Here is a 72,089-nt window from a genome sequence, read left to right as displayed (position 1 = left end):
GTGCGTCTGCCGGGAGCTTAAGATTGAATTTCTGAAGGTAGCAGGAGTTCAAATGATTTTCGAGGCTGCATTCTACCTTGGTGACTCCATTTGTTATTTTAAAGTTTAAAGGTGGCTTCGAAAGGAAGGTACACAAGGAGTAACCCTGATCCAAATCCACTTAGTCCTGTGGAAAATCCGAATATCATCTCAAGAAGTAAACAAAGATTCTCTGACATACCAGGTACTTCAAGTATTTCAAAGTCGTTATTTACTGAGTTTTCTAGAAGTCTTGAGAACAAACTTGTGGATGATAAGGTTCAAGAGGTCATATTAAGGTCTGAAAATGAAGAAGAAGTAATAGGCATTATCTTGGATTTACAGAAAAGAGGTATTGATACCTCTTCTTTAATTTCACAAAAAGATAAAGAGGAGTTTTGGGAAATTGTTTCTTCTGAGCTTTTGTTAGAAAAAGAAGATTTAAGACAGCTCAAGGAGCTTGATCCTTTTGAAATTCTGCTTAACTCAAACCTTGGGTTACCTCTCCCAAATTGGAGCTCTTTTGTTGGTGGGTTACAAAGTCCTAATAGTCCTTTTCGTACTCATATTTTGTCCTCAGCTTCCGTAAGTCCAAACAGTCCTCAACTCACATCTCATACTAGTCTTGGTCATAGCATACCTATTGTTGCTGTTCCTCCTTTCATCATGGCTGTACCTGCAAGGTATGCGCCTTTGGCCCTCCCTGCTGTTTTGCATGACTTACCAAACAAATATGCTTCTAAGATTCCAACCTGGGGAGGGGATGAAGACATTACAGCTGAAGAGCATGTAGATAGATTCAATGACTTTATTGATAGGTATGAAGTAGATGATGAAGATGTCAAATTGAGATTATTTGCTCAGTCCTTTATTGGGGAAGTTAGGAAATGGTTCAAAGCCTTGGGAGCTGGTAGTATTCACAGTTGGATTGAGTTTGAAGATAGTTTTTTGAGAAAATGGGGAAATAGGACTAATCCAGTACAGGCCCTCACTGAGTATAATAATTTGAGAAGAGCCCCAGATGAGACTATTCAGAACTTTTCTAAGAGGTTCAATAAGATTTACAATTCCATTCCAGCTCACTTAAAACCTCCTGGAGCCCTGGCCCAACTAAGATATGCTGAGTCCTTTGAATCTGATTTTTCTCTCTTACTCAGAGAGAGAGAGTCTGCTACATTGGCTGATATGCAAAATGATGCTATCAAAGTTGAAGTAAATATACTTGCTGCTAAAAAGTCTAAGATGGCTAAGACCAAAATTAAGGAAGAGGAGAGGCCCTCTACTTCAGCTCAAGATGAAAGATTTGAAACCATGATGAAGACTATGGAAAAGTTAATGGACCAATTAGCACTTGGGAATACTGCTGCTCCTCAAGCACAACAAGAACCTCGGTTCAGAAATCCCCAGTTTAGAAGGCCACAAAATCAACAAAGGCCAAGGGAAAATAGAAATCAGCCAGTTGATCCTCCTGTAAGACCTCCATTTCAGCAAAATATGGTAGATGGTGAGGAAGAGACTGAGGAACCTGAAGAAGCTATTCATTGTCTTGGCGAAGAAGATTCAGAAATCTTTTTAACAAAAGAAGAACATGATGAGTCTAGTCAACAAAAGGTTGAAAAAGAACCTTCAGATTTCCTAAAGGGTTATCAGCATGCCATATTTGAAATTCAGAAGCAATATAACCTCAGAAATCGAGATGTCCCCATTACAGCAAATAAGGGTCAGCCTAAGAAGAATATTCCAAAAGCAGTGGAAGACAAAAAAGAAAAGCCAAAACAAGCTGAAGAAAAAGGTGATGCTCTTAGTGAAAAGAAAGAGAATCAAGCTCTTGTTCTTCCTAAGGAAGTTGAGAAGTCTACTCCAGGATTCAATATAGAAAATGAGATTTCTAAAATTAAAATATCAGTCCCATTTAATGAACTTTTGAAAGTAAACAAGTATAGAAGCAAGATTGTGGAAATGCTTAATTCTCCCCCGGGAGGAGCTGATATTTTAAATTTGCAAGAAGACAGTCCTATCATTTGTTTGGGCCCAAGGCTGGAAGATGAGCAGAATGATGAATTTCCTCCTTTTTATATAAGCATCAATATACATGAAATGACTCTTCATAATGCCATGTTGGACTCAGGAGCATCTCATAACCTTATGCCCAAAGTCATTATGGAAAGGTTAGGATTGGAAGTGACCAGACCTTATAAAGATTTATTTTCTTTTGATTCTAAGAGGGTGCATTGTATTGGGTTAATTAAGGATGTTGTTGTGGCTCTTACACAAATTCCAGCCAAAACCACTGTCATGGATATTGTTGTGGCTGATGTTCCACCTAAATTTGGAATATTACTTTCAAGATCATGGGCAGCTAAAATTAAGGGTACTATGCAAATGGATTTGACTTATGCTACTATTCCAGTATTTGGGGAGCAGAGAAGGTTATACCGGGAGACAAGGATGGCATATATGGTGAGTAGTAAGGATAAACCACAGAATTTTCCTATCTATTCTTGTGATACAGGCTTGGGATCAGCCATTCTGTTTAATGAATCAGTGGGAGAGGAATCACAGAAAGAAAAAGCAGGAAATCAGTGTGAAGAGTTGCAGCAAAGTAATGAAGAAGACATTTCTGGTTGCTGGTCTTTGTATTTTGATGGAGCAGCAGGGAAAGAAGGAGCTGGCGCTGGAATTTGGATCATGAGTCCAGCTGATGAGAGTAAGTTTTTGTCTTATAAGCTCAATTTTGATTGCACAAATAACATGGCCGAGTATGAGTCCTTGGTTTTAGGCCTAGAAAATTTGATTGATTTCAAGGCAAAAAACATTGTTGTTTATGGGGACTCTGAGCTAGTTATAAAGCAAGTTCAAGGTGTTTATCAAACAAAAGATGCAAGAATGAGAGCTTATAGGAATTTGGTATTAGAATTGTTGGAAAAGTTTCAATCATACACTTTCAATGTCATAACCAGAGAGCAGAATTCCATGGCAGATTCTCTTGCTGTAGCAGCTAGTCTTTTTGTCATTCCTAAACATGATTCTGACAGTTATGCAGTCAAAGTCCGCCATAGGCCAGTGATCCCTGACAATATCCTAAATTGGCAAGTATTTGAAGATGACCAGCAGGTGAAAAGTTTCTTAGAATTGAAAGGAGAATTTGAGAATTGTCAAATTGACCAGCAAAACATGTTAGTGGAAACAAAAGAAAAGTCTGAGGTGTTGCAGCTGCAAAATAACCTCATTCCTAAAGGTCTGATTCCACTTGAGAAACTTTTTGATCAGAATGATGTTTTTAAGGCGCCAAGGTTGCAGGCAAATGAAGAAGAGATAGAAAGCTGCAATCTAGGTGATTTAGTAGCGCCTAAATTGATCAAAATTTCAAAATTTTTATCAGCTGATTTAAAGGTTAAGTACATTGATCTGATGAAGAAGTTTATTGATGTGTTTGCTTGGAATTATACTGATCTCAAACAATATGATTCCTCAGTTATACAGCATACAATCCCCATCAAGCCAAATGAGAAACCTTTTAAGCAAAAATTGAGAAGAATAAATCCTCTGCTGATGCCATTAATTGAGAAGGAGGTTAAGAAGTTGTATGATGCGAAGATTATTGTTCCTATCAGATTTTCAAATTGGTTAGCCAACTTGGTTCCAGTGAGGAAAAAGAACGGAGAAATAAGGATTTGCATAGACTTTAGGAATTTGAACAAGGCTTCACTCAAGGACAATTATCCTCTTCCTAAAATGGATCTCATGTTGCAGAATATTGTAGGTTCTCAAAGAATGTCAATGTTAGACGGCTTTTCAGGATACAATCAAATCCTTGTTCATCCAGAGGATCAGGAGAAGACAGCCTTTACTACACCATGGGGCACATTTATGTATGCCAAGATGCCCTTTGGCCTCATGAATGCAGGGGCGACTTTCCAAAGGGCTATGGACATTGCTTTTGCAGAGGAGAGAGATAAATCAGTTGTGGTATACCTTGATGATATCACAGTATTTTCAAAGAGAGAGGAAGATCATTTAAAGCATCTAGAAAAGATATTATTGAAGTGTAGAAGGTTCGGCATTTCTTTGAATCCAACTAAAAGTATCTTTGCTTTGACTTCTGGTAAGTTGCTTGGGCATATCATTTCTCAAGAAGGCATTAAAATAGATCCAAATAGAGTTAGTGCTATTTCAAGGCTGGATTTGCCAAGGAGTAAGAAAGAAGTTCAGTCTTTTCTTGGTAAAGTCAATTTTGTTAGGAGGTTCATTCCTAACTTTGCAGAGGTGGTTAAGCACATCACAAAAATGCTAAAGAAGGGAGCAGACTTTAGGTGGACAGCTGAGGCAAGAAAGTCTTTTGAAGAAATTAAAAAAGCACTCACTCAAGCACCGGTGCTTATTAGTCCTGATTTCTCCAAGGAATTTTTAATATTTACTTATGCCTCTGAAGATACAATCGCTGGAGTTCTTTTGCAGAAAGGGGATCAAGGTACTGAGCAGCCTATTTCATTCTTTAGTAAAACATTGGCAAATGCTGAATTAAAGTATAACATTTTAGAAAAGCAAGCATATGCTTTGGTTAAGGCAATCAAAGACTTTAGAATCTATGTGCTTCATTCTCATATTATTGCATTTGTGCCAAGTGCTGTTATTAAAGAAATTCTCACACAAGCAGACCCGGATGGTAAAAGAGGGAAATGGATAGCCAAATTGTTGGAATATGATATTGAAATTAGGCCAACTAAATTGGTGAAAGGCCAAGGGTTAGCAGAGTTGCTAACTCATTCAAATCTAGACTGCACTGATATTAATTTTAATGCAGAAATATCAGAAATTTTTGAAGAAGAGGAAGAATTGGTTCAAATCAATGAAAAATTTCTGATATCTGAATGGTATAAGGATGTCTCATTTGTACTACAGCACAACAGAGCCCCTGACAATCTTCCCAAGTCTAGAGCCCGTTTCATCAAGCTGAAATCTCTTAAATATTTTGTTTATGAACAGAGTTTGTTTTGGAAGGATGCTGGAGGGATTCTACTAAGTTGCTTAATTGAAGAGGAGGCTGATAGAGTGATTGAAGAATTTCACAAAGGAGACTGTGGAGGTCACCATTATTGGAAGGCTACTGCTAACAAAATATTGAGAGCTGGGTATTTTTGGCCCACCATGTTCAAAGATATTTATAAAAAGGTTGCAGCTTGTCATGAATGTCAGTTGTTTGAAGGTAAAAGAAAGCTCATGCCTATGCCTCTTGTTCCTATTTATGTAGAGGCGCCTTTTCAGCAGTGGGGGCTAGATTTTATAGGTGAGATACATCCCTCTTCATCAGGCCAACATCGGTGGATACTTACAGCCACAGATTATTTCACAAAGTGGATAGAGGCAGTACCAACTAGACAAGCTAATGATGCAGTCATTATTTCTTTCTTAGAGAACAATATTTTATCAAGGTTTGGATGTCCACTCAAGCTTATCACAGATAATGCTCAAGCATTTAAGTCTAAGAGAATGATAAACTTTTGCCATCAATATCATATTACTCTTGGTCATTCAACAACTTATTATCCACAAGGCAATGGTCTAGCTGAAAGTTCAAATAAGAGTCTTGTGAGGATTATCAAGAAATTGCTGGAGGAAAACAAGAAAACTTGGCATTTGAAACTGAAGTATGCATTATGGGCTGATCGCATTTGCACTAAAAGATCTATTGGAACCTCTCCTTATGAACTTGTGTACGGAGCAGAAGCTATTTTTCCAACATCTCTTGGTGTCCCAGTTATGAAATTAATTCAAGGACTTGAAGAAGAGCCCAATGCCATACAGAGGAGGATTAATCAATTGATTGCATTACAAGAAAAAAGGAATGAAGTGGTTGAAGATTATCAACAAAGTCAGAATAGAGTCAAAAGGGCTTTTGACAAGAAGATTAAAGATGTGACCTTTCAAATTAATGACAAGGTTTTGAAATGGGAAGCCAAAATTGAGGAAAAGGGCAAACATGGTAAGTTTGAGAATTTATGGAAGGGGCCATATTTGATCTCTACCTTCCATGGAAACAATACTTACATTTTGCAAGAAGTTGATGGATCACAGTATGCTGGTGGGCCTGTCAATGGCAGGTTCTTAAAGCATTATTATCAGTGAGAAGTCCGCCAAGAAGTTCATGATCATTGTAAATAATCATTGCTTTTGAAGTGTTTGTGTTAGCAATAAGTGACAAGCTGAACTAGCAGATTTTAGCCCAAGGAGAAGGCCCACAAAGTTTGAGAGGAATGCTTGTCAGCCAGATGTGAGTGTAATAAATGGATAAAGCACTGGTACTATGTGTTCTTAGTGTACCACAGGGGCACACTATCCCTAGTGGAGCCGCTGTTATCACTAGAATCTATAGTTCATGTATATGTTAATTATCCATAAGTTTTTATAAAGTCTTGAGGTCTTGTAAATAAGTTTGTTAACTTACGTCAATTTCAAATTTTGAAATTCAAGAGTTATGAATGAAATTCGTGTAAAGGCAAGGGCATTAGTCATCTTCCATCATGGTTAGTTATGTCATGTCATGTCATTGGTACTTGCGCAGTTTCGCAGCACGGGTATTATCTCTTAGGTACTTGCGCAGTTTCGTAGCGCGAGTGTGATTGGTCAGTTCTGCTGCTAAATAATGTTTGCGTGTTTTCGTAGCGGCCCGTTTGCCAGCGATTTCGTAGCGCATTCCTTTAAATTTGAACTGCCCGCGCTACGAAATCGGGGTTTCGGGCTGTTGTCTAGTTTTGTTTTCTGAAATGTCTAATCCGAGAAGTGGTGAGTCACGAGTCCGGTTATGATTGTTTCCTCACACCATTTACGTGTCATGATTAGCCATTACTTTGCCATCAGGTCTGATTTCATTGAGTTATGTGTCAGTTTGGAGGACGTTATAGGAAGTGGTCATTCCATAATGTGTTTTTCATAACATATGAATGTCTTCTACTCTATGAAAAGCGTGAGCTTTATTCTAATCAGACTACTGCAAGCGAGCCTGAGTTCTACAGCCAAGGAGTGTTATCGTGCTGCAAACCACCGGTATTTCCTTGTGTAGAATTGTGCAAAGAAACATGGAGAGAAAGGAGCACCGTTCGGGTAGATGTGTGAGAACAGAGCCGGAGGGATTAGATGTAACCCTCAGTGATGAGGAAGTAGCAAAGGCGTTCAGAGCTGCTGGTTGTTGGCAGTTCTGTGAAAAACTCAAAGGTGGACATGCAGAAGTGACCAAGGCATTTGCAGTGAACTTCACGGGATTAAATTCAAAGGTGGCCATGCTGGAGTTTCCGGTTTCCCCTGAAGTCATTTCTACAGTTACAGAAATCCCAAGAGGTGGCCAAGAATGGTTCAAGAATTTCAAGTTTGATATGGGTCCGTGTAAGGAGTTCTTAAAGGCACCATATGTAGACGAAGATCTTACTAAAGCTGTCCCAAGGAGCTATCTTAAGGAGAATTATGCTACATTATTGACATGCATCCAGAAGTACTTGACATGTGAAGGTCGGTACAACAAAGTCTATTCATATCATTTCAAGCTGCTACTACACTTCACTGGTAAGAGCTCAATAGACATCCCTTTTTACTTATTCAGGAGTATTTCTAAGATGTGTGACAAGATTCAGTTGAAAAAGGAAGCTTATGAAACATCTCTTTTTCATCATGGTCTGGTTAAATTATTGGTGTTGAATAGCCTACATAAAATTGGTAAAGACTGGGATTCGTTTGTATTCATGGCCGGTTTCCCTAGTAAAACGGGCCTCACTCCATTACCTGTAAGAGAAAGAGAAGATAGGAGTGAGGATACTACTTTGGCTGAGATTAGGAAAGAAATAACAGACCATAAGAAGCCCAAAGCTAAAACAAAGAAGCCAGAGAGGTCTGTAACAGTCAAAGAAACACCTGAAGCATCAACAAAGAAGACTCCTAAGTTAGCAGCCAAAGAAACTCCTGAGGCATCAATAGTCAAAACTTCGAAATCATCCAAAGTGTCTGAAAAAGAAGCCTCTAAGTTGCCGCTTAAGGAAACACCAGAATCATCTAAACAGAAGACTCACAAAAGAAAAGATGAAATTAAGTCTAGTGAAGTTGAAAGAGTTTCAAGAGCAAGAACTAGAGGCCAGCTGAACAAAGAAAAAGGAAAATCTGCTCATGTGGAAGAGAGTCCTGTTTCTAAGGGTAATCTAAATGATTTGCTGGAAGCCATTGAATTAGAACAAGAACATCCAATCCAAGTTGAACCGCTTGAAATAGAACCAGATCAATTGGGGGCACCTATGCATATTGATCTAACAAAATCTTCACCTGAGAGTTCTAAGAAGTCAAAGGCTTCCAAAAGGTTAAAGTTTGAAGAACCAGGTAAAGAGTATGCCTTTAAACCTCGCAGACCAATGACTAGGAGGCAAATAAAGGAAGCAGAAAAGGCTCAAAAAGAGAAAGTCCCTTCAGACAAGCCTAGGACAGAGGCACTTGAAATCTTCTCTGGAATAGTCCAAGCAGTTAAAAACAAGAATAAGGACAATAAGGTGGTTATCAGTCAAAGTGGAAATGTGGTTGCCATTACAAAACAAGCTGGAGCAAGTAAGGAGATACCTCAGGTTCATAATATCTTTAAAGAGAAGGCAGTGAGATATACTAGTTATAAGAAAGCTGTGATGAAAGGTAAAACAAGTTTGATCAGTCAAGCTAGTTCGGTATCTGACGCCTATGTATGGACAATACCAGCTCTAAAATAGGCAAAAACTATGAAACAAATGAACGCAAGTCTAAGAGCACAGAACAAGAAGTTGAAGGAGGAAATCATCAGCCTAAAAGAAAAGCTAGACAAGCCAGCTAAATGATTCAAGGAGGAATGTGTTTTCTCAAATTTTGATATATGTTAGGCCATTGTCTTTTTAAAAGTTTTTGAGACTTTTTTGTGTCTTCACACCTGTATGGAAAGACTAAAGGAATCATAGATTTGAAATATTGCTGTTTTGAGGTTCATATATTTAATTTTGATGACCTACAGCAGTTTCGTAGCGCGCTACGAAACTGCTGTAGATGACTGGTTAGTTTTAAAGCTTGAGTTGGAATGCTGAGATCAGCATATATTCAAAGAAATGGTTTAATGTCAGCATGTAGACTATAGAAGATCAGTCAGAAATTTTGAAAAGGAGGTCAGGTGTAAATATTCAAAGAAAAAGTCGAAGTTTTGTCTTTTGCCTAAAAGTCACTTTATCTCCGAAATTTTAGGGTTTGGATAGAGCTGCTGAGGTGTTAAATGATACACTTGTCCAGTTGTGGGATGGCTGGGTTATGAGTTTTCTTCAGTCACACGGGACTATCCAAGGTTTAAATGGCTTAAAGATGGATCATTAATATATGAACACCGAGGGGAGGCAGCAACCAAGAATATAGGCTTCATTTTCTTTTCGGTTGTTGAAGTCATCTATGCATCAAGTATCCGGAGCTGTATGTACATTGAATCTGTTTTAAGCTTGGATATGGTTATTATTGCAGTACTACAGGTGGCAAGCTCAAAGGACACATCAGGGTATACAAGGAAGAAGACTTAAAGTGCCAATATGATGGAATCCTCTGTTTTCGTAGCATCATATCTCTTGTAATAAATTAGTTCGTTTATGTTATTGTTAAGGTCATTTATGTCAAAAGCCCGAGCTCCCTTCATGCTTGATGAGGAGTCTCGTACAGCAGTTTTTTGATAGGCTATATATAGGAATAACTTAGATGTAAAAAAGGTTGGATACTTAATAGAAAAAGTGTGTTGTTTTGGGCCACTGTAAGATCTTTTTTGACAGTAATAGTAAAACAGAGTTATACTCTTCTCAAGATTCTCGAAGGATTGCCATGGTCAAATGAAGTGATGATGTGTTATACCTTATGTTATTTTATGGTTTTGTTGTATGCAATCACTCAGAATTCATACTTATATGCTCTGACTTCCTGTGTATACAGCAAGCTATGTGTGGTGGAATATGTTTGACTTGTAATGCTAAGAGCCTTGATTTCTATGAGTTCACTGTGTTTTCTTGTTTGCTTCATATTATAGACTCCATAGCCCAATGAGATATCTTTTGGTGTGTTTCCAACCAGTTATGCTTACATTAAATTTATTGTACAAGAGTTAGCCCTCTTATCAACATTCAAAATCAATAACCTTTTCTTGAGAGAGCCCTCTCAGGCTAGGGAGGCTAATCCTTAGTTAAAAGCTTGGTCTGAAATAGTTACACAGAGTCTGCCTGATCAGCAGCCCTTCAGTTGTGATTTTGTGATAACACAATGAATCAAGTTCCAAAAGGAGAACCTCATGTTGGATGTTATCCTTTAAATTCCCTATGAATACATCAATCCTATGCTCCTCTGGAATATGAATTACTTTGATATTCAATTTTTGTAAATCCTCAATGTGCTTCGCCATTGAACCCTTTTGTTTGAGATTTGTCAATTGGCTGAAGAAAGTGTTTCTCTTTGTATCCTCATAATGTGCTATCATTTCCTCCATAAAAATTGACCAAGTGAAAAGTGGTTTACGAGAAAAAAGGCATCGATACCATACAAACTGATTGGGTTCTAAATATAAGGATGCAATGCAAACCTTTTGTGTGTTACACATCATGTAGATCAAAATCTTGCTCGATCTCTAGTATCCATGTTACCAGATATTTGCCATCAAACTTCCTTATATCGATATTTGGAATGTGGTGGGTCTTAAACCCAACATTGGAGTCTCTAAAATCATAATTCATATTCCTTTTGTCCTCATCATGTTTTTCATGGATTACCTTGTCACCACTGGGAAGCATTTCTTGCAATAACTTTCTCAACCCTTCCATATTGACATTCATCATTGCTTCCACGTCTACTTTTAATCCTTCAAACCTTGTATTTATGATTTTAAACTATCCATGTCCCATTCTAAGCCATACATGTCCCCTTTTAGTTCATCTTTGGTTGCTCTTTGTGAGAGCGAAATTTGTTGCACTTGGTCCCATAATTTTGATATATCATGTTGCAATTATTCTTCTTCATGTGTCATAGTATAACTTTCTGAGGATTTAATGAGTGTAGAATTATTTTGTTTGGGAGGCATTTTAGAACCAAATACTGATATCTATGCTTCAATATTCCCTTTGAATCACTTCAAACTGATTTTTCAAACAAAAATTATGCAAAATTTTAAAAAATACACACATTTTTCTTTCTTTTTAGGAGCTTGATATTGAAATTGTTGTATCTATGTAATTTCAGATCTCCAAGGTCTAAAATTTTGTCCTACGGTAGCCCTCTAAGTATTTTTTCCAATGCCATAGTTCAGACCAAAATTGGATTCTTCAAGATAATGTTATTCTCAATCTCCCACAATGTCTTGATTATGGACTGGTTCAGTAGAGCGAACTTGTAAGGAATGAATTGTGTCCTTGTTTCAACCTTCAACCCTGAAAATGATACATGAATAACTAAAGTCCATGTACTTTCAGTCACTGAATATGATGCTTGTAGAGGAATTTATGACGATTTTCCTAAGGTCACCTGTTTGATACTGAATTTTGGAGCATGCAAAACCCCTAACGTCTTCAGACTATATCTCAAAAAATATAGTGAACCAAGATATGAAATTTTTACAGGAAGTTCATAAAGATTTCGACTCCATGTGGTCACAATTTCAGCTTCTGAAGCTTTGTATAAAAAGAGTTATAGTGAAATTTCCAATATGACCTGTTTTCCACAGCGAAACCCTAGAATCCAAAGCTATGATACCAAATGTTATGCAACCAACTCACAAAAAAGATAGATCAACGACTTAAAAATTATCCTATTCAAGGGGAAACCTCCTTTTAATTACATAAATGAACAATTATTGGATGATACAAATGATAAGACCTCCTTGGTATATATAGGAGTCTAAGGGTTCACAATATAATCAGAGCCTACATAACAATAATAATGTAAGGGCACAACAATAACAATAGTGGGCTTCTATGGGGCACAAAAATAACAACATGGGGGATACATGGGCACAATAATAACAATGGGGGGATACACTAACAATAACAATAAGAGAAATATACTAGTATTATAGGGATCTAACATGCATAAGCCTTGTTTTTGGAACTTCTTTTTGAATTAAGCTTATGAAACAATTCTCACAAGGGTGAATATCAAAACACCAATCTTTCATGTGGATAAATCGATAATAATGTTGACAATTGAAAATCTGAAGTGGCTATGGAAGAGGAGAAAGTGAAGATGAACCACCCTGAAGAAACCCAACACTATGAAATTAGATTGGTTTAGAGTAGTCTGTAATTTAAAAGATTACATTCTTTTCATATCCAAGATTGATTCAGTTCTTGATGTTGATGAGTTCTTCTCAAGGTATGATGATTGGATTAGGAAGTGAAAGATGAACCTCTACATAGTCATGTAAATTTGCTCTTGAAATGACCTCATTGATATGATAAAGTGTTTTCTGCTTATGGGAGTCTTCCTTGAAGTCAAAAAGAGAATTGTTATAAACAAGAACTAGTTTAAAATGACGATTCTTTTGTTTTGTTAATCTCATTGGAGTTGAGATTTTTGCTAGAGAAACTTGATTTTCTCTTGTGCAACTTGTAAATAGGCTTGAATATTAGTCGTAATGGCTTTGCTGATTTTGAGTGTATCATGAATAATAGAGTGTTTTAGGGTATTTAGTAACTCTGATATGTTATTAATTATGTTTATTTTTCAATCTCAAAAAATGACAGGTTTCAACTTCTATAGGAAATGCACTTGTTTATAATGCAATTCAACAATAATTGTTTACAATTCATGACTCTAGAGTTGAATTGATATGTTGTTAAAAATTGAGTTGCCATATTGTTAGACTATGAGTCCCTAGACAACCACAAAGTCCGAGAGTACAATTGTCATGAATTGTAATTGTTATCTTGTTAAGGTGTTGTGATGATCCACTAATGAGTTGTGAGTGTGATCTAGATTTAGATCTAGAAGATCTAGAATGGTCAATGATGTATTATAAATTCAGATTTTGAGATCAATACAAAACAACACAATGGCTTAAAGCCTTTTCTACTATCTTGCTTTTCGCATCTCGCTCTTTCCTAATTCTTAACATGGTATTAGAGCTGAGGTTATGAGAGATGATGAAAGCTATCATAACAAGGTTAGCTCTAAGAGATTCATGCTATATCTGAGAGTGTGTGGAAATGTATAATGAGGAGGATAAAGGGCCAAACCTCCAATGGATAAGCCAAAAAAATAGATCAAAGAGCCGAAATTAAAACCAATAGTTTGAATCAAGAGTGCGAGAGTATTAAACTTTGCATAAAATCATAGCCCTTTGGTACATAATGAGTGGCTCTCTAGCATTGTAGAAGCTTCAAATTGAGAGGAGATTGCATATATGGGTGAGATCTAAAAGTTATGGTCCATGCATTATTTTTTTTTTCATTTGTGATATATATATATATATATATATATATATATTTTCTTCGAGTCGTTGTTTTAGAGTTGAATTCTATCAATCACGGCATTGATGGAAATACATAACACTCAGAGCAAATCTTTGTTCACCAATCAATATAATTTCTCTCCCACAAAACGTACATGGTGGTGATAGCCTCAGTTCCACATTTTATTCATGTCATTACATTGATATATAACAAACCACATCCTAGGACTACCCTAAAAGCACATATCACATCCAATTAATTTATATTGCAACCTTCAACATTGAGATCTCAACCCATACTTTGCAAATTAAGGCATTCCTATTGGAAATAAGTCCTTTCAACTTTTCAAGCTTAAATCCTAGCTCTACCATCTCTGATTCATAATGGTCTTTGTTCTTCTTAAGAGCTTCAATTACATGATCATCCCACTTTTGGGATCTAGCTTCCATGCCACCAATAATTCCACCCATCATTGTACCAAATTTTCTGTAAGTAGATTACCATCTATAAGTAGCCCTTGCTAAGGCCCTTCAAAGTAGTCTAAATAAGATTTATTTATCTAAAAATTGCGTTGGTCCCAAAGAATTCGTGGGTTTGGGTCATCAGTTTAAACAATGGTAGCTTTAACGATGATAGTTGTGAGTGAATAGATGAGGACATGCATTGTGACAATTGCTGTGAAAATATGTGAATGAGAAATATCAAATAGTTATATGGGCAAAAGAAGCCTCCACCCTCTAACTTCATGGTTTTGGCATGTGGCAATGATGGTGATCTTTTTCTTCACTCCCACTTTTTTGTCTTTGATAGATCCGATAGAATGAAATTGCCCATCAATTTAGAGCTATCCTATTTGGCATAGGTTGCCATCAACAACGATGCCATTTTTCTCATTAACATTTGTCCCCCTAAATGGTTGCAACATTGAATTTGAATTTCCACAAGAAACCAAATTTTGATGAATAACTCTGATTTGGTTTCTCTTGAAATGGTTGTGCGAGGGGGAGTTCAAAATTCCATCCCATGGTTTTAATTTCACACATGGCCATTCATATTTAACATCCAAAATGTGTTCAAAGATTGCAATTATTTTTTGGATATCAATTCCTCGAAGTTGAAATCCGTTAAGTGATTTCAATGCACACTGATTCCATTTTGTCATTGACATTCTGTCCATGCACCGATAATCTGTCTAATGACCAAAGGTATATATACATGACTACATAACAGTTATAGGAAACACTCTTTTCTAACAACAAAAGGAGGTAATGAAATTTGGCTTTATCATTATATTATAGTCCAGATAAGAAATCATTTCCGCTATATTCAAAATTTTCGCATATCAAAATTCAATCAACGCTAATGAAGTTGGACGCTTATCGGACTTGGTTTACTATCATAGAAGGGACCATTTCTATTTTATTAGTGCAATGCATGCCTATACTCCTGAATGAGTAAAAGTAGTGCAGGCCAAGGGGGTTTATATAAAACCACTTGATCAAAAACTTTATATTATATGCCGAGGAGGGGAGGAATTCTTTTTGAAACCACTGAGTTCAAAACTTTATATTATAATATATCAAAAGGAGGGGGGAGGGATACCTTATATTATACCCAGAACCATTGAGTTCAAGTCTTATTACAATATACATATAACCACTAGTACATGCTTAGAACTATACAGTATATACGCGTAGGCCAATTTAGCTATAGCACCAATGCTTGCAAGGAGGCTCACACGGCCATCACTATAGTTTGGATTTTAGCCCTTGATGATTTAATACCGATTCACCCTGGCGGATATACACAAAGTATCCCCTTTTTATTTATGGGGAAAACCCTTTGGGACAGAGATTCCTTTACGACAAATGTTGAAATCTACCCTGTCAACGTTAACTAATAAGCTTCTGAGGAGACAGACTTCAGGACGAAGATTCTTCTCCGTCATTTTCCGCTCCAATTTCCCGTCAAGTTTTGACTCCAACGATTAAAATCCTAGTTACTGGTTCTATCTATGGATTTTCTTCAATTGACAACTCCTTGCAAAATAAAACTAAGTCTCACCCTATTACTTTGTTAAAAGGGAAATGACTCTATTACGCAAACCTATATATAGATATCATATTGGAATCAATACACACAATCACCACTGTGACACCACTTAGGTTTATCCCAAGAAGAAAACAACTAAAACAATTAACTAGAAATGCAAGAATATTTACACAGGGAACATAGGGGATCGATGCAACAAGTCTACAAGTATTTCCAAATGAAAAAATCCTTCTGGTCACCTCTCTATCTTTATTAATTTCAATCATTGATATATATGTATGCAAGATTGTTCGAGATCCAAAGGAATAAAATCAATGATTTAATGTGGCTCCATTAAAAGGAACTCAAACAAGCATCTATTTTTAAACAAATTACATGGCAATCAATAACAATAATAATTATGATCTATCTTAACAATCCCACACTTTGAGGAATCCACTCCTCTCGTAAAAAAGTTTGACCTTGTCAGTCAATCCAGTTTTTTATGATGCTCATTCATCAAAAAGATATTTCTTATTGAGTCAAGTTTAGTGAAGTGATTTTTTTGAAACCTTCAAATGTGTGAAAGAAATAAACTTTGGCAGTTAATGACCTATAAAAGTTAAGGCAAAGATTTGGACATTGATATCATTGTAGTACTTTCACTATATTTGGGCACACCATTTTGGCCACAAAATCAAAGTTTTATTTGGCTTACATGTCTTTAATGACCCCGAAATTGAATAAGGGGGTCTAAGGATACTTGTGTTTTGTGAGAAATTGTTTATGCATTTGGATGCATGCCACTTTATTTCGTGTCTAATTATGGAGGTCAAGTGAGTCAGCTATTATCATCAAAATTCAAGTCATTGTAACCAAAGTCAAGTGAGTCATCAAATTCAAGATTTTCATCGAACTTTGGGGTCCTTGATCAATAGTACTCGACACAATTAAGTAACATAAAAATAAAACGAGCGTGATCAAGGGATTCATGAGTACACGTGAGCAAGCGAGTGTGTCAAGTACAAATGGGTAAAGGAGGAAAATGCCTTCTAAATGCATTGCATGAAATTAAATATTTGTGGAGTGCAACCATAAATTGCACAATAAGATTAAAGTACTTGAGTGGAAATTATAGCAAAATAAATATAGAATAAAGCAAATGGTTGAAACACTAAAATTTGAAAAAAAATCTTCAACAAGAAATAGATATGAAGGACCAATTTCTTGATTCTCTTTAAACAAAATTAAGAGAAAAACAAGATCAAATTGATGATATGATTTATGCAAAGAATATACATCTTGAGGATCATAAAGATGTATTAATGCAGGAAGAGTTAGCTCCAAGGTGGACTTGGTGTAGGAAAATGAAGGAGCCACTCTCATATCTAGAGAAGAAGAAAGACAATCTTGTCTCATCATCATGTACACTTTCATTATGTTTATTTAATTTATTCCTCTTGCTCTTTTTCTAGGGTCAATAGTTACATCAGATGGATGTGAGGAACACGTCCTGAATATCAAGATTGAGGAGGATATAGAACCACCCCATGATTAGAATGAAAATGGATAAGAGCCCAAATCTTGAAGGAAGGATTGAAGTCTCCCAAGTTGATAACTATGATTGAAGAGACTTTCCTATTTAGAGGGAGTAGATTGTCATGTAATGATCAAATGAGATATTCCGCGATAAGGAAGATGCTGCGAGAAAAATGTCATATATGCAAGGACCATTCTAGAAGACAAAAATGTTGCAGTGTCAGAGAATTCAACAGTGAACTACTCTCCGAGAAAGAGGACTATGATGAGATCATAGCTCCTTCTGCTAGATGACTTATTATTATATGTATGTGAATTTGGCTTCCTCCATGATACTTAAGGAAGAAGAATACTTGGGGATAACCCAGGACTTTAAGGAGCATGAGTAGGAGACTCATGGTTACGCATTGAAGCAAGTCCTCTGGGATTGGTATACTTGGATTGATGAACGTTTGATACATAAACCAACCCCTCTTCAAGGTTGAAGGTATGCATTTGATATTTGGTTTTACATACTAATAATATATTTATGACAAGATTTGATGACCTCATCAATAGGGAGTTGACCTTTGAGCCCAAGGTGATCCACTTCTTAAGATTAGAAGTGTAATAGAGAGATGATAAGGACTTCATTGTTAACGAAAGTATGTTGTTAAAATACTTGGCATGATGGATTACACTAAAGCAGTTGAGAGAATCCTCTTCATATTTAGATTTGATGGATCCGATGATGAGCAGATAACCTAATGAATCCTTGCTTTGCAACATGTACCCTGAGCCAGCTAAAGCCTAAGAAAGTATATTGAGATGTTGCAAGCTGGTATTGAGATACCTATATGGATTGAGGTCATGTTGTGACTGAAGAAAAATGACCTATGCCAAGTGAACCAAGAGTGTTGTGATAAGGAAGAACACATTGAGATGTTGCTTCAATATGGGTATTGCTTTGATTCCCTGGATGAGCAGGTAGAAAACTTCCATTTCACTTAGTCTAAGTAGTGGCCAATCATATTGTGAGCAATGTGGATTTGAAATATATCCATAGAATTTTCATACTTGATGACGCTGATGGAGAAATGAGGCTCTAACATAAAGGGGCCGATGAGGCTCTAGCATAGAGGGAGCAGTGAGGCTCTGACAATGACATGTTGTAGAACTGAAGCAGTGAGGCTTCACCAAACAAGCAGATTGCAAACATTCTCACTAAGCCTTTTCCGAGAGGAAATTTCGTATTTTTCCTGGAGAAGCTTAGAGAGAAGAAGAGTGTATCCTTCCACTACAAAGATGCCTTCCCCCATTTTTATGACTAGCCATGGAATTGGTGAAGGGGGATGTGCAGTGAGGCTCTCCCTCCTTGAGAGGGAACACTATTGATCGAGAACACTGAGAAAAAGCCTTCCTCTGCCTGTATGACTAGCCATGGAATTGGTGAAGGGGGTTGTGGTATTGCTCTTGGGTGTGAGGGCACTCCTTGAAGCCATGGACTTGGCTGAGTACATGCCCTAGTATGCATCCTACCCGCAAGTCACATTCGTGTCATTTTTTTCCAAAGACCACACTGAGGTGGTTAAGCTTGTCAGGATTTCCACCCATCTAGCCAGTGGGTGAGGAGAATTAGGGTTTGGATGATATTTACGTAATGGAAGAAGCGCTACCATGGAGTTGGTTATGGTAATTTGATCTCCCCTAAGTATTGGATGTAGGTGTTCTACCATTTGATTAGTGAGGATCAATTTGGGAGAGGTTCAGTCAGTGGACATAGGATTTGGATGATCTCTACCAAGGTCATTTATTATAGCCATGGACTTGGTTGTGGTATATTTATCTCCCCTATTTTCTTGTGGATCATTCTTCTTCTTCTATGGATTGAGTCATCATTGTTCAGTTGAAATGAGGTAATGGAACTTGACTTGGAGATTGTAGGGTGCGTGTGATCTTTACCAAGGTCATTTGTGACTGATATGGACTTGGTTGGTGTAAATCGATCTCCCCTACCATTGGTTGTGGATTCTTCTTCTTCAATGAGACAAGATGAGATGAGATGAGATTCTCTTATGTTGAGACATATACATCTGAGATGAGACACATGATGCAACACGAAATCCCTCCCTAACTGAGAGGGAGTGTTGAAATTTGGGGCAGCTATGGGATGAATTTCCCCAAGAGAAACTTAATTACCCCAAGGAAAATCCATCTTGCCCCATAAGAGAATTTAACTTGGATAAAGGAAAACTATTTTTTGGCTCTTCTCTCTATTATTTGACGTGACAAATATATTTGAGTGAGCAATTATTAAGGCATTTGTTAAATATATTTAAATATTATCAAAAGTAAATCTGAATTTGTGTTTTCCCTCCAAAATTACATGTCGTCCTCATAAATTTTCAAGTCGGTCTGCCACAAAGGACGCGACCCTTTGTATGAACAATCAACTATAAATTGGCACCTTACTTCCATCATTAGACATGCAACTCAAATTTCTTCTATGGTGGATTTCAAGCATCTTTGGCATCCCTTTGTGGCCTACTTTGGCATATCTCTATGGCCTAATTTGAGGCATATTTTGTGGCTCTTTTGATGCATGAAATTCACACATATAAGGGAAATCAAATGGTGTACCGAAGGACTAAAAGAGCCGATCTAGAGAGGAGAAGATGATAAGTTTCTTTATCCTATTTCTTATGTTCTGGATTAGGCCGAGCAGTAGTTGTTGCAAAAATTTGCTAGGGCATGATTCTATCGATATTTCTCTCTTTTGAGGTGGATTTCTAGGAAAAATTTGGTTGGAGTATTGGAGAGGACCAAGCCCTAATTCTTGTGCCTAAAAGGGTCTACTACATGGTTACTTATAGGGAAATATAGGCCAAGTTGTATCTATAGTTTTTTTCTATGTATGGTCTGCAATGTTACACCTTTTTTGGGAGGGTCGTAAGGCCTAAAAGATTACTGAAGTAAGATTTAGTTTGTATCAAGGATAGCACAATAGTTTTTAGATATTTGAGGCCCAAATTAGGGCTATTGCAACTATTGCTAGGAGCCCTAACCAAGGTTGAAAATCTCATAATATAGTACACATGACAAAATGTCTCTAAAGGAAGAACCATGACATCCTAATTTATGTTGATTTCTCGTCCATGTATGATGTTCTTTCAAGGTTGATAAGGTCCAGTTTAGGTTGAGATTGTATGGCAGCTAATGTACAAGGGTTGGTTAGAAGAGCCCTTAACACAACCCCTTGTGAATGCAAGTGATGTATGACCTAATGACAATTATGAATGATTGTATGATAATGATATATGATAATATGCTTATGACATTAAAGCATGGAAGTGAAACTTGTGATATCTTTAGGATGTATGGAAATGATGTATGTCTTGTATGTATATGATATATGATAGATATTATTGTCCTACATGGCATGATACTTTTTCCTTTGTGATAATAATGTTTGGGCTAAACTTCAGTGCTAGTGACAATGATGTTTGGGTAGAGGTTCTAGTTGACATTGATGTATGGAATTCCTAACGACAGTATAGCAATATTATGGAAAGTGGTGTATGGACTGAGTTTTCTTGACAAAGATATATGACAATATGAAAGTGATATAAGACAGTATGACGATGTTGTATGATAGTGTTGACAATGTTACTTGAGATAGATATCTATGCTATCTATATTGATTTGGAGGCAACCCTTTCATAGGTCTTGAGAATGCCTCTTGGAACAACTTATGAGGATCATGTATGATCCCAGGTTGGCCTTATGAGGTCTAATGTGATTTATGATGAAAGACATATGTCTCATTATTATTGTGCATTGTACATAATCTTAACATTTGATCAATATCTAATAGAAGAATAAGAAATATTAATTATGGGTTCTCCCCCTTGTGGGGTTTTAGTCTAGTCTTTGACCAAAATCCTTGTGTCTCTATTGTGTATGTTTTTCTTCTATTGTTCCACTGCATTTTTGACGATATTTTTCTCTCTATATAATTTCTTATGTTGAAATGGGGTGAATGTAAGGTGCAAATTGTTGAAAAAGTTAAAAAATGCAATTATCTACAACAAAGAACAATCTAGCCCTAAAATCAACATGAGGCAGAGACAAATGAATTTATCTAAGTCAGAGACAAATGAGTTTTTTCTGAGGCAAAGGAAAACAAATTTATCTAAAGAAGAGGCAGACAAATTTCTTTGAGGAAGAGGAAGATGAATTTCTACGAAGCAGACAAAAACGAGTTTTTTTGAGGTTAAACAGAGAGATATGAATCTTATCCAAAGGGAAGTTTAACGAGGTGTAACTAGGATTGTGTTTGAAATTTTTTTGACTTGATGTATCTCTATTGAAATTAATTATTTCTCTAAGAAAATGTTGTTGGGTTTTTCCCTATGTGGTTTTTCCCAAGGTAAACTCTCGTGTTTTTGGTTGTATACTTTCATATATGGTATATTTTTGATGTTTTTTGTTTAATTTCTTAATGATGGATAGGAATATGAAAATAATTAAATCATTAGAAGTAATTATCAACTTATATGACCTTAAAAAAATCAACATGGTATCAGAGCATTGGTTATAATAGTAACCAACTTATTTCAAGTTAATTTTTATGGTTTTTCCTTACCCTAGTCCATTGTTGGTTGTAAGGAGGACACAAATATTTCTAGAGGAAACCAAGACCTGTTTGTGTCCCTGAAGAATTTCTATAAAACTTACCTTTGTGAAAAAATCTAATATCAAGTCCAAAATTGTGTTAGGTTGAATCTTGTGTCAAGTATTGAATGGCCTCAGTCCTTTATAGAGTAAAAAATCTTAGAACTGGTTGTAGGAATTTGAAAGAGTGCCTCAGAAGTCTAGAGACCTCAGTCTATGTTCATAAGGCCAAAATTCTTAGGGAATGTTGTGGAGGAATCCTCAGGAATATTTTAGGAAGGCCGAGAGGGCATCCAGATAACCAGAAGAAGGTGGAATAGTCTCAATATAGCATTCTCAGTCACCAAGAATCCTCAAACACAAAAAGTCTTACCCTTGTAGGTTTTAACCCCATACAGAAATTACCTACATACGAATTCTAAAAACAAAAAATAAACAATGGCAAGAGCATAACACATAAAACACATATACATAGAAATTTTCCCCTAGATCCCAAAACCGGGACTACCATATTGATTTTTCATTATGTTCCTTTCAATGTTACAATATATATATATATATATATATATATATATATATATATATATATATACATACATGCTGAAGCATCCATAAACCCCTATTCATTAACCCTAGATTAGAACATAACCGTAGTTCCCTTGACTGGATCTATAAAATACTATGGACCGAAAAACCATCGCGCCTAAAACCATGTGCAAAATCCATGCACAAAACCATAGGTAGGTTCGCCCACCTAATATAGGGTCCAAAAACAATTTCCTAGGGCCGCTGCCCCAGAACCCATAGAGGAGGCCTACCTCCCCTCTCTAACCCCCCGGTTCAACTACTAGGGCTAGTAGTGGAAAGAATATAACACAACCCAACATTCTCCCACTTGTAGTTGTCTTTCCACGGGAGAGCTTAGTCATTGATCCACCCCCTTCAACGCCCATTGTTTCTCTACACCAAGGGACTTCTTAGAGCTCACAAATTTTGTCAATGCATCTTCAATATTCTTCAAAGTGTCCACCTTTACCAACAACACCTTTTTTTCTTCTACCAAATCCCTCACAAAGTGATACTGAACATCAATGTGCTTTGTCTTTTAATGATAAGCAGGGTTCTTTGCCGATAAAATTGCACTTTGGCTATCACAGTCTAACATTTTATCTCACTGTACTAACCCCATACTTGAACACAATATCTGCAACCAAACTGCTTCCTTTCTTTCATAAGTGGTTGCCATGTATTCTGCCTCTGTAGTTGACAATGCCACTACAAATTGTCTCTTACTCATCCAACTGACTACACCTCCAAATAGGTTAAACACATACCCACTTGTAGATCTTCTCTGATCCATATCTCCAGCCTTGTCTGCATCAACAAAGCCACTAGTGTCCAAAACTCTGTCCAATTCTGGTCTTCCTTGGTAGCATAAACCATAATCACTAGTGACACACAAATACCTAAAAACCCGCTTCACTATTGTCCAATGCTTTTTCCCTGGTTTTTACATAAACCTGCTCAATACTCCCACTACATGTGCAATTTCTGGTCTAATACAGACCATCGCATACCTTAGGCTACCGACTGCACTTGCATATGGAACATAGGACATGTCCTCTTCCTCTTCTTATGTCTTGGGACATTGTTCAGCAGATAAATTTACACCTACTGCAATAGGAACCTTCACCGATTTACTATCCCGCATATTAAACCTCTGCAGTATTGTCTCGACATACTTCCTCTGGTTTAACCAGAGCTTCCTCTCTACCCGATCTCATTTAATTTCCAAGCCCAAAATATAGTTGGTAGCACCAAGATCTTTCATGTCGAATTTGGAGGAAAATTGGGTATTCAAATCTTGGATAATTTCTTTGTCATTTCCAACCAGCAACATATCATCCACATACAAGACCAGATAAATAACATGGTCACTAATTAATTTATAATACACACAGCGATCTGATTTGCTTTTGGTGAAGCCAAGTTCCCGTATAAATGTATAAAATATTTGATCCCACATCCTTGGTGACTGTTTTAACCCATACAAAGAATTTTTTAACTTGCATACCAGTTCTTTCTTACCCTTCACCGCAAATCATTCGGGTTGCTTCATGTAGATCTTCTTCCAGATTTGCGTGAAGAAATGTTGTCTTCACATCCATATGTTCTACCTCAAAATCAAAAGCAAAAACAACAGGTAAAAGTAATCTAATAGAAGCTATCTTGGCAATAGGAGAAAAATTATCACCAAAATCAATTCCTGGTGCTTGGGAATAACCTTTTTCTACCAACCGAGCTTTGTATTTCATCACCTTTCCTTCTGCATTCATCTTCTTCTTGAACACCCATTTTCTGCCAATGGGTTTCCTTCCAGCCAACAACTCCACCAGATCCCAAGCCACATTTTTGTGCAAAGATGCCATTTCATCAACCATGGCCTCTTTCTAGAGTTTAGCATCCTTTGAATATACTTCTTCCCTCAAAGTCCTGGGATCATCATTAGTAATAGATAAATCAAAATTTGAACAAAAATTAGATGGACTATATCTTTCTCGCTACCTTCTTTCTCGAACTAATCTTCTCACGATTGGAGTTTGTGGCTCTTCATCTTCTGATTCCTCTTTTGCTGTAGAGTCTGATTCTTCCTCCTTTAGCTCAAACTCTATCTTCTCAGGTTCCTTTGGTAGGACTTCATGTTTAATAACATCTTTCACCTCTCTAAACACCACATCTCGGCTATACACAACCTTCCTTGTTACTAGGTTCCAAAGCTTATAACCTTTTAAACCATCCTTATACCCAATAAAGATGCACTTTTCAAATTTACTATCCAACTTTGTTATTTTCTCCTTTGGAACATGTACATATGCATCACATCCAAATACCCTCAGATGTGAAAGAGAAGGTTTATTACCATTCCATACCTCTTGTGGAGTCTTATCCTCCGACGCTGATGAAGGTGATCCGTTGACCAGGTAACATGCAGTCTCCACCGCATTTGCCTAGAATTCCTGTCTTAATCGACACCACTGAGCATGATTCTTCCCCTTTCCATCAACATCTTTTTCATTATTTCTGCAACTCCATTTTTCTCAGGTGTGTATGGAGTAGTATTCTTCCATGCTATACCAAACTTCTTACAGAACTCTACAAAGTCCTTCTTGAAAAACTCTCCACTGTTGTCTTTCCTCAACACCTTTATCTTCTTCTCTGTCTGGTTTTCCACGAGAGCCTTAAATTCTTTGAACTTGTCATAGACTTCAGATTTCTTCTTGAGGAATATATCCATGTATTCCTTGAGAAGTCATCTATAAATGATACATAGTACACAGACTTACCTAGTGATGGAATCGACACAGGTCCAAACACATCATTGTGCACAAGCTCTAATATCTATTTCGCCCTCCTACCACCAGAGGGGAAACTCACCTGATTCTGCTTCCCATATACACAATTTTCACAGAAATCAAAATCCAGAGAGCTATTAGTCATACCTTCTACCATATTTTTACCATGAAGTATTCGAAGGCCATTCTCTCCGATATGTCCAAGCCTTTGATGCAATAGTATTGTCTTTTCTCCAGAGACCACTAGATTTTCTGCTCCACTTTTAGGAACCACAAAATTGTTGCACCCATCAATAACAATGCTACCTTATAGTTTTTACAGAGGTCCAATCCGAACTCGTTGCATCAATACCAGTGCTCCCCAAACCATCTTTCAGGTATCTTTATCAAACACTATTTTTACACCTGGATCATCCAACTTGCTTACAAAAATCAGATTTCTAGCCAATCCAGGAACATGCAGAACACCCAGAAGTGTTCTAATCCTTCCACCTTGCAGCTTCAACTTGACTTTTCCGCAACCAATGATTCTAGCCTTCCTGTCATCCCCTAAGAAGACATCAACACCATCATATTTCTCATACTCGTAGAACCACTCTCTATGGGGAGTGAATTGAAAGGATGCACCTGAGTCAATTAGCCATGCTTCATGATCTACATGTGTACTTAAAGAAGAAGCCAAGTACACATCCCCACCTTCATCTGAGGTGTTTTTCACCTCTGGAGAAGGAGCATCATCAAATCCCTTTCATTTCTCAGGAGCTTTAGATTTACAGTCCCTTTTGTAGTGTCCTTCCTTTCCACATTTCCAGCACACCTTTACAGGTTTTCCTAGAGATTTAGATCTCCCACTCAAGGACTTATTTTTGTTTCTGTTCTGGGACTGCCCTCATACAGACAAGGCATCACCATTATGGCTCTCCATATTTTTCCGTCTCATCTCCTCCATCAATAAGGATGAGACTATTTCATCAAACTGCAAGGCAGTTGCATTGCTACCTATTGCAACAACCATACTATCCCACAAATCTGGTAGAGAACACAACAAACTGATGCACTTATCTTCATTTGAAATTTTAATATCAACAAATAATAATTGGCTTACCACAATATTAAATGCGTTCAGATTCTCTGTCACCGAGTCTCCATATTTCATCCTCTGGTTATACATCTTTTTCCGTAGGAACAATTTATTCACCAGAGACTTAGATTGGTGCAATGTCCCTAACTTGTCCCACAAAGCCTTCATCGTAGCTTCCCCTGATATATTCAGCAATACTGGATCTGAGACAGACAATCGTATTGTGTTTTTTGCCTTCCGATCCAAATTATTCTAGTCTTCATTGGACATTTCCGTTGGTTTAGTACCCGGATCTATTGCAATCCACTGATATTTATCCACCAACAGATCCTCCATATTGAGTTTCCACATGTCAAAAATCTGACTATTAAATTTCTCAATCTCTATCTTTCCACTGCTCACCATCTTCTTTCACCACAAGAATCGATCCCATAGATCTACCACTGAATAGGGTCTACCACAGGCCTGAGCAAAACCCCTCAGCAACAAAGATGTCCCCTTGAAGCCGAAACAACTCCGATACCAAATATAGGTTTTAACCCCGTACATAAATTACCTGCATACAAATTCTAAAAACAGAAAATAAATAATGGCGAGAGCATAACACATAAAACAAATATACACAGAGATTTTCCCTTGGATCCCAAAACTGGGCTACCAGATTGATTTTTCAATATATTCCTTTCAATGTTACAATACATATATATACATGCCGAAGCATCCATAAACCCCAATCCATTAACCCTAGATTAGAACATAACTATAGTTCCCTTGACTGGATCTACAAAATACCATGGACCGAAAAACCATCGCACCCAAAGCCATGCGAAATCCATGCATAAAACCATAGGTACGTCCGGCCACCTAATATAGGGTCCAAAAAAAATTTCCTCAGGGCGCTGCCTCAGACCTTGTAGAGGGGGGCTACCACCCCCCTTAAACCCCCCTGTGACTCCCCCACTATGCCCGATGCAACAAAGGGGGGAATCCACCCCCCCGGTTCACTACTGGGGCTAGTCGTGGAAAGAATATAACACAACCCTTATGTTGTGTGAGCTCTTGAAGAAGATAAAATTGTTAGTACAACGAGTGTTGAAAGGCTAAATTGAAGTTGAGCCACTTGATTTCTTAAGGAGACAAGCTGATTTCAGAACAAGCCAACAAATTCAACTTTTTAATTCATGAAAATTTTCGGAAAAAATCACATAAAGAGTATTAGGTCGACGTGTTTCGAACCAGCTAGTGTGGTTCATCTTCAGGACAAGATGAAGAGACAGATCTCAGAGGAAGGTTAAATAAGAAGGTAGGTCAACCTAACGGTTAGAGGAAAACGACTACATTTGACCAGGGAGGGAAGTAATCCAAATGACTATATACTCTAAATTGCTTAAATAATTAATAAATAATAATTATTTAATATATTAGTTAACTTATTCAATCTTTATTTATTAATGTATTTATTTATTTTATTATCCGATTAGGAAAAATGAGTAAAATAAACCACAATGAAAATATATAAATAATTAACTAAATAAAATATAAAATAAATAAATAATAAATATATAAAAATCACAAGTGAGGGAGTTCTTATTAAAAAATAATAATACTAATAATAATAATAATAATAAAAGGGGATAAATAAACAATAATACAATGAAAATTATTTAAAAATATAAAAAGGAGGGTGTAAAAAGAAAAAAGAAAAAAGAAAAAAAGAAAAAAGAAATATATATATATATATATATATATATATATATAACGATAGTGTTAATAGTAATAAATGAAATTGATTACAAATACATAACATTACTTAAAACAATAAATAAAAAGAGGGGGAGTCCTCTGTAAAAAAGAAAAAAGAAAAAAAAGGAGAAAGACTAAGAGGAGAGGGCGGGAAACCAACATCCACTAATTTTCCAGCTGTCATCCCTATTAATGTTATTAGAGGACTGCTCAATTTCAATGGCTTCCCTAAACTTGCAGTGATGAAATTGAGAAATTCTTGCAATGACCTTGGCATCCTCAATGCATATGTGATGCTTTGTCTTCACTGCATGTTATGCTAAAGCTGAGGATTTTGTCCTCCCATGTTTGATATCAATAACATGTTCTTTAATCCTTTGGTTAATAGAATGACATGTTTCTCTGATGTATGAGGTCCCACACGAACATGGGATGACATAAACACCTTTCAAATCCATAGGGTTCACATGGTCTTTAATCGACTTTAGGAGCTTCTAATGGTGTTGAGGGGTCTAAAGGTTGAGGGGACATTATGTTTCTTCAGGATTCTCGCAATCTTGTCTGTCGTCCCTTGGATGAAGGGGAGGTGAACTCCTGAATGTCGATCAAATGTGTTAGTCTTAACCTTAGGACCCTTACCAGCTTTGAGGAAAGCTTTAACACCTTGTTCCCTACTAGAGTCATGGAAGGAAATAAAAAAGGGATTGAACTTGTGCGTTAATGACAAGTGTGAAAGTGTTTCATAAGGTCTGATATGGCTACAAGATAAAATAATTATTGTTTAAAAATAAGGACTAATATTTTAGTATAAATGGGAAGTCTAATGTAACTCATACATCTGACTACTAGGCTTGATACAATATACAATTCATATAGTTTAAAGACATTGTTTCCATAAGAACACTACAGTGATGATCAAAGACAAGTAAAAGGACTGAGAAGTCAAACATGTAACGAGATCTGAAAAGCTATAACACTAGGATTTTATTCTTAAATGAAAAGTATGTATCATCAAGTTACATTCAATAATTTTGAGATCAAGTTCATTTGACAACATTTGTCAAGAATAAGGACCAAGTATAGGTCTAGTTGAAAGTCTGTAGTAAGACTTGTATCAGACTTTTCTTTGGAACTATTCATAAGGATATATCTCAGTGATTGAAAACTAATTATGAATTAATCATGAGACTGTAAAGAATCCTTGAAAAAACCTTTAAGGGCGGTTATGATTGAATAATTTCCTTCACTCACTTACAATCTTCAGTCATATGAAAATATTCTTGATTAAAACATCATAATTTGTGAAAGATATGGCCAATAATGAATAAATGACCTATGTGTTTTCAAAATATGTTTCATTGTGCTCAGAAGCAAGATATTGAAGCTTAAAGCCTTTTTAAAAGTCCTAGAATATGCATTTCATATGTTGATAAGGTATGTAAATATTTTATTAACACTCAGTCATCAAATATGTTCTTTGCACATCAAGGAAAGAAAGAAAAGGGATTATTGTCACTAGTATGCCTTTGAAGAAAGCACATAGTGAAAAAGAGGTTAAGTCCCTCTTCAAGTTTAGAGTCCTATGTTATCTTGATAAGTTTAAGTCATTTACAGATATAGTACTAGCAGACCAAGAATATAAATGATTGAAGACATTTTGGATTGAAGTATTTGATCGAACCTATTGTTGTAAAGTTTTAAACATCTAAAGTAATGATGCCAAATTTATTGGCATGGAAAATATTGCACCTAGTCCTATGGGTATTTAAGTGCTCAAATCTAGTTTTGTAAATATAATGCTCAGTCCATAATGATGAATTCCATTCTTTGCACATTGAAATGAAGATCAAAGACAAAATATGTTGCTACAATATTTTTTAGGAAGGTGAAAATACCAAGGATATTCAATAATAGAGGGTATATCAATTCTATGTTCTTGACATTTGGATAATTGGAAATATAGGGTTTGTAAACCCTAACTGGAAAAAGGGGTTTGGATAAGAGAGCCATAGGGTTTATGGACAAAATCCTATAATTAAACCTAGATCAATGTTTCCGCTAAAATAAGAAACCCTAGCTCATGCAAGGAAGAAATGACATCATGATGTTGATGTGGATGAGGATGATAAAGTTGCAAGATGGATATAAGAAGGCTAAGATCAAGAGGGAGCTGACATTTGCTATGATCCTCAAAATATGAGTAACCTATATCTTTCTTTCTTAATTATTATTGTTTTTTTACTATTAAATGGCTTCTTGTCTTTGTTTCTCTTTGATGGGTTATAATTATTCTTTTGTGGCCTCCTAGTGAGGATTCTAGGTGCATAGTAAAAGTTGTCAAGGCTATAGCATATCAAATACGTGGAATAACGAAGTTGAGCATGTGATAAGATGACTTTCCCAGAATTAGTGATTTGTGTGAGAGATATTGTACTAGATGAGATCCAAGCTCATATGGAGCAAGAAAATCATCAGGTTTAAAGTATACCGTGTTTTTTCCGAAGAGAAGTCAATGGTGACTTCCAATTGGATCTACAAGATCTAGTATGCAACAAATCACAACATAGACAAGTACAAAACAAGAATTGAAGGTTTTCCCAGAAAGAGGGAGACGATCATGACAAAATGTTTGCTCCAATTTTCAAGAACACTTATGTCAAAACTATTACCATTGTTATGAGAATTGCACTAGGTGGATGCAAAGATCGTTCAATGGAGTAAATTGAAGAAGAAGAAATGTACATAAAGCTACCTTAGGGCTTTGAAGTACATGAGAAGAAGTCCCATTATTGAAGAAGGCTCTGTAGGATCACAAGAAAACATTGTGGGCTTGAAATTTTTGGATTAATGGATCAAGATTTATCCTATTTGATTTGTCTCTAATAACTAAAGCAGAAGGACTCATGTGTTAGAGGGAGCAGTTGTGGCAAAAATAATTGCCTTTGTAACAGATGGATTGACAATAAAAAATCCTTTTTTTATCTTCAGTGGGAGTTTACCTTTGAGTTCGAGATGATGGTCTATCAGGCTAAAGGAGCAACAGAGATTACCATAATAGGATATGTTTCAGTGTGAAAGGGAGAACCCAATTAGAGCGATAGGCAAGAAGAAGTGGTGATGGATCCAGTGAAGAAAGCAGACCAGTTTATGGTTGAGCGAAGGAATGTAGCTCAACATGTGTTTGAAAAGAAACATGGTACAATTGGACATGAAAAAATTGATTATGGTTTGAGATATGCCTCAAACAATGAGGTACAATTGCAGGGATTCATAGATTCAGATCAGGAAAAGGGTGTTGAAGACCAAAAGATATCATCAAGATATTGCTTCATTTTGGGCTTCATTATGATTTCTTGGATGAGCAGGAAGAAAGCGTTTGTCACACTCAGTATTGCAAAGGCTGAGTATATTGTCGCTTGGTTGGATAGTTTAGAATCAGCGTGGCTTCAAAGGTTACTTGCAGGATTGTCTAGATCATGTGTAGGTGACAACCACAATGACAGGTCAAAGCATAGTGATATCTAGTATCGAGACATGGTGTTGAAGGAAGAAATGTGACTTCAGTACTGTTCTACAGTCAAGAAGATTGCTGAAAAAGCCTTAGTCCCAGGATGAAGTCTATATACTTTGAGGAAAAGCTTGGAGTGATTAAACATGCCTTTCTTAGAAAGAGGAAGTGATGATATTGTAGCATCCATGATAATCAGTCTCCCTGGGTAGATTGACAAAGATTAGGGAAAATAGTACAAATTAATAACATGAGGGATAATCATTATTTCCGTGTCACCCATGTTGGCCAAAATTATGAAGAATTGTTCAACAGAGGAAATTCATTCTTCATGTGTCACGTACATTGACCAAAATTAGGGAGAATGGTCCAGAAAAGGACAATCATTCTTCTTGTGTCAAGTATGTTGTCTAGAATTAGGAAGAATGGTACTAGAGACCCAAGCTCACTCATTTGAGTGGGTGCCTTTCGGGATCAGGCTCATATTACTCTACAAACAAGTTAAGTGAGTCCATTTAGCATCAGGTCCAAAATTACTCAGTAGAGTGTGGCCTTTGGATTTGGGACTAGATTACTCAAATTAATTGAGTTTGTCCCTAGGGTTTCATCACAATTCAAAGATATTGACCAAGAATATGGTAAACTGGACTTGTTAGTATACCATGGGTCAAAGGCACCGACCAAAATCATGGTGAATATTTGATGCTATTGATTTACCCTGTGTCACAGTTGACCATATTATGGTAAATGGATGATGATGTTGATTTACCGTGTACCACAATTGTTGACCAGATTATGGTAAATGGATGACGTTGTTGATTTACCATGTGTCACATTTTTTTTATTATCAATTATGGTAATTGGATGGTAATCTAGTCTCAAAAATGTGAATATATCCTTTGTTGGATCTCAAGGATTATTAAAACTAGATTCATCAACTATGCCTAGGGTTTTATGATTTTTTGCTTAAAATAATATGGTCCCTTGCAACTCCCCGCAATATACCCAAAGAAGCCTACTATGATACCAATATGATCCATAAGCTGTCGTGGATGTTCCACTAGACAATTCATCACAATGGATCTAATAAACATATTCTAAAAAATTGAAATTTATACTATGTGTGTTAATTTTCCTTAGATTTTATGGGTTTATTAAATTTTTTTTTCTTGCTTATGCATGCAATAGTTTAGAAAAATATAAAATTTGGAAAATAGAGAACATATTAAACAATCACTCATAAACTACAATAACATCATGTTATGACTCAGGAAACACTTTTGGGAGAAAACATAGTTGGAAGGGGAGGTTGGTGTGTGCTCTCTTTATTTTAATGGAATTGGTTCCAATACAAAGGAGTGAGGGATGTGGCCCATGGGCTACTATAAAACATAAATCCTCTTTACTTTTCCCTCAAACTATCTACTCTGAGGCACTTTACTATGGAACAAAATGTACTAGAATAGAATTAACCCATTTTCCTCCTAAAGGCTTTCTTATAACACAATATGATAACCAACTAGGGGTTACAACTTTTGCAACTTAACCTATTAAAACCTCAATATGAGTTACAACTTAACCCTTCTAGAGTCTTCTTCGTAATGCATAACTTTTGCATCCAAACTATGATTGATATGATTCTTGTACCTTTGGAAAGGTATTCGAGTTTCGAGCAATTAAAAGGGATGTGATGCTTAAATGAAAAATATTTACCCCAAAAATTCATGTTTAATTCCTTCAATTGGTACAAGAAGGCTTATTACCCCAATTCTCCAAATTAGGTCATGTCGCTAAAACTACTCTTGTAAGTTGATTTCTCTAATTTTCCAACTCTAAAAGCATCGAAATGATGACAAAAAATATAATGTTCCAATCTAGATCAATAAATTAACTACTAATAACATGCACAAGGAATAGAGGGGCAATTTCCTTTTCCACTACTTAGAAAGGTATAATGTTGGAAGTCAATTCATTTTATAGACACACTTCCTTGTTCAAGGGAAACTCTGAGTTATTCAGATAAGGCCATTATATTATTTTCCATCCATATTGATGCTTTTAGAGTGGAAAAATTGGAGGAATCAACCCACAAGGCCATTTTTATCAGTGGATCCTAGTTTGGTAAAATGGGGTTTGAAACTTTTTGGAAGCAATTTGACACATTAAACGATGTATGTTGGGGGTAGAACTTTTCCACGTAAGTGTTACACCACCTAACATTATTACACACTTAGATACATTTTCAACAACCAAGTAAGGCCTCAAATGGAGTTTGTATGAAAAGTTATGCCACTCAAAATTTGACCTTTCTGTTTTGACCACAATCAAGGAAAATTTTAGGTGCGAAATTTCACAAATTGGCTATTTTTTGGACATTTTCTAAAAACAAATATTAGCCAATTTTGTGAAAAATTGACCCATTTTTTACATATATATGATTAAATGGATAATATTTTCCAAAAAGTTAACAATTTTAATAGTAGATTACATGTTTTTTAATTGAATATTTGCCTACATTCTATATGTATGACTTTCAAACTAGAATAGTTGCCTATAATACTATACATAGGCATAATATTTGAATCCTTAACAAAAACCCTGACCACAATGATATGAGAGGATGCCACGTCAGTCCCCATTATTCATGGAAAAGGGGCTAGCCATGTGAGCATAATGAAGAATACTTTAGAAGAGTTAATATTGTAGCTCTAGTTAAGATTTTAAGTTATCCAAAACGTGTTGTGGGTATTCCACCAAGCAGTTCATCATAATAGATCTACTAAAATCCTTAATCTTTATATTTGTTAACTGTTGTTTTATGATATGCAATAGATAAAATGTGAAAAATAGAAAAAAGTGAAATAAAGCTCACAAACCACAATGAACACAAGATATGATATGGGAAACCCTTACGGTAGAAAACCCATCTAGAAGGTGAGGTTGCACTACTCTCTCTTTATTTGAATGAGAATTGATGCAAGTACAAAAGAGTGAGAACTATGGGTTTCTATAGTGCAAAAACCCTCTTTGTTTTCTCTTTATCCATCCAGTATGAGCTACTAGGCTCATTTATGGAACAAAACTCCCTCTAATGGAATGGGAACCCCTTTCCTCTTAGTGGCTTAGCTATAACACACAATGATATCATACTAGTGGTTAATATTATCTCCTTCACATATTTAATAGAGTTACAATATTGACTCTTCTAGAGTCTTCTTCATCATGATCATGTCACTAGTGCCTTTTCCATGAATAATAGGAGTTAATGTGACATTCTCTTGAATCATGGTGTAAAAAATAAGAATGTCAACTTTAGGGTAGGATAACTTTTGTATACGAACTTTGTTTGGGGCCTTTTTTGTGCCCATTGGAAAGGCTTATGGATGTATAATAGTGCTAGGGGTGTGGCACTTAAGTGACACATTTTTACCCCAAAAAAATGTTGTTTCCTCAAACTACTTCTGAAAGGTTTTAAACCTCAATTTTCAAAATTGGGGCTAGTTGGTTAAAAATATCTCATAAGATGATTCCTTCAATTTTTCCACTTTGAAAATATAGTTCACACCTCCCCATTTTGGGAGGGTTTTGGTTCTCAAAATATTCTATTGAATGGGATGAGGAAATTTTTCTCTACCTTCTCTCGTGTGTATCATTTAGCGTTGCCTGGAATTTGTCCTTTTCGCATGTTAAACCAAAGGTCATGTTGTCCCTATCTTGTAACCATTGACCCCTTCTGTAAAATAGTATACTTCGTGAAATCTCCTTGAGCATCTAGTTTCAAATTATCTACATTCGCCACTAAGTAAATATTCATGTATAGGGGTAGACTTAGTCTATAGGCATTATCTCCCACCTTTTCCAATATATCAAAGGGACCATATCACAAAGTGTTGATTTTATTAACTAGACCATATATTCTCTCCTTATTCTATAGTAATCATATTGGCCTTCTATTTTTCTTGTTACTTTTGTGGCATCTCCTATCCATGTGAGATCAATGAAATAAAAGGGAGCACAAATATAAGTATAAGAAGCAATGTTAAAGTGAAAAAGTGAGTGAAGAGTAGAAGAGTGCAATGAAGTGTCATGTAATGTGTGAGAGGAGTGTCAATTAAGAGAGTAAAGAACCCATAGCTATGAATGTAAGATGTGAATGCAGAGAATTATCATAGAGTTGCAAATAGAATAATTCAAAATTGTGCAATGATAAATGCATTGCAAAATTAAATGAGTGTGAGATGAGATTGTTGAGATGGCTTGGGGAGTATAATGAATCTAAGAAGATAAAATATCATTGAGAATTAAGGAGATTGTAGAGAATTGTTGAAGAGAAGCTAGGACTAGAGAAGAAAAAAGTTGCAAATCTGAGGGGATTGAGGTCTCTTGCAAAATGGTGCTTGCAAATATGAGGGGATTGGTGTCTCTTGTAGGTTGATTCCCACGAAGAAGATTATAACAATAGGTTGGTGCATATAAAGAACAATTAATCAGAATAAGTTGTGTGGTTTTTTCCTTGATGGATTTCCATGTCTATCTTGTGTCTTATGATTATGCTTGTGATATTGATGTTTAAGAGTGTTTGAATGTTCTTAAATAAGTAAAAATTGCATTATACTGATTCACCCCCCCTCTCTTAGTATAATTGTGAATCCAACAATTGTATCAGAGTGAGTTACTTTAGAAGAAGTCTAACCATTGGACAATAGATCTGAAAGGGAAAAACTGGTTATTCATGATGGTACTTTCTCAAACAAAGCCCAACTCTTTGATTGAAAAAATTATGCCTTCTGGAAGGTTATGAAGAGTACATATCTGGATTCTCTTAGTGTTGATATTTGGCTATTTGTGATAGATGGTTATCAAGTTCTAGCAACTCTAATAGATCCATATGATAAACTGGATTTTGCAAATAACGCGAAAGCTATGAATGAAATTTAACGTGGTCTCGCAAAATATGAATTTGTTAAGGAAATTCATTGTGGATGTGCTAAATAAATTTGGAACAAGCTTCGAAGCAACTACGAAGGGGATTAAAAGGTAAAGAGAGAAAAGCTTCAAACTCATAGAATGCAATTTGAAAGTTTAAATATGATTGAAGGAGAAGTTATTTCTAACTTTTTCCTTTTTGTGGATAGATTTTTGAACATTATTAAATGACTTAGTTAAAAGATTGATGATTTCGTAGTTGTTTAAAAGTTGTTAAGATCTCTTCCCATGAGATTTAATATAATATTGAAGATATGAAATATTTGTAAGATCTGAAGATGGATGAGCTACATGGAATCCTTGTTGCATTTTGTGAACATTATTAAATGAATTAGTGAAAAGGTTGCTAATTTCATAGTTGTTTAAAAGGTATTAAGATCTCTTCCCATGAGATTTAATCTAATATTGAAGATATGAAATATTTGTAAGATCTGAAGATGGATGAGCTACATGGAATCCTTGCTGCATTTGAAATGAGGACAAGAAGAGAAAAACTAGGATTAAATGAATTAACATTCAAAGCATCAAAGGAAGATAACATTAGGTTAATGATGATTCGAGTGATGGATTAGATGAAGAAGAAGTTCAATTTGTATTAAAGCTAAAGAGATAATACAAAAAATATAAATGTAAGTTATAATTCAAATTCTTCAATTGTGATAGAATAGGACATTATTATTCTAAATGTACACATCCAAAACTAGAGGATAATGATGATGAAAAATAACATAAAAATAGAGGCAAAGTCCATAAAACTCATAAAGGAATATTTCTCAAGAATAAAATCTTCTTTCCATGGAAGATGGTAGCTCATCCAAAGATAATCATGGACATGCTATTGGCTTTGTGGGCCTTGACCCAGGTTCATTGTTAGTTATCCAAACAAATCCCTACACTACTGGCCCTTTCAGCATCAACTCACGGAGCACAGACCAAAGTCTCACCTGAAGCAGTATGGGGGGATGCTGGAACCAAGTTTTCGCCACCTGAGATGATCGTGATGTCGACTTATACCCTATTCCCCTACTTTCATGCAGGTTTCTAAGCCTTAGGGCTCTGTTAGTCTACCTTTTATTCTGCCCCTCAGTACCTCCGTGAAGGTGTATGAATGACCTTCGCGTAGCCCTAACCCGTGGTATAGGTACTTTTGCACAGCTATGACAATATATTGTATAGATCCGCAAGTTATCTAAAGTGTTTTACTTACCTTGCTAATCAATCATAGTTAGCGCCGCATAAACTGATATCCTTACTTGCGTTTAATTAACTGATACAATCACATATATTCACGCATCAAATAAACATTGTAAATTAAACCCAAAACACAATATAATCAGATGCATTAACAGGAACTAATTACACAGTAATTGCACAATACTCCTCTTTATTGATATCTTCCAATTTAATTAGACTCTATCTACCTTGTGCACACAACTGCAAGGGTCGACGCACTCAGCTGCAGACTTCCACCCTAGGCCTTTGTGCACTCAGTTGCAGACTTCCACCCTAGGCCTTTGTGCACTCAGTTGCAGACTTCCACCCTAGGCCTTTGCGCACTCAGCTGCAGAGCCTCTACCTACGCTAAGACCCAAAAACACTTAGAATTCTCTACTCTACTTCATTACTTTCTTCCTTTTCTTAACTACCTAGAGCTTACTTACTTATCTCCTTTTTATACAATCCCGTGGTCCGTAGACCATGGGTGGATCTTTACAGCCGACTTGACACTTTACAAAATAAGGGTGGACAATCCTTTATGACTCTTGACACCTTCGTGCTTCGCGACCACAAAATGTAGAGACTTTACAACTTTATTACAAAATTATCCCAAAACACGGGCTTTTAGCCCCAAAAATGCTCTTGGGGGAACCCGTTCCCAATAGGCCCCCAACACAAACATGATGACTCACCCTCAAGTCACTCTGCGCACACAGAGATCTTGGTGCGAATACCTCCCAGTTTGACCTGTATGACTGCTACTTTGACAGTGCACTGCAAGATTGCCTGCTTCACTTCCTCAACCAACTGATCTGTGGTTGGTCTTGAACTGTTAGCCTGAAGCTTCTGCTGAATTTCTTGCAGATTAGCAAGCTTGCCTTCAATGGAGGTTGTGACCAAATAAGCTTCATCCAACCAAGGATTCAAGTGCGTCTTCAACACTACCTCTTTGTTTTACGCTGCATCTACCTGTTCCTTCAATGTTTTGGCCTCTTGCAGCTTTACCAGTCTCTGTGTGAGAGCGACAGTGCGCACTATACATTTTTCTTCGTCATAGCATTGCTACAGTTCTCGCACCTCTGTCTCCAGCTATTGTACATTAGCATTCTCCTGCAAACTCATAAAGACCTTGAACTACTATTCAAACAACCGTGTGCAGTCTGCTACTGCACTATCTACCGCCGCTATCACCTCTGTGACAGCGCTTACGCACTACTCCTTTACTTCCGGTGGAGTTGAAGGTTGGGCCTTCAACTCTAAATGTACAATCTGTAGGTTCAGCTCCAGATGAACCTTATCCAACTCTGTACGAGCATCGCGCACTGCTGTAGCAAGCTTGCGAACATGCACCTTGACCGGTTCTCCCTCAAGAATGGCCAACTCCGGGACCATTCGTCAAGCTTCCTCCACGACCTGAACTATGCACTTGTTTCAGTCCGTTACCTCAGTCACAGTCGCATTGGTAGAGTCTCGTTGTAGGGACAACTGCACATTATTGATCTACTGCTCATTGATCATCTGCAAAGCATGCTCTTCGTGGGCTCTTAGCTCCACGATCACCCCATATTGCAGTAGGTGGAGCGCCTCACTAGGAAGCACTGGCAAGTTCATCCCCACTCCCTTGAGGGCATTGACAATAGGCCTGTCAACTTCGTTTTTTGCGGTCAGTGCTCCATTTGGCAACACTATCGCTTGGGAGTCCTTCACACACAGCATCTCGACAGCTTCTGAAGTATTGATAGCGAGGTTGGTGGACAACGTGCGAACCTGTGATGCGCGGATATACAACTCATGCAGACCCGTCTGGATGGCCCCCAATAGTCGTTGTTGCTACTGCTTGAACTGCTGTAGTACCTCCATAGTGACATCCCGCCATAGTGACATCCTGCACCGTGTATCCAATGTCATTTAAATCTCCCTCTGTTAGGGTGATTAGGTCCAATGACGTCTTATTGGCCTTGGATTTCTTCTGCAACCCCACTTTTTCTTGTTCTCTTGGACGTTTGATGTGGTACAACGCCATTTGTGGGTTTGCTCCATGCTGCTCTGTTTGCTCATCTGTTTCTTCCTCTGTTTCGGGTGAAGGCAACCTCACACCTTTGTCAGAGCCACGCTCTATTTCACCTATCTGCTTTTCTGTTTGCTAGGTGGCATCGTGCTTTGCCTGGGCCTTGTCAACAATCTCCTTCTTCCTCTTCTTGGCCAACTGCACCATCTTGAGATTGGCCTCCTCTTTTTTGCGCTGTGTGGTAGACTTTCTCGACCCCATCACTGAGTCTAAGGTAGTGCACCATTCTTCCAGCCAACGATCAAGAAATGCATCACTCGTGTCGTCCGTTGCCAAGTAAGGCAAGTAATGCCACTTCTGCTCAAGGTCCTTCCATGCCCTGATCGTGACATGCTGAAAGTATACCTTGAACTCCACGTACTCCTTCAGTTTGGAAAACACAGTAGTCGACAACCATGGTTTGCGATTGATAGCCATGCATATATTCATTTCCATGAAGATATAGAAGATCTTGTTATCCTTGATGCACTAAGCATCCTTGGTCGCCCACAGCAAAGCGTACTTCGCTGCTTCTAGCAGGTCTAGTGCGACTGAGGGGAATTGACTATCTTTCGGAAACTCCCAACCTACTAGCACAATGGACAGCAAGAGCCACGCATAGTGGAAGGTCTTGCTGAGCTCTTATGCCTCATGGTAGTTCACAAGGAACTCACTGCAGAGATAGCACGCCCAATTAAACTGGACTCCTTCGGTGCATTGGGCTGCTAGAGCAACGATGGGTGCCGACACTTCATCTACGCGACACTTCCACATAACTTTTCCTGCCAAGATCTGCGTGGCCACCTTAATCGCAGGGTTGCAGATACTCGAGATGGCATAGCCAGACGACTTATTCACAAGCTTGAATTTCTCCTTCATGGCCTCTGCGAGGGCCTGCTCGCCACCTTTTCCACCAAACATCATGGCCAGATTCTCCCCTGTATAGGGTAGTCACGTGATCCTATGGATCAACCTGTCGGTGATGGGTATCAACTCCTCCAGCCATAGACACCCATCGTGCACCAAGCATAACAACTGCTTGATGACCAATACTATAATGGGTGTATGATTGTAGTGCAACATCCATAGCAGGTTGAGAAAACCTGCTTTGTCTACACCCCTGAGCCACTTCCATAGTTCCAATGCAGTCATCCCGGTGGTTGTGTGAACAATGCGGTGCATTAGCTGTTCTGTCACCAAGTGCGGGAACTTCTCATTGTCAGCTAAGTCCTAATCTTCCAGTTTCAATAGAGGAACCCGCCCCAAGCACGGTCCTTCAAAGACAATCTCGTCCGGCAACAGAGGTATGTGCAGGGCGACCTTGCTTTCGTTGATGTCCTTTGGCACTTTGGTCTTTCCTTTGCACAGAGGGACGTATTCGGGAAACTTAGTGATAGGGTCAAAACCCTCGACTTCAACATCCTCCACTTCCACCCCCAAATCCTCATCATCCATCGAGATGTCCTCAATTTCTTCCTCCTCCAGCTCCAAGTTAATGGTTTTTCCCTTTTCCTGTGCGGTGGGCTTGTCCTTCTGTGGGTTTCTTCTAGGTGACGCGCGCACTGGTATCGCAGCCTGCTTGCCCTTCTTATCCTTCACACTCTCTTTGGTTGGGGTAGGCTTCGGTCTAGGCATCCGTGGTGACTTGGGGACTTCAGCTAGTACCTCTGCAACCTCTAGAGCAACTCCTTCTGCCTCCATAACAACCTCTGGCACAACCCCCTCAACTATCACTGCTTCGGATCCTGGGATAAAATCATAGATGAAATTGCAGTTGGACTTTGGAAATCGATCAAACACTGGGCAATCAACCAATTCTTTGAAGAATGTGAGGATCATTCATGTCTAAGAACTCACCAAATCAATGTTCAAAATGCCAAGTGTTTTCGTTGGGCATCCACCTATAATTTATAGGCCATTTTGAATTGAAATCCGACTGTTCCCACCACATTGAGTGCATTAATACTAGATTGGCAGCAAATTTCCAAGGATCTTACCCATAAATTTTGTCTTAAATGCCGACCGCACGCTCCATTTTGCCACATTCTCATCATCAAATCATGAACAGTGACTTTAACAATCACTTTCCGGCTGACTTGCATGGTTTTTCCCTGGGTAGAGCAACTCTCTTCGTGTTGTCGTGAACCCTGTGACATTGCCTCGTTTGGTACAATCCTCCAATCACATGTTCCCCATCTTGGGCAGTGTAGTTTATAGTTCAACGCCTGCTTTCAGCTGCTTGGAGAACTAAGACTATGCTACCTTCATATAGTCATCTGGCCAAATCACTAGTGTATGGCTTCAATCATCTACTATTCACCTTTCCTGGGAAGGTATCTCCATTCAATTTATCAAACTTGTTGTCATATAACAAAACTAGATCATTTACCTTAAAGGTGCGCAGTTTAATGTACCGATCATGCCATGCTTTTTCATGCTTCTTTTGGACCTATTGATGAAGTCCAGCCAGAAATCTTTCTTCCTGAAACCCAGCAAGCTGCGCGAGCGTCTCTTCTAGGGCTCTACAATCCGTTATACATGTGAGTGCTGCTATGTGTATACTAGGCAAAATGTATTCCATGGGAATCATTGCTTCAACACCATATACAAGCCTAAAGGGTGTTTGCCCAGTAAACTTTTTCATGTCGTTCGATAGGCCCATAGTACTGCGGGTATGCACAGGTCACAATCACTTAGCTGAGCTTTGTAAACCTTGGTCAATGCATTCTCCAACACCTTATTGAATGATTCCACCATCCCATTATCCTGTGGGTGATAAGGTGTGATTTTCTGGTGATACACCTGAAATTCCTCTATCTGCGCATTGATCGTCTCGTTCAGAAAGTGCGTACCGCGATCACTAACCTTTGGACACCCAAATTGCATCAATACATACTCAAAGAGAAACTTTGCAGTGGTCACGCCAGTGCAATCCTTCACAGGTTGTGCCTCTGCCCATCGAGTCAAATACTCAGTTGTGGTGATAATGTACCATGCTCCCATATTCTTTCCTTGGCGCTGAATGGATCCCACAAAATCTATGCCCCATTTCGAGAAAGGTCTTAATGTCATCTGTGGGTTCAGGGGTAGCTCATCTCTCCATGATGGCATGTCAGTCCTCTGACACACGTCACACACCTTGCAGTAGGCTTTGGAATCTTGATGGAGGGTTGGCCACCACAACCCTGTGTGTAGAATATTCTGCGCAGTCACTCTTCCTGCATAATGGCCTCCCGCAGAACCCCCATGAGTGTCTACGAGGATACAACTTATTTCAAACTCTGATACATTTCGTCACAATAGTTCATCAGACCCCATTTTGTACATATGTCTGGAAATGATATAAAAGTCTACAACGCGCACCACTAACTCCTTTTTCTATTAGATGGTGTAGCCTTCTGGGGCAGTTCTTATTGTTAGGAAGTGTATCATGTCTTCAAAGTGACCATCTGCGACGCGCACTACAAAGAGCTGCGCGTCAGGCAATCCCTCCTCCAAATTAGTGGGCTCTTCCCCGATTTCGATGCGTGACATATGGTCTGGTTCTGCGTTCAGTCATCTAGGCTTCACAATAAGCTCAAAATCATACTCCTGGAACAATAATAACCACCTACAAATTCCCCCCCCCAATACAGGCTTATTGACTAGGTATTTCAACGCAGAATGATCCGTATACATTTTAAAATATCCACCTAGAAAATAGTGTCTAAACTTTTGGAGCGCGTATACCATGGCTAATCCTTCATGCTTAGTGGTGGAATAGTTCTTCTCAGCCTTGGATAACCTCCTACTTGTGAATGCTATAATATGGTCCATGTATCCTCTGCCGGCCTATGTCAGTACTGCTCCTAGTGCTATACATGACGCGTCTACATGTACATGAAACTCCTTCTTCCAATCTTGGAAGACTAAAATTGGTACAGTGACCATTTTTCCTTTCAACACGTCTGGGATTTTCTGATAGTCCTCTTTCCAATAGAACATGACATCCTTTTTCAACAACTTCTCCATAGGCGCGGTGATCTGGGCATAGCCCTTGATAAACTTCCTGTAGTACCCAATATGTCCCAAGGTTGCGCGCAGTTGTTTCACACTCCTCGGCACCTCCAAGTTAAGTATCATTGTGATCTTCGCGGGATCTACCATCAGTCCCTATCTACAAACCACATGACCCAACAGAGTCCCAAAAGGAACACAAAATAGACATTTCTTCAGATTGAGCACAATCTGGTACCTTCGATAAGTATCTAGCATTATGTGCAGACTAGCCACATGGTGTTTTACCAACCCAAACACAATCCAATCATCAAATTACACCTGCAGAAACTTATGAATGAAGTCTTTGAATGCAGCAATGACTACGCGCGAAAAAATCATAAGCGCATTCTTCAATCCAAAAGGCATTATAGTGTATTGAAAACATCCCCATTCAGTCACAAAGGTCGTCTTGCTTCTATCTTCAGGCATGATTTTGATCTGATGGTACCCAAAAAACCCATCAGTGAAGGAGTACGCTTCCTAACCACCTACATTATCCAATACCTCATTAGTGAATGAAGTCGGGAAAGGATCATGCACGCAAGCGTCATTCAACTTCCTGAGATCTACGCATATCCTTATTTCATCCTTCTGCTTATTTTCCTATACCACCATTGGGATCACCCAATCAGATTCTTCTATGGGCTCAATGATGCCTGCCGCGAGCATCTTATCTAACTCTAAGTGGACCTTCTCCTTATACTTCATATTGAGACGGTAAGGTCTTTGTTTAACCGGCTTTGCGTCGGGTTTTAACGTGATCTTCATAATGCCCAGGTCTCCTATTATCCCCTTTAACTCCATAAACTTGGTAGGGAACAAATCCTGGTATTTGTGGAGCAATTCAGCGACCTTATCTACTGTCGCGTCATCCTAGTAATCTCCAATCTTCGTGAATTTGGGCTCCGCCTTCGTACCAATATTTACCTGTTTCATTTTCAGTGGTGTGGTTACATCAGGATTCTTGACCTGCGGTCCCTCGACCTCGCAGTGACCCTTGGTTTCAGGGATATCAATCTTGTGGGGGTCCTTGTCTTATTCTTCGACTGTCACGTTATATCATTCCATCGCATGGCTTAGTTGAGTAGTCCAATCAGGTTGAATCATATCCGAAGGATCCTGCGGTATCCTAAAGATTGTTGCTTTAAATTCTTGTAGCGCTTCGTCAATACAGTCAAACCCATATTCATAGCTAAACGTCATTATGAATCCTTCGCGCAAAATATCCCATTCGCCTGTGCCATGGAAGAGCTCTGTCTCCAAGTACCAGTTCATCAGGATGACTACAAGGTGTGACAAAACAAGTGCACCCATTCAGGTTGGGGCTTCACACAATAGGCCTTAGTCCATTTGGCCAAGTGTGCACGCGGGTCGTCCTTCCCGTCATACTTGTCTGTCACTCGTACCTTCAGCTTCCCAAAGCATGTTATCGTCATCGTCCTACACTCACGCTAGTCATCAAAACTACCCTTGTGCATACCCCACCATCTGGCAGGCTTAGCGCATAGTGCCCAGTCCAAAGCCTAGAATCACTGCTTCTCTGGTAATTCCCTCTCAAATGCATCCAAAAACACATCCACATCATTCAAGTCATCATAAGTGGGCAAATTTCATACCTCGGATGAAACATAGCGCAACGACCGAGTCATCATGTTACAGCTCAGTGTAGTTACTTCATCTGAGTATGAGGTGCAGGAACTCTCACAATCCCATGTAATTCGGTCATCCACTGTCGGATTCAACCAATCTTGGTCTTGTGCTATTATTTTATATATGTAGTCCAAATCGTCATCGCTTTCATAATCGCAGACTGGTTCAGTATAGCACGATCCTTTAACAGGATCTAGGGGTACTATTACGCGAAGTGATTTCTTTTCAAATATCATCTTTCACTTCTTTAGGTTGATTACCCCATTCATGTTAGTAGCCCAATCAATGCCAAGGAGCGCAGGGTAGGGGTTGCTGTCATCCACAATTTCTATCACTTCAAAGTCAGCTAATGTACTCGCACCTTCAATATCTACAATTACTCCTTGCAGCCGTCCCATGGGGATGATTTTCTGCTAATTTTCCATCCTTAACTGAATCGAAGACCACTGAAGCGCAGGTCTCCCCATCTGCTCCCAAGTCTACTTTGAAAAACTGTTTGCGTCTAAACCCAAATCCAGAATAACCCGATCCATTTCATATTCTCCTATCTGCACGGTGAGTCTCATCTCATGCCCTATCCTTGCCTTATGCTTACCAATCTTCCATACCACACGTAGTTGACCCGAAGCGTTTCCAGTGTATCTATTTATTAGTTCATGTAACCCCTTCACAGCCTTGCTATCACGCAACAACTTCATGCAGGTCTTTAGAAAGGTTGTAAGCATAGAGGCTTATCCCAACTCCCTGACGTAGAGGCCTCAGTGAAGCTCTTTTTTGCTTCCATGAACGTTTTGCGTGCATGCTCCAAATCAAATTCAGCCTCCTTCTCCGGAGCTTTGCGAACCTATGCGCTCTCTTCGGGTAGTTTCCCCTTATCATCGCCCGTTGCAATTCCACTTCGGAGAACTTTATTCACATTCAAATCCTCTTCGTGAGGCTCAACCCTCATCATCTGCACGTTCTGAGTCGGCTGCGGTGGTAGCACCCCTTTGTCATGTATCCTCAATATCAATGTAGGAAAGTCCTCCATCTCATGATCAAACTGAGTACAATATTTGCATGATGGAAAAGTTGGCTTAGTGCATTCATGGGCATAGTGTCTTGGTCCTCCACAATTGTAACAGATTAGCTGTCCTTGACCTCTACCAGGTCCTCCTCCGCCTTGGCCTCGTCTGCGCCCCTGAAAGCCTATTCGCGCCATCCCAACACTTTGGTCAGGGGGCCGCGTTTCTACCTGAACTCTATAGGTGGGTGTTTTGTCCATCATCAATTCATAACTGCAGCAATTGTGCTCATCATGCAAAACTAACTTGCAGAAGTTGCAAAATAGTTGTTGCGGTGTTTGTACAAACTTTTGCAACAAATGACAGTTATTAGTCGTATGTTTCCCTGCTACCTGACATATAGTGCACCAAACGAAGGCCCCGTGCTCAGTCCTGCTCAGGCTTCTGGCCTCAAAGGCATTGGTCCTCCTCCTATAATATAGTTCACAAAGACCGGGCAATGGTCTTTGTCATGCCCTTGACCCTTACATTTCAGGGACCATATCTCTTCGCACACCTTTAGTCGAACTGTTCTGTCCTGCTTCAAGCTTTTCATTTCGAGGCAAAGATTTTGCAACTACGTATGGATCTTATGAACCCCCAAATTCAGATATTGCATCGGTGTTTCATGCAGTCTTATTGTAATCTCCAAGGCCTCTTCCTAAGTCGTAATCTTCTATTATGATAGTGCAACCCTTAGGTGAGGCAGGAGCGAAGCCACGAAGTGCTCGCAATGTTTTCCATCTGTTAAGTTCATATTAGCTTCACAGATTTTACACTTCAATCTACAATCCAATTTCCAAGGTGTCTCTCCTAGTTTCATCGCGATTTCCTTGAACCCCACAATCGACTGCACCTCAAATTTAGGCCTATTGAACTCTTTATTCAGCGCGATCTAGATCTCTGCCAACCTAACATTTGGGTTATCATTAGAGTACTTGATGTACCAAGTTAGCGCGTGATCCTATAAAGCACTAACCAATGTTGCCTTCTTCATGTGATCGTCTGTGACACCTTGAGCTTTGTAATGCCCCACTTAAATCTTATCCTATAAATTTTGTTAATATTTACATTATCTGAAAATATTGAGAAATATTGGTCTAATATAAATTTATGATTTCCATTATTCAAAATCCCCACTTACCTTCTCAAATTGAATATTATGTAGGATATGGTCTCCTTCCATTATTTCATAATATATGTATTCATTTCACATTCCCCAATGTACACTCACATTTACTTGGGAGAAGACATAGTCCTCTCCATCTTATCATCAATATATATTTATTCATTTCACATTCCCCAATGTACCCTCACATTTACTAAGGAGAAGACATGGTCCTCTCCATGTAAGTACATTTCACATTCCCCAATGTACCCTCACATTTACTTGGGAGAAGACATAGTCCTCTCCATCTTATCATCAATATATATTTATTCATTTCATATTCCCCAATGTACCCTCACATTTACTAAGGAGAAGACATGGTCCTCTCCATGTAATTACACTTCAAATTCCCAAATGTACTTTTCAGATTTACTTGGGAGAAGACATGATCCTTTCCCATTAAATTCTCAATTTTATATTCATGTCACAATTCCAAATGTACTCCTAGCTTAGAAGAGAAGTCAACCAAGGATGGGTGAGAGTTAATGAAATTAATGAGAGGTGGTTGAGGAAAGAGGGTATAAAAAGGGAAGGGGGAAGGAAGAAAAGGGGGAGAGTTGGAGTCTTGCTTAGGATTGTGGGGGTTGGTTGTGATTGTTTGGCCTTGTTATGATTTTGGGAGACCTTGGAAACCTGTGGAGGTTTCTTGGGTTGAGAGGAGGAAAGTATCATTATCTAGTTTTGCACATTCTTCTTGAGGACACACTATATCTGGTTGGACTTGGGCACGGAGGGCTAGGGAACCTGTGGAGGTTTCCTGGGCTAGGAATTTATTTCCTAGTTGGCTGGGAGGTAAATCCGGTTGGGTCGGTTAGAAGGAGCGTTCGTCTGGAGCTATAAGACAAAGGTATCATCATCAACCGCTGGAACATGTATTTTTCCATGGATTACTCTTGTTAAGTTGATATCAATGGAATGCACACCATAATTTATGTTGATTATAATGTAAATGACAAAATTTTATTTGTTTAAAAGCCCTGTAAGTAAGTAAGTTATCACCTCTTATCGTATTTAATTCAAAAAAATTAGATCCATTAGCAGAGCCTAGGATAGGGCTCTTACAAGCTTCCTATACAACTTTTACGAAGAACCAGAATTGGTTCGGGTCCTCATTTCCCAAGCCCTTAAACAAAGGCAGCTTCACTGAATTCACCATGATGAACTATGGTGGAGGTGGTGGTGGTGTGGGCAAATTTGCAGGTGGTGATGGTGAAGTTGGAGGTGGCAGTGGTGGGAATCCTTATTTTATCAACTGAACTACACTTTGCGAAGAAGCCTGCAATACTCCCTCTTCGTTACTCAAAGGAGGTGAAATGAGTGGGATATATTCAGGGCCCTTTCTTCCTTTGTTCCTGTAAGTCTTTCCACTTCGTGTAGCTCCAAACATCAAGATAGCTGCATAACCCATTTTTCGTACAATAACATCTTAATCCAAGTATTTAAATACTTCACGTACTTACCTTGTGGACCTTTGAAAAAGCGTCACTTCGCCTCGCTGTAACTGACTGAGGTATCAAATGCGAACTCAGTCAAAAATCCTCCTATGATACGATCGAGCCAATGATCGACATCATGAGCGATCTTATCCTCAAAATATTCTAGTCTCTGTAATAGCTCCGCGGTCTAGACAATAGGACTGTCAAGCCTCCACCTTCCTTGGCTATCCATTAGCTTCACGATCTACTCATATAGCTCAACTGGAAAGGAACAAAAAAAGATCTTGTGGATTTCTGTATACAGGTACCTGTCTAGCCACTATTCCTTTGTCAGCCGCGAGTTTCTGTTCTCCTGTGCCGTGAATTCATGGATCTTTCTATCCAACCAGTCCTCGATCTCTTTCTTAGTTGGACTCTAGTGATACAACATCACACATCTCTCATGCATATTCCGGTCCCGGAAATAGAACAATTTGTTGGATTTGTGGGCCCTGACCTAGGTTTAACATTAGTTAGCCAAACAAATCCCTACACTACTGGCCCTTTCAACATCAGCCCGCAGAGCGCAGACCGAAGTCTCACCCGAAGTAGTATGGGGGGATGCTGGAACCAAGTTTCCGCACCTTGAGAAAATCGTGATGTCGGTTTATACCCTCTACCCCTACTTTCGTGCAGGTCACTAAGCCTTAGGTCTTTGTTAGTCTACCCTCTATTTCACCCTTCAATACCTCTACGAAGGTGTACGATTGACCTTTGAGTAGCCCTAACCCGTGTTCAGGTACTTTCGTGCAACTATGACAATATATTGTATAGGTTCCCAAGTTATCTCAAGTGTTTTACTTATCTTACTAATTAATCACAGTTAGCACCGCGTAAACTGATATCCTTACTTGCGTTCAATTAACCGATACAATCACATATATTCGCGCATCAAATAAACATTGTAAATTAAACCCAAAACACAATATAATCAGATGCATTAACAGGAACTAAATACATAGTAATTGCAAAATAATTCTCTTTATTGATATCTTCTAGTTTAATACAGACTCTATCCACCCTGCACACACAGCTGTAGGGGTCTGCGCACTCAGCTGTGGACTTCCACCCTAGGCCTCTGCGCACTCAGCTGCAGAGCCTCTACCTATGCTAAGACTTGAGAACACTTAGACATCTCCACTGTACTTCACTACTTTATTCCTTTTCTTAAGTACCTAGAGCTTACTTAGCTCCTTTTTATACAATCTCGTGGTATGCGGACCATGGGTGGATCTTTACAACCGACTTGAAACTTTATAAAATAAGGGCGGACAACCCTTTATGACTCTTGACACCTTCGCACTCCGTGACAAAAAAATGCAGATACTTTACAACTTTATTACAAAATTATCCCAAAACATGGGCTTTTAGCCCCAAAACTTCTCTTGGGGGAACCAGTTCCCAACACATGCATCTAATGATAATCAATAAGAATGCTTATTAATGGTCATGGAGGATTAGAATATTGATTAAGAAAATATAGATTTAAATGAAAAATATTTTGTGGGGGGAGTAGATCTTGAGGGAGAACGTACTAGTGCCATGGAACTCCCTGCTCAACATCACCAAGTTCACATTAGTAAATCAAACACCAAATTTCATACTTAAGAAAACTTCAAACTTCAGTAAGAAACCAAACTTCATGGATAGAAGATTTCATCTCTTAGCCTATCAACAATCTTTATTACTTGAACAAAAATATGCACATCAACCTTCATTCCTTGAGCAAACTTCATTATTAAGTACGTCAAAGACAACATCATTATTCATTACTTCAAAGACAACATCATTCATGGACACAGACAACAAATTTCATGTTCATCATTAATGGGAAACAAACTTCACAACATCAACATTAAATCGCTATTAATCTCCCTCACTTTTCATTTTACAACCTTGCCACAACAAAACCAGATTGTAGACAATTGTCCAATAATGAGTTTGGCCCCTTGTACAACAAACAAGAGTCTCAGCCATGCATAGTAAAAGTTCGACCCAACAAGAAAAATCGAACTTGGTCTCAGACTTCAATTTCCTATTGCAAGTCTTTGACATCCTTTGAATGAATTCAAATTAGACCCTGAAATCACAAGAAAAAAGAAAAAGAAAATTATAAAATGAATCATGCTCTAGGCCCTTCTCTATCACTCTGATTTGTTGACTACATTCATATTTCAATGCTTAACTCATGTAAACCCTCAATTGGTGTTACAGATCCATTTGGGAACATCAAATCCCAACATCCAGATCAATGTTTTAGGACTCATCAAACCCTAATTTCAGTTGCTTCATGCCCTAAACAAGTCACCCCTTTGAATGCCTCCTTCCCAGATGGTTTCATGACTTGAAGACATCCAGAAATAGCCTTTAGAGGGACTAGCGTAGGTAAGCCCTTATGAAGGTGCACTGCAAAGCAGTTAAGACCACTTCCAGGGTACTCTACAGAGCACTTAGGCTTCCTTTCACTTGCACTGGGCGAGAATGAGCGAAATTCACATAGGGTTTGGGGAATATTCTTATCTTTTGGAGTCATCTAGAAGTTTCCCTCACTTATCAACTACTATGAGCTCGAAAATGGATGAGGAATGAGTTAAGGTGCATCCTATCCTCTCATCCCTTCCTCCATGGAACTAATTATAAGTATGGAAGGCCATTCAATGCCACCATTAATGAAAAAACCTCCTTCATCTTCCTATAAATTGACCACTCATCTATGTGATCAGGGGCTGGGCTATGCTGAATTGTAAGGGGATAATGATGCTATGAGATTTGGCTTTGAAGCAAGTATTGTGATGCTACAAGTTTGTCATGCTTTTGATGTGATGTGGATGGGATCCAAGATGAAGGAATGACTTTGAATCAGACATCAATGGTTGTAATTCCTTCTTCTATCTAATAAAGTGTTTGAACCTTTTTCCCATATGTTTGTATTATTTTATAATGCTTATGTGTATGAATTGTATCTGCTTCCTTTCACTTATATTCAATAGATCGTATGCTTTGATCAGTTTTTGTCTTCTGTTGTGTTTACATGGTACTTCTCAAGTGGATTAAGTACAGGAAGGAGCAACGGAATCGATACAAGGGAGACAAGAGGAAAGCAGAACTACAAGTAGGCCTTCTATCTTCTCATCTTATCTATTGCTTATAGGAAAAGTCTAAAACACTTTAAATTGTTGTTCTAGATACAACTACTTATCTAGCGAATTAGTATTTATCCATAGATACTAAATTCTCCAAAACAAATTGGCGACTCCGCTAGAGGAAAAATCTTCTTTCCTAGTAGCTTATACACCCCCTAAGACATCCTTGTAGACCTCATTTGTGTTCATAGATTGTAATTCAGCTATTTACATTGAAAATTGGTCAAAACTGTGTCAAGTTGCCTCTTGAAATGGATTACTATCACCAGCGCAAGCTTGTGAGGGACACAATGCGTTGCAGAGCACCCTTGGCTTAGGGATAGTGCTTTGAAGCACACTATCTCCCACTCTGGGCTACGCTGATCCTCCTAGGATCAGTTTCCCACCTTTGGAAAGATTTTTTTACCAAATTTTCTCTGTTTGATTGTTTGTTGATTGATCAATGAATGCTCTCAGAAAATGAGTTGTTATCTCCTAGTCTAGCCCAACTTTGATTGGATTGATTAATGTTTCTTCATGTTTTCTTTGTCATTATCGATCAATAGTCAAATTTAGGATATACTTGATTAATATTTATTCGAAAGAAAGTGTCGTAAAGTCTTCTCTTCCTTCAAATTAGAACTGTCGTAAAACTCTTCGTTCTTATGAAATATTGATTGATTGTATGTGCATATTTCCTTTTGTTCATATTCACATTAAGGAAATAAAAAAGAAATACATGCATGTTGCATTGAAAAGGTTTGTGTGTGCTCATAGGAATAGTGTAAGGAAATTGCATTTAGATTGTGCTCTTTTCTCTTTGATCAAAAGAAATCTGATTGCTCTATCCCTAAGTAGCTAGGATTTTCATCGTTAAATTGAATGGAAATAATGCTTATCATGATAGTTGCATTCCTAGGAATTTTAGAATACATCACGTGGTGAACTTGAAAGGAAAATTCCTAAGCAAGATCAACTTAAAATTAACATCAATTTACCTAATGGAGCATTGTCATTAATGAGAACATTTAGTGGTTCTAGGCTAGAGACATGTTCCGACATCGTAAAACAAAGTAGCTGTCACTAACTTGTCTGCAATGCATCCCGAGTGTGATACCTCATTCCACATATGTGAGTATATCGTAGCTTGTCCATGTACCTTTGGGTATATAGAGCGGTGTTACAGTACGTAAAGTATATGTGAATGCTCTCACTGTGCGGTTTTGCATTAGACAACATTTATACAGACTGGGCCTCCACGTACCTTTGGGTATATATGGGAGGACAACTCTAGGTTCCTATCCATCCTTAAGTAACCGAGTCGGCTGCCTTGTAAATTGTGATACACCGAACACAACATTCGGGGAGATTGCCTGCCCGTACTTCTTGGTTCGCCATGAGGTATTCTGCAGTTCACAGTTACTTGGTAAACCTTTTGCATAGTATACCCCTTTTTGTTTATTTCTTTTTTTATAATAAAATTAATCAATAATCGTGGAGGAACATCAACCCTTACCCCATCGTTCATGGAGAACATCGAGCACACCGCCTTTGCCACCCAAAGCGACACCTATTCGAACAAAGCGGTCTCGCTTGATTGAGTCTAATACATCAAAAACTCCTAGTTCTTCATTTGAATTACCTGAATCATCTATTTCAGTAAGTAATGAGACTCCAGTTAATCCAACTATTTCTGGCACATCTCTTCTTGAAGAAGAAGTTTCACAATTACCTGAGGACATTAGCACTGATCCTAGTGAAACAGTAACCGAGGTTGTTCAACAACAAGTTGATCCTCAACTTGAAGTTGCTCAACAAGAAAGTACTTCTAAACTTGAATCAGTTCAACCAGAAGTTAATCCAGAACCTATCCCAGTTCAAACGGAAGTTACATCTGAACCTGAAGTTGTTCAGGAACCTCTTACTGAAACTGTTGTTCATTTACCTGAACATTTGGACTTCGAAATTGAACATTAAGAAGTTGTTAATTTTCCAGAGGACAATCAATCGTTTACCCCTCATACATCAGTAACTACTGAAACCTCAACTTTATCAACACCAGAAATCTTTTACGGACCTGATGGTGAAGTTCTTCCACCAAGTCTAATTGTTATAGAGGAAGAATTGGAAGAAGATTCTACACTAGGAACCCCTTTCCACTTTGGAGTTGGGCTTTATCTTTACCCTCATACTCCTCATTTTACTACTCTATTTGATCCTGCTTATTTTCAGGTACCCATCGATTCTTTAGGACAACTTTTGGGTCAGTTAATTATGGCTGAACAATCGTCAACATCTCAGACTGTATCATCTGATGCAGCTGCAACAGAATCTTCTGTTGCAACCTCCTCGATATTTTCTACCACACCTAAGTCACACCTATATGGTGAACCATCCATCCTAGTTGGTTACCAATCTTTATCTGGAATGCACTCAGGGGTTGCTTCTACACCATGGTCATCACCCATGTCCTCAACTGGAATTTTACCTGGTTCTTCTCTAATGGGAACTCAACCGTTTGATCCTGCATATCAATATCAAGCTGGGCAATCAAGTCAACAAAGACCTATATATCCATTAAATACTGGATTTCCACCATATGGAGAGCAATATGCTTATTCACCATATCCTCCTTATTCCAGAGGACCATCATATGGTAATATCCCGCAGTATTCAAGTTAATATGGAATTAGAGTTTGTCAATGGAAACCAACAATTCCAGTTCAACCAAGGTTTATGTATCCAACAAAACCAATGCAAACTGTGTCAGCTATTCTTACTACACTTGTTGTTACTACTTTACCACAATTACAAGTTAAAATTGTTGTATCTCAATCGGTACAAACTGATCCTTCTACCTTGGAACCATAAGTTTCAGGTCAAGAAGTTCAAATTCCTCAAGTTTTCATACAACAACCACTTGTTTATGAGGTTTAGCAGCAACCTCATGTTAGTATACCCTTATCTGGACTGACCCAAGCTTACATTGGTATAGTTTATTCACAACCTGGCCAGCCTTTCATTGCTAGGAAACAACAACCATTAAATCAACAACAGTTGTATCAACAACAACAACAGTTGATTCAACAACCGTGGCAGCCTCAATTTCAACAACCCCAATTCCAGCAAATCCAACCCCAATTTGGACTTGCCCAACAAGCTCAACCTGGGTTTGGTCAATATCAAGCTTACCAAGGTCTTGGTCAACAAGGCTTTGCAGGTTATGGACAACCACACATTCAACCTGGTTATCAACAACCACCTTATGCAGGTTTTGTTCAACAACAACCATACCAAGGTTACCAAATATAGATGCCCTATGTTGGTATGCAAAGACCTATTGCTCAGGAAATTCCATCATATCCTGGGTATGCTAAACCTGACTTGAATCGACAGTTTCCATTTGTAGCAAATTTAGAATTACCAGATTTAAATCGGCTCACTAATGATCCAATCTTATATGCACCTTGGTGGCTGATAATTCTGCATAAGTTACCATCTAACATTCCGAAATTTAATGGAAATCCTGGAGAATACCCATCAAATCATGTCATGGCCTTTCATTTGTGGTGTGTTAGTGTCAGTCTTTACAGCCTTCCTCCAGTGATCAAATGTGCTCTTACATAGTGATTTTGAAGTGTCAAGGTCAAATTTTGTCATTTCAGTGAGTCTTCAAGCAAAATTTGGTCACTAGGCATTAGGTCTAGGGTTTGCCTAAATGTCAGTCCATGTCACTATTCAGCTGAGTCTATCATCATTCATATGGTTGTCATTATCATATCAGTGTCTAATGAGTCATTTTACATCTGGTCCATGCTTCAGTTGCCACCCAGGCAAGGTCATTTCCCTCTCCTAGGGTTTTGAAGCCAATTTCTCTTGGATGGTCAAATCACCGGCAAAACTTGTTTCCTGATGTTCATACACCTTCCCCTATCCTTAAAGTACCTTATCAAACACTTCCCATCCCTTAGATCCGCCAAATTCCTCATTTTTGCACAAACCCTAGTTTCTAGCTACAATCTGGCAATTTTCTAGGTTTGGCCTGTGTTTTGCCCTTTTTGACCCCTTCCCCTCACTCAATCACTGAGATTCCACTTTCCCCTGTTTCCTAACATCCTTCCCCACTCCCAAAAATTTCCCCAAGAATTTAGAAGCCCCCTATCCCCTTCATCTCGCTCCATTTCGACAAAATTCCTTGCTTCACACATCGGGACAAGTCGCACTCAAATGATGTTCCAGAGCAATCAAAGATGAATTTTGCAAAACTGAGAGAGGTTTTTGTCCACAACATGCCAAGGAAGAAAAGCCTCTTTTCACTTTTTACACAGGTGTCATGGTTTGAGAGAAATGTCAAAAATACCGGCGAGAACAAAGGTGCTCCAAGGACGGTTGGCCAAAGCACAAAAACGAAGGAAAACGCCCGATCCACTCCAAACTTTGGCCAAAGCCTCTTTGACTCAGCATGTTACTTGATTGGGGACTCCCAGCCCAAATTTCAATAAATTTGGAGAAAATTTTGTCATTTGTGAATTTTTTGTGCAATTTACAGGTTTTTCCCAAGAACTGGTCTCACCCCGGGTGAGACCAGTTTGAAGGGCTGCTCGGAATTTTGAAAACTTGGCATTTTTGGAAAGGGAATTCAAAAAGAAAAATTACAAATACTTGGGAGAAGCCTGATTTTGAGTTTAGAGCCTCCAAAAGCTCAAAATACACCTAAAAAATGACTTTCTGCCCACTTTTTGAGTTGCAGAAAGTGACCTTGGGAGAAATGGTTTTTGAGGGGTCAAATCAACACCAAATTCAGAAATTCCACTTGGGATGGAAAGTAGACAGGCCAAGCTTTCCAATGAGCTATCTTGCACCTGATTTGGACCAGTGGAACCCACTCAAAAACAACTGTGAAGGGGCGCGACCAGAACTTCCAGGGGCGCGACCAGAACTTCCAGATTTGCCAGAATTCACATTTTTGGTCAAAAAACACTGTTTTGACTATGGTTGACTATTTTTACTTGTAGATGATGGATAAATGTAATATTTTCATGGCACTTTGGTAGATTTTATCTTTCTTTACCCTTCTAGAAGCTTCCATGATGTAAAAAGTGAAAAATTAATGCATGGATGAGTTAGCTAAGTAATAGAGGCAAGTTGTTGGGCTGCCTATTTTCTAGTTCTTAGTTTAGAATTAGTTCAAACTGCTCCTAGGAAGCTGAGCTCGACCCCTAGAGGTGGGGAAAGGAGTTAGATGGTCTAGATGGTCTATATTATGCTCTCTCCTTCTCATTTTGATGGTTGGACTCTTGTGTAAGGAAGCTTTATTGTATATTGTGCATCTATTTCTGCAATTGAAGGCAAGGAAAGCCAGGGTTTTACAGACATCTTTGAGGATTCTTGTGGATCTGATTGTTGATGGTGTGTTCTCTACATGTTCTTGTAAGTTTGTTTATGTGTTTCACATCTCTCTTATGCTTCTAAATTGGACAGATGAAGTGGTAAAGTTTGAACTCATGTTTTGACATGCTCAGCTTTTTAGTTTGTTCAATTTTAATGTTTTCTACTGTCTAGAGAGGATTCGAATTGTGTGTTTGCCCTCTTTAGCTTCTCCTCTATCATCTCTGATCATCCATCTCAGATTAAGACATCAGCACTCATTCCTACCTTGCCCCTAAGATCCCCCTGTGAAAACTGTGCTCAATCCCCGCACCTTGAATTGCACTTCCACCAATTGCCACCAAAAACCCCAAAAATCATTAAATCAACCCCCTTATCAATTTACTAGCCTAAAATATTTATTATTAATTGGTCAGCCTAATCATATTGAAAGATCTATCGAATCTGACCCGAGAGAGCCTTCTCATACCTCGTAGGGCTAGCTACGAGGTGAAATGGTTTGATGTAGCCTTGAGAGTTTGTCTATCTCAGCCTAGGTGAATTCCAAGCGCTAACATGGTGTTCATCAAACTTCTTAAATGATGATTCGGTTAGACTTCATCTTTTCCAAAGAACACTTACTGGTCCGACTACTAAATGGTACATTGAGTTACCAAGAGCTTCTTTCGACAATTTCACCACTACATTTTTGACCCACTTCCAGTTACCCATCATATATGAGACTAGAATGGAAATCCTAACCAACTTCAAACAGACGATTACTACCCATATATCAGATCATATTCATGAGTGGCGGCGGCATCGTCAAATGGTTAAGACATTTGTTCCCGATCAACTTTTAGTTGAGTGGTTCATAAATCCTTGTTGCCATCAATCATTGAGGATGTGGCAAAAGGTGGATTTGTCACAGAAGAGCAAGTAATTTCTCATGGCCAATACTTGGATTTGATTTACACACAATCTAGAACACTTTATGATAAAATTCCCAATGCACCCCAACTAGCTTTCACTATCCCTCCTTCTCCACAATCGAGTAAGGACTCTCATGCTGACGATGGTGTGATCGATCCTTCGAGCACACAAACATCGGGAAGACCATCTGGTCAAACCCTTGCCATTACCAATCAAACTACCAATGCATCAGAAAATACTCTTGCTTCCGAAATTAATGTTGTGTCATCTAACAAAGGCAAAAATCCAAAGCAACCAAGAAGCAAGAAAAAGGGGAAAAATAAGAAGAAACAGGATAATTCCCCTCCAGAGAAATCATCTGATTCCTCTGCTTTGGCAAGGAAATTTCGTTATCCATGTCAAATCTGTAATGACGAGCATTTTACAAGAGATTTTCCACATCGCTCCGAGGTCTCTAAACTTTTAAAGACTTCAAACACATCAATAGTGTTGACTGATCCATTTCCAAACCTGGAGACTCTTTTGGTTGCAATAGACCATGCTTCCACATCCCAAGTACTCATGTTATCAGTCAAAAAGCCACAAAAAGAAGTTTTGGTGTCAACAAGAAACAAAGATTATGGAAATTCACCGTCATCGTCAAGTAATCAGGCCACTGATCAACCTCATCCTTTGACTTCAACTTCATCTGAAAATATTCCACCTATTGTACCAAAATTGACAATAAAACCACCAAAGGGAGTTGTGAATAAATCGACATTTAACCCTCGGGCTCCAACAACTCAGAATTATAACATAGTGGAAGATCTTGCTCAATCACCTTCTGCTATGTCGACACTCGAGGTGTTACAAAATTGTCCCTCCCAGAAGAAGGATTTACTGTCAGCAATAGGTGGAGTAGATCCTATGGATTCTAATCTTGTGGTTTTTAACCATGTGGGATATACACCACAGTTATCGGCGCAGTTAGCCTTCCTAATTCAAGTAAAAGCTCTCAATAAGAATGTTCACCGAACTATTATTGATGAGGGGGAATCTACTTGCATTATGTCAATGAGTTGCTGGAAAACACTTGGTTCACCACCTTGTCACAATCACCAACCACGTTGAAAGCTTTTGATGGAAGAACATATACTCCTTGTGGGATTTTGAGTAACCTGCAAATTGAACTAGGGGAAAAAACAATTACTGTTGAAGTTGAGGTAGTTGACGAACCCCTTGATTACAACATTTTACTGGGAAGGTTGTGGGTATACGCTATGGCTACTGTGGTTGTTGGGTTGTGTTATATTCTTTCCATGACTAGCCCACGTAGTTAAACGGGGGTTAGAGGGGGGGACGTCACAGGGGGTTTGAGGTGTACCCGTAACCCCACTTTATGGGGTCCAGGGCAGCGCCTCGGAAAATGTTGGTTTTGGACCCTGTGTTAGGTTGGGCAGACCCACCTATGGTTTTGTGCATGATTTTCGCACATGCTTTTTGGACGCGATGGTTTTCAGTCCATTCTTTTTGGACGCGATGGTTTTCGGTCCATGGTATTGGATGCTTTGGCATGTATAAATATGTATTGTAACATTCAAAGGAATATAATGAAAAATCACGTTGGTAGTCCTAGTTTTGGGATCCAGGGGAAAATCTCTGTGTATGTGTTTTATGTGTTATGCTCTCGCATTGTTTATTTTCTGTGTTTTAGAATTCGTATGAAGGTAATTTCTGTACGAGGATAAAACCTATAGTGGTTTCCACGTACTTTCATACTATTGCATTCCCTTTTAAGAGTGGCATCACAGTCATTGATCAGCTAGCCTTTTCTGCGAATAGTTCACAGGCTACGGGAAGCATTCCGTTGGTACACAGACCCCTGCTGTCACTTCAAAGTGTTGGAGTAGGTCTCTTTAAAGATCCTTCCCTAATGGGTACATTTACCCTACCATCACCATTTGATTTGGCGAAAGTGGAAAGAGTAGAGACTTGTAATATGATTTCCTCCACCTCATCTGATTTAAGGAGAATTACCAACAAGGTTGAAGTTGATAGTAATATTGAGGTGATGCCGATAAGCCCCTTTGAGCAAACCCAAATATGCACTCAACAATTGTATGAGTAGACTGTTCGTTAGAATATGGTACTTCTTCGGAGTTTGATTTGGAATTCATGTAGTCCAAATCAAAGAAATCTCTATTTTTCGCTGAGTTATTATGTGACCTTCCCTCAACCTCCATTGATTCAACATCTGAACCATCAATATTGAATGAGTCTTTGTTTCTAATTTCGTCATCTGACGCATGGTATGGAGATATACTAATCTATCTCCAGACCCAAACTTTCCACTAAGATACCTCTCGCTTGCAACAATGATGTATTCATTACCAAGACAAAGATTATCTAATCATTGGTGACACACTTTACCGTCGTGGTATTGATACAATTTTACGGAGGTGCCTCACGCATGAGGAAGCCGAGAAAGCATTGAATGATTGCCATTCTGGTGCCTGTGGTGGACACTTATCAGGCTATGCAACCGCACAGAGAATTCTCTGTGCTGGTTACTTCTGGCCAACTATATTTAAATATTGTATTATTGCTGTCAGAAGTTGTCATGCATGCCAGATATATGACCAAAAAACTAGATTACCACCTGCACCACTACATCTAGTCATTGCTGTTGGCCCATTCGCCAAATGGGGCATTGACTTTATGACATATAACCCCACCTCGGCCGGGGGGCATGGGTATATTATAGTCGCTATTGACTATTTTACCAAATGGGTTGACGCGATGCCAACATTGAACAATAGTGGCGAAACGACTCTTTTCTTTTTTAACCATGTGGTTGCCTAGTTTGGTGTACGACAAGCCATAGTTATAGATCATGGGTCACATTTTCATAATCACATGATGGCTGAATTGACTTCTAAGTTAGGACTATCACATGATAGTTCTAATCTGTATTACCTGCAAGCGAATGAACAAGTTGAGGCCATCAACAAAGTCCTGAAGCGAATGTTGCAAAGAATAATAAGGGTTCATAAAAGAAACTGGCACTTAATCCTGTACTCTGCTTTGTGGGCATATCGAACCTCGGTGAAAAATGGAACTGGATTCACACCCTTTCAGTTGGTGTATGGTTTGAAAGCAATCTTACTAATACAATGCGAAATTTCATCGCTCAAACTCGCGATTGACCTGTTACCCGACACTTCTAAAGAAGAAGCATGTTTCTTGGAATTAATCCATCAAGATGAAACCCGTTGTGATGCCGCATTGGCTAACGAAGCGCATAAGAAACATATTAAGGCGTAATATGATAGAAATGTCAAGCCTTGTGTCTTCTCAGAAGGAGACCTGGTCTTGCTCTATGATCAGGAAGCTGATAAACTTGGAGCAGGAAAATTCGAACCGATGTGGATGGGGCCTTATGTTGTCAAGTGTGTTCTGGCAAAAGGTGCCTACAAGTTAGTAGATTATGATGGGATTCCATTGTTGCAGCCCTGAAACAGGTTGTACCTCAATCGTTACTATACTTGATTAAGTGTAGTAAAACTCACTGTATATATGCTTTCATTGCATGTGTGTGTTTCTTTTAGAGATTTTTACCTGGTTAGTAATCCACTTTGCATTTGTTGCAGATGTCGGAGTCTTCGGAACCTCTTGTTGGTTACATCGATGGTGCTAGTCGTAGCACGCAAAATTTGTCTTCTGCGGCATGGGCTATGTTAGGTTCCTATACCGATAGGAGTCATAATTTTGAATGACTAAGGTTAAGCCTTGTAATATTGTACATACCTTTAATTTCTGCAAATGTTTTCCATATTAAAAAATTAAAAAAATGTAAAGAGGGTATGTCCTAAAAGAATAATCAAAGGACGAAAAAGAATGAAAAAGGTCAAAAAAATGAAATATATGAACCCCAAAAGACAAAAAGGAGACCATGAAAGTGTGCAAGTCAAAATTCCACTACTATTTAATTTTTATGCATAATAAATGATTGTGTGCAGCCTGTTACTTATGCCACAATCCATGGTAGTCAAAATGTTTAAAATTGGCTATTTCATGCTTTGAATTTTATGTTCATAGGTAGTGAATAAATCTGACCAAACAATGTAATCTTGGCAGATCATTAGATAGGTAGAGTGAATAAAAGGGGATCATCAGTTTAATCTGAGCCCTTGGATGATATAAGGCTAGAATTAGATAATTTATTTTGTAAAGAAAAGAAAAATATTGATAAGGGTTTGCTAGCCTAAATGCACCCAAATAAAGTGAAGAAAAAATTGTAGGATGAGTAAGTGGGTAAGTAGTAGAAATATCATGTCATTTGATACAAAAATCACTTATGTCATTGTTTCAAGTACATCATTTAAATATGCATAAGTGGTAAACAAAACAAAAGCAATGGTTCACAATTTGGTTTACTTAACATCCCCTCATTCAGTGTAACCCCTATGGCACTCACTAACTTCCCTTTCATAATAAAAATATTATTGCCTATAGTTTCTAAGTCAAAAAGGCTCAGAGCATTTCTCTGACTTCTAGTGGGACCAGACCCTTATCTTGATGACTTAGGAAGGAAAGGTGTTAAATTCCATCATAATTCATTCATCCCCCTCACAAAACCCCTTTTCCTAAGGTTAAGTTCTTTTGCCTAGGAAAACCCCTTTATAAACATGTTTTATATACAAAAAGCCACCAAATACATTTATCCTAAGTAATAGGTATATGGAAAACACACAACATTTCATACACCTAAGCATAATACCCCTTCCGCTCATTTCACTTCATATTAACTTTTTAATTAAATATGTAAAAATATTAATAAACCCATTATCCCGTATATATTTAACTCCCTCATATAAATTAACCCCACCCCTTAGTTTATCTATAAACAATATTACTACCCCTTATCCCACAAAATATTTTAAAACCTGCCCTCAGTCCTTAATCCCGTGTTAAAGAGTCCCCGATGAGATTAAGCTCTAAATTAATCTCACACAGCCAATGATTAGACCCATGGCCCCCCTAGAAAACTTTATGGTTAAACCCCCACGCAATTCGCATCTCCCGTTCACCGTTGATTGTCCCTCTTCAACATCCAACATCTCACAAGCATATCAGGCTGACCCAACATCCGCCCTTTACCCACCCGATAACGCGGTTTTCCCACTAGCCCCCGATGCTACGTGTCAAGCGCTAAATGGAATCGGGCGACCCCTCCTGAATACCACCCACACCACAAAAGTGGTGAGATGGACCTCCCAAAACAATTCCCCTTTCCAACCGAAAATCGTCATTGTTCACCAATTAGTGAAACCTGCCAAAATTAACCGTTTTTCCTATAAAAGCCTGTTTACCCCCCCTTTTCACTCTTTTCACGCATTTTGCCTTTGAGAGCTCAGAAAATCATTGCGACCATTGCAAACAGCCAAATTGCTCACAAACTGCCGCCATTGCTCCACAGACGCTGCTGATAGCCCAACTCGTTCATCAGTCCATACAAGTACCACACGAACCTCTTCAACCGCCTTCAACCACCATTTACAGTCAGTTCCGCCCAATTCTAGGTATTTAATCATCGAATTCTAGCTCCATTATCAAATTCCAAGTCAATTCACCCTCTTTGACACTGTTAATTAAGTAAAAAAAGATCAAATTTACTTAAATTTTAACACTGTGAGCCATAAACCACTGCAAAACCTCCATTTCCCTAAAAAATTTGAATCATCCCCCACACTCAAATCCACAAGAACTGAGTATGGCTGCCCCAATTGCTATGGATGTGAGGCCCATCACTACGCCTCATGTAGACTTGGACCACCTTCCTTTGGCGGATAAAAATTTCCAAATAAAAGATACCACTATCCTGGAACCCCTACTCAAAGTATATTGCCAAAGTAGGGACAAGTTCCTAAATCATGCTGATGAAATTGGCCTTTGGGAGTCAAATTTGCCCAAGTACCAGTTCCCCCAAGTCCACATTTTTCCTGAAATTGTGCATATGTGCTATGCTTTCTATGTCCCTAGTCACAAAACTGTCATGTCTCATGACCAGAAGGTCCTTTTCACCATCACTACTAACTCTATAAATGAAATGTTGCAGCTCCAACCAAGACCAAGCCTAACCCCACTTTCAATTGGGTACTTGTTGGACTTGTATCCCAAACTTAGCTCTGCAAAGTTGGCCCAACTGTTCCAAACTTTCATTAGAGAAGAGAAAGACATTCCTAAGGACTCCCCTCCATATGTATTAGTCATTTTCTCTTCATGGGGCCAGAATATTATGGCCATGATATCTTCTGTTTTGGGTTACTCCACCAGTGAGTACATTGATAAAATAATCCTTGCCTTCATGTCCATTTACACTCCAAGGAAGCCTCCTGCTGTCATTTATGACTATGCCCAATTTATAGTTGATAGGATGCATGAGAAATTCCTTAGAATGAAAAATTAAAGGGTTTTTAAGTACTCCTCATTTTTATACCATATGTTCTTATATTATCAATCAGAGAAGTTCTCATTCACCCTTCAAAAGCTTGACACCAAGGGTCAACCCAGGTCAGTCATTTTTTGGACCCCATTGATCCAACAATACCACTCTCCATACTCTTACTCTAATTTCATCGATTTATTTGTACATCCAGTCATGCAATGTTGACTGGAAGCCCTCCTCCTAGAATCAGTCCAGAAATAAAGAGAGTCCTTCAATTGTCTAAACAGGCCAAAGTTGGTGACTGGTACCTTTACTAGAATTATACAGAAATCAAGATTTATGGTTGCATGCTGGCACCATACAAGATACCAAGATACCTCCCAATGAGGTTGTTTGCATTAGAATACTATAGACAAATTATCAATGCAGATGAAGTAAACTTCAGCAATGCCAAGAAGAAGGCCAATTTCAAAATAAAAGACCAACTAGACCCCTTCATATGCAACTCTAGAGAGGCTGGCAAAGAGGCAGATTTGATATTATAGAACATGAAGTTCCAAAGGAGTTTTGTCTGGAGATATGATCCTTTGGAATTCATCACAAAGAAGAGATAAAAGGTCAATCTAGGACCTTTCATTCAACATCCCATACCAGAGATAGAAGCTTATGCAAATTAGACATAATGGGTGGAGGGTACCCTAGTAGACCAAGACAACACTAGAGTAGATGTAGAGAATGCACTAATTGATTTAGAAAAGACAACTCTTTTCTGCAAGTACCAGAAGAACCAGAAAGAAGGATGAGTACCCCACCAATTATGCAGACTCCTCAGAATGAGGAGAAAATCCCAAAAAGAAATAGAGAAGGGGCTTCCATGTCAGGAATGACCACCTTTGATTTGCAGCAGGAATCCAACAAGAGGCAAAGGCTTAATCTAGCCTCTGACCAAGAGTATACTGAAGAATCAGTTGAGGTCACGAACACAGGAGCATAAATAAGTAGGCCTGCCACTCCATCTCGAGGCATGCAAGAGCCTTCCACATCAACAACTCAGATGTTGGAAAGGCAGCTCAGTGTTGAAGTATCCTCCTTCAGAATGCCTGCTGACAATGACCTAGATATCAAGGAAAGATATAAAGAGATCAAGGCTAGAAATGAGAGGCTTAAGGCCCAAACATATGCAAAATACCTGAAGCTAACTCCTACCAATCAAACAAGGCTAATTTCAGCTGTTGACATTAAAGAAGGGAAGCTGCAGATGACCTTTGTGAAGCCCACAACTCAGCAACCAAAGACAACATCAGATTTCAAAAGGGTAGATTTTGAAGTGTTGGCAAGGGATATTCATCCCATAGACCAGATTGAACTACACAAACAGGCTGGAGAGATGATATACTCCACCTTGACAGGTAAAGCCATAGTTGCCCATCAGTTACAGAACTAGCTCAACAACATCTCAACTCAATTACAGTTAGAAAAGGCCTCCTCACAGGCCAAGGATACCAGGATCAAGTCCTTAGAGGACTTATTGATTGAATTAGGACACGATCCCAAGGATATAAAAGCTACAGAACAACTTATTAAAAAGAACAATGATGGCATAGCTGCATTGAAGAAATAGTTAAAAATACCTCAACTGCAACATTCACAAACATTAGAAGTCCTAGAAGCCCAACAAGGGCATGAAGAATGAATGGACTTAGTCTTGAGATTGAATGAACAACTAAAAGAGACAAAAAAGGAATTGGATGCTCTGATCTAATTAAAACAAGCAGATGTGGCCACTTATTCAACAAATGTTATCCCCATAGTCTCTACAGCAGTGCAAACCACACTAGCAACATCTTTGGCACCTACAACTCCACTTGTAACAGCCTTGCCAGCAACAACACATTCTACATCAGCAGTATGTGCATTAGGAGAGAAAGTAGCAAAACTGGTTAGAACCATGGAAGAAATGTCCATCTAGGCTATTGAAATGAACAAGTTAAAAGAAAAGGTTGCAAGTTTAGAAACAGACTGTAGACTTGCCCAACTGAAGTAGAAAGAAGAAGTACAAAAGGCCCAGAGAATGGGTGAGAGAATCAAAATCCTAGAGAAGGATTTAACACTGGAGAAACCACTTGGACAAACCAAAGAAATGCTGTGGGCCAATATCATTGACTCTGTCAATGATATTTGGCCATCAATCCAAGTAATTTTTGAACAAACAGAGTTGGTAAAGATAGCTACAGAAGCTATCCAGAAAGTGAAGGAGGAATTGGGAAATAAGCCAGAGGATGCAAATAGACTCATCCACTTCCTCAACAGCAAGAATAGATATGAGCTCCAAGAGCTAAATATAGAAGATAGGACTGCTACCATTTTAGAAATAAGGAAGGTCCTTTCCAAAAGGAACCTTATGCTTAATTTGGAAGAAAAGTGCCACAATATGCAGGTAGCCATTGATAGGTTCATGGATAAATTCCAGATTTTGAAGGATAAAGGTCTGCCCAGTCTTATGGTCATCAATGACAAACTCATGACACAAATGGACTATGGTGATAGACTCAGAAAATTGGCTAAGGAACAAGCCAGTTCTTCATCTATAAAAGCCCTGCCAATAGGAAAAGTGTTATATGACACCTTTGAAAACTTGTTTTTCCTTGAGCATGAGGTAAAACATTTATTCCTCACCAAGAAAATTTTTGCAAAGTATACTGAGGCTGATGAAATCTATAGGAGAATGATGAATGTGAAATTACCAGATGCAGAATGGTGGGAGAAAATGACAGATTGACTGTGACAAATTTATAGCAGAAAGTTACTGCATAGTAAAAATGAAGGCAGTGAGGTAAAACATGTGAAATCAAGGTAGTAGGGTAAAGAGTGTCAGAGTTAAAAAGTATCAGTTGAAAGATGAAAGTAGAGAAGACTCCAGCGTGAAAATCCACAACTGCAAGCCATCATCACAAATGGCTACACTTCAACAATAAAGGCCAGTACAACCATAATAAAAGGAACATCATGAAATAGTTCATTAGCTGTCTCTATCTTCTTGCAAGAAGATATTTGTATTTCCTAGATTAAATCTCAAGTTGTTTTGAGATATTTTGTAATGATTTTTTTTTTTGGTATAAATACTTCAAAATTCGAAGTATGTAGGGTGGATTCTTATACATTTCTATAGTCTTCTTTAACAAAAACTGCAAGCTATTGTATCATTGTTGGACCAACAAGCTGGATTATTGAATAAAGCAAAGACATTTCGGTGGATTCATGTGTACTGCGAAATACAAACAAATATCTTCTTTTGTGTTGTCACTTTTCTTTAAAAGTTTTTCCATAATCTTAAATGTATCTAAAATTTAACTGCTTTAATATAGAATGATATCTCAGAACTTGCTTCACTGCACTTTGTTTTGACTATTAGGCATTTTGTATGTTTTCTGCTAAAATCATCTAAGTTAAGGAATTCTTGATTGCTCCTTAGTTCAGGTAGTTTCCCTCTAGTATATAGTAAAGGATTCTTAATTTCACTTCTCTTGTGATCATCCTCTGTTCCTCCTTTTAATCCCGGTTTGAGGATTCTTAAGTGCTCTCTCACCCTGGTTAAGATCATTTCACCCATTCAACCTAAAAACCTTTTTTTTACTCTGCTAGCTTGCCCATTGAACACTCCTTTAATGATTTAATCCTAGGTCTGCTGCCCTTCTTTGACTCCATAGCCAAATAGCAAGAGACATCATTCTATCCATCTGTGTAAGGATTCCACCATCCAACTTCCAATACAAATCCAGAAACCCCTGAACTTTAAGAACTAGCCTAAAATCCCAACAAGCAAAGCTAAAACATAAAGAGAGAGCCCTCTTTGAGTCATAGGTTGGCTAGAGCCTATACTTAAAAGATTGGTTTGTAGTTACCTCGGCCTTTTCCTTCTTCTAATAAATTCTAGGGAAAATTCCGAGTGATAACATAGTGGCGACCATAATGGGGACAACCCTCAGTCCTAATAAATCTTTAAGAAATTTTTAATTCTGTATTTTGAGCCTCTTAAAGTAGTTTATTAGAAGTTATTTCTCACAAAAATAAAACATTTACAAAATTCTAAAATTGTGGCTTCGAGGAGAACTCATTATACTAGGGCTAACTGAGATCCAAACCCTCCCCCAGTATTTGATAATCCCAACCTGATTTCAAGAAAATCCAAAACAGAAGAAAGTTCAGCTAGTCACACACCCTTAGTTAAAGCTAATTCATGCCCTGATGAATGGTTGTTTTTAGAAGATCTTCCCTTTGATGAGAAATTTGATTTGTCATTATTCAAGTCAAAGTATGAAAGTGAAATTTTTGTGACACCGTCCTAGATACTGAGTTTATTGCAAACCTTGAAGTCCAAAAATCCAACAAATCAATTGATGAGTACATTCTCAATTCACCACAATCATCCCTTAGTACTGCCAAGATCCTTGAGCTTTTTGAACAATTGTCCACTACTCTTAGTTCACCATTATTCCCTTCAACTTCTGAAGTCCATTCCCCACCACCATTCATACCCTCACTCCCTTACCAACCTATCATATCCCAGGTACCACCTATTAGTCCTAGTTTATCCTCCACTACTGTATCATCTTCCAGTGTTTCAACCCCACATCTTAGCCCTTCCCAGCTTATAGCCATGGCAAATAGATATGGTCCCTGTGTCTTACCTGCTCCACTTGGTGCCATGCCAGCAGAATACCAGAGTAAAATCGTCCAATTTGATGGCATAGGACACTACACTTCACAACACCATGTTAATAAGATGACAGACTACTTTGAACTTCATGAAATTGATATTATGGATGTCCAAATGAGACTATTGGCTCAGAATTTAGCTGGTGATGTTAGTAAATGGTTTATATCACTGCGTGATAATAGTATTGATAGTTTAGAAGTATTTCATCAACAAATTTTTAATAGATGGGAAAGGAAAAAGAATCCTCTACAAATCCTTTCAGAATATGAAGATATTAGGAGAGGACCTAATGACACCGTTCAAGATTACTGCACCAGATTTAATAATATATACAATGCAATTCCAGTTAATCTTAAACCCCCACATGCCTTAGCATTAATAAAGTTCCCTAATGGTTTTAACATAGACATGGCATTCTAGCTTATGGAAAGAAACCCCCCAACCCTAGAAGATATGCAAAGTGTAGCTGTAAGTGTAGAGGCTAATTATTAGCTAAAATAGCTAGAGTTAGGAATGAAAGAAGAGGAATAGCTAAAGATGAGCCTTCACCCTTTGACATTAAAACATATAGCTTAGAAAAAGGCATGGAAAAGTTAATGGATAGAATAGAGAATATAGAGAGGAAACCCCAGTGGGATAATCAACAGGCTCCTCCAGTTAGAAACCTAAATTTTAGGAAAAACCAAAACCAAAACCAAAACAATGGAAAAAATGGACCTGGTCAGAATATTAGGCCTCCTTTCCAAGAAAATTATGCAAAAACATCCCATCCTGAAGACCCAGAGCAAGACACACAGATTAACCTGATGGGATTAGATGATGAAGGTGTTGTTTTTCTGACCCAAGATGATCAGGAATTGCATATGCTGTAGCAATTGCAAATCTAGTCTGGAGAGTCATTTGATTATAAACAAGGTTATTATTCTTCCATATTTGAAGTGCATAAATAGTGTAACCTAAGGAGTAAAAAGAATTATGATATCCTTGACTAGACCAAGAAAACAGTGCCAAATCAACCTAAGAAAATCAAAGAGGCCCCGATTTCTAAAATCCTCTAGATTCTCCTTAGACAAAAATAGAATCCTTCTGGCACCACCATTGTAGATATAATCCCTAATCAACCCTCTGCTTCAATTCCCCCTAAAAAACCAGTGGACACACCTCAAAACACTAGATTGGAAAACTCACAAAAAGAGGTCCCCAATAAAGGAAAAGAAGACCATCCCACTCAAATACCCATTGTAAAAAGTCAAAACCCTCAAACAGAGAAAGCCCCTTTGCCTTTTAATCTAGGAGCAGAGGTAGCCAAACTAAAGATTTTGGTTCCTTTGACAGAGTTAATCAAGAATGAAACTTACAAAACACAGATAAACCAGACCCTGAACATTGTTGAAAATGAGGATTCCGTTAACCTGTTTGATGACCAACCAGAACTTATATTTGGTCTAGATGTTAATGGCAAACCACTAGAAGGAGGAATACCACCCTTCTACATTAGCCTTGGCATCCATGACAAAATTCTTCATAATGCAATGTTGGATTCTGGGGCCTCCCACAACTTAATGCCCAAATCAATAATGGAGAGATTGAACCTAGACATTACAAGGCCTTACAAGGACTTATTTTAATTTGACTCAAGTCAAGTAAAGTGTCCAAGGTTGATTAAATACCTGTGTGTTACCTTAGTTCAATATCCTACCAATGGCATCCTTATGGATATTGTGGTTGCTGACATCCCACCGAAGTATGGCATACTGTTATCTAGATTATGGGGAGCCAAACTTTAGAGATCTTTACAACTTGATATGTCATATGCAACAATTTTGGTTTTTGGACAACCCAAGAAGTTGTACTGAGAAACTTTAATGAAATACATGGTAAGTAGCTAGGATCGGCCTCAAAACTTTGCTATCTACTCTGTACATTCAGACATTGATTCTTTTATCCTGTATAATGTTGATCAAACACATGAAACTATTTTAGACAGTGTTGATACAGAACCAAAAGAAATTGTAGTTTCAAAACAAGAGGAAACTATCCAAACTTTAGAACTTTCCACTAAACAGGGTAGTCAAGATGAGGAAAAGTTTGTGGAAACAAATGATGAAAATTATGAACATGAGATATTGTGGCATCTTGAGTTTGATGGGTTAGTCAATAAGTTTGGAGCAGGAGTAGGAGTTTGGATATAAAATCTAGAGAATGATCACTCAGAAGGCCATGCATACAGACTAAATTTTAAATGTACTAACAATATGGCCGAGTATGAAGCACTAATTTTAGGTCTTAAATTAGTTAGGAATCTAGGAGCTATAAGAGTTTCTGTCATGGGAGACTCTGAACTAGTTATAAAACAAATTAATGTTGTATATATGACAAAACACCCTAGATTAAGTTGTTACAGAGGAAACATTGTAGAAATACTAAACACTTTCTTAGAAAGCAAGGTTGATGTAATTCCTAGGAAACATAATATGCAGGCTCATAGTTTAACAATGTTTTCCAGCACCTGCAA

This window comes from Pinus tabuliformis, chromosome 2_2, assembly GCF_031772625.1.
Source record: "Pinus tabuliformis cultivar Carrire ecotype Pingquan chromosome 2_2, CPIR1, whole genome shotgun sequence".
Classification (NCBI taxonomy): Eukaryota; Viridiplantae; Streptophyta; class Pinopsida; order Pinales; family Pinaceae; genus Pinus; species Pinus tabuliformis.
Note: the sequence above shows the minus strand (reverse complement) of the source record.